Consider the following 63,777-nt stretch of genomic DNA (forward strand, 5'->3'; position numbering starts at 1 on the left):
AGATCTGTATTGTGCTGGTCACACTGTTCTCCCTGGTGGTTTTTTCTGTTCGCCTGTGGAGTAGGGTGGACACTGGCTTCCAGCCCAGCTGCATCACTGGCTTTAATGTGCTGAGAGCTGCTTCCTTGTGTGTACTCTTGTCCCTTAAACAGGTTGAAATTTGGGCTTCTGACTTAAATAGTCTCCACCAAGTCCTCCATATTACAGAATTCCTTAACAAAGAAATCCAGATTGCTAAGAATTTGGCTGTGGGCCTGGAGGGATGGCTCGGGCTTAGGAGTGCTTGCTTCTCTCCTGGCACCCGCAGGGCAACTTACAGCTGCCTGGAATTCCAGTTCTGACCTCCACCATGCACATAATATACAGGCATAACACTCTGCGTGCGCATCAATTAAAACAGATCTTTAGCTGGGGGTGGTGGTGCACGCCTGTAATCCCAGCACTTGGGAGCCAGAGGCAGGTGGATCTCTGAGAGTTCAAGGCCAACCTGGCCTACAAAGAGAGTTCCAGGACAGTCAGGGCTATTACACAAAGAAACCCTGTCTTGAAAAAACCGAAGAAGAAATAAAACTTAATTCTTAGGACCTGGTGTTGATCAGTTGATAGTGTCTATACCATGTGTGAGGCCCCACGTTCCAACTCCAGATAAAGCCAAGTGTGCATGTGTAATCTTAGCACTACAGAGACAGGTGGGAAGATCAGACGTAGTCTTTTTGTTTACATAACTTCCAGCTTAGGGTACACGAGACCCCCATCTCAAAGAAAGCATTTGTTCTGCATACGTTCTGACCAAGCAGGCAGTGCTGAGTCCTGTACACAATGACAACAAAGGTCTCCCGCTAATCAGGTTGGCTTGAAAACTTGCTAGAGTAGTTTTTTCAGCCTCTTGGGGATTGTGTCTGGGTAACATTTTTGGTCCAGCAGGTAACATGTAGCATCCTGTGCTGTGAGCTTCCTTGTTAAAACTGGAACAGAAACAAAAAGCACAATTAGAAGGTAGTTAGGGAAGAAAAGAAGCTGTAGACTGTCTGTGAGCCACTCCCCACTGAAGGTGCATCTCATCAGAGATTGTCTTGTCTCTGGTGTTCTGCTCAGAAAGAACAATGGCACCTTCATTACAAGCCACCCTAACAATCTGGAAAATACCCAGGTAGAATCTTCTGGAAGGAGGATGGCCTATGCCCTGTGGTTGTTATGCAAGTGGTGTCTTTAGCAGGAAAGCTGTGGCTCCTGGGTGGCTGAAAATCCAGCTCAGCCAAAGGTGGCTGAGCTCTGAGCACCCATGCTGTAGCAGCCTATCTGGACCACCTTCACTGTCCTCACCCCCGACTTCGCTTTAGTAGCTTGGCCTTGCTAATCTGTTGCCCTGGATTCAGTTCCTTGAGCTTTTGAAAGGACATTGTTTGTGTGTTTATTTCAGATTTCTTTGTGCTTACAAGGCTCACTCTTCTAGTTCCTGAGGCAGTTTTAGCAAAAGCTTTCAGTGCAAAATGAACTGTGCAGTGGCAGCCAAGAAGGCAGCTGGGAAATGCCCAGATGGAACTATTGTGTGCTAGAGTCCCTGCCTCTCTGCCTTCATGACACGAATTTTAACTCAGGTGCCTTGGGACCGTTTGAGGAGTGGAAAACCACAGCTTACTCCTAGAATCCTGTCAGCTCATTCCTGACTCATAGGACCAGTCACCCTCATCTTGCCAGCGAAAGCTGGGCAGAGTCGTTTGAAGCAGTGAAGCCAGTTCCTCAGGCCGTATCCAGACTTTTCACTATGAGAAGGAGTTAATTCTTTATAGGAAAGCAAAGACAAGTTCCAGCACAGCCTGACCTGGAGCATACTAAAAACTGAGGTGTGGAGTGACTCTTAACCCAAGCTGTCAGTAAGTACAGTTGCCCTTGGCATCCTCAGGGATTGGCTCTGGGACCTGATATTTGCACATCTTTCTGTATGTTGTCATCTCTAGGTTTTGTATAAAGCCTATGTAAAAAAATTGCTAAACTGTACTGTTGGGCACTAAAAATAAGAGAAAATGCCTGTACATGCTCAGCACAGAATCCCCACCCCATGTATTAGGTGCAATTTGTTGAAACCACTTGATGTGCAGGGCAGACTGATAGGCAGCATCTTCCCCGCACTGCCTGCTTATTCAGAACACGAAGGAAGAGACTACCTGCCTTTCCCCGGAGTTAAGAATGAGGGAAACTGGCCTCCTGCAAGGTGCTGAAATGCACAGTGCTTATTAGTCAGTGTTGAAGGTGATGGGTGTTTTGGTTCCCTCTTAGTAATTGGTACGTTCATGCCATTTGACTTGGAGAGACCTCAATGCATAGACTAGGTATGCTGTGGTTGTCAGACGGAGACCTGCAGTAAACAAATGCATATCGGCCTAGAACTGGGTAAAATGCAAGTTCTAACTCCTTCCTCATTCTGCTTGATCAACCCCATGAAGCCTCCTGGTCCCCTGCTGTGCAGGACAGCTTGCCTGAGTTTTACAGGAAGGGCCTGGCATTAAACTTCAGTTCCTAGACCATTACACCCTTCTGAGCTGAATCTCACCTTCCTACCTTCTCCTAAGAACTATGGAATCCAGCTCATGCTGCTATTTAGCAAGGAGTAATGGTACCAGGTGTCCTTCACACCTGGGAAGAAATAGGAAAACTGCATGGATGGCCAGTGGTGGTGCACGCCTAAACCCCAGCACTCGGGGTGCAGAGGCAGGCATATCTCAGAGTTCAAGACCAACCTGGTCTACAAAGCGAGTCCAGTGCCAAGGCTATGCAGAGAAACCCTGTCTCTCTAAAAACAAAACAAAAAGAAATAGCAAAGCTGAGGTACTCCCTTATTTTTTATTTGTTATTATGTATACAGGGCTCTGCCTGTATGTATGCCTGCAGGCCAGAAGAGGGCATCAGATCCTATTATAGTTGTCTGTGAGCCACCATGTGGTTGCTAGGAATTGAACTCGGGACCTCTGGAAAAGCAGTCAGTGTGCTCTTAACCTCTGAGCCATCTCTCAAGCCCGAGGTACTCTCTTACTGTCCGCCCTAGTCCAGACCACCTGGCTTCTGTCTTCCCTCCTTTCCTGGGTCACTGTCCAGTTCAGCTTCCCATTTGCTCTGCACTTCAAGTTTTGAAACAGTAGCCCTGACACATCAGAACTGCCCTGCCAACCGTAGTCCTGTGCTGTCTAGCAGCCTGCTTACCTGTGACAACCCATCAGCTGCTGCTGTGATTTAGTCAACAGGCTAACAAGCTCCTGCCGGTTTAGGCTGCCTCTATTTTTTTTTTTTTTAATTTATTTATTCTTGTTACATCTCAATGGTTATCAAAAATATGGAACGCTTCACAAATTTGTGTGTCGTTCTTGCGCAGGGGCCATGCTAATCTTCTCTGTATCGTTCCAATTTTAGTATATGTGCTGCCGAAGCGAGCACTAGGCTGCCTCAATGGTTTTCTGAGCTCTACAAAACCTGCCTGTCTGCCTGATAGCCCACCTTAAAGAGATTGGTTTTTTGTTTTGTTTTTTTTTCCAGAGCTGAGGACCGAACCCAGGGCCTTGTGCTTGCTAGGCAAGCGCTCTACCACTGAGCTAAATCCCCAACCCCAAGAGATTGGTTTTTATGATGCACTCCAGATTGTAAACCAGCCAGAGCAGTGGTTGGAAACCTTGACTGTGTCATCAGGGTATCCCTGTATCATCAGACTGGTTCACTGGTCCTGAGGAGATGAAATATACTGCCTTCTAGCTGGCTTGGAATCTTAAGGACCATTCTGGAAGCAAGCAGGCATTGACCATGCCTGGAAAGTTGTTTTAAAAGAGTGGTAGCGCACAGCACACCTTTAATCCCCGCACTCAGGAGGCAGAGGCAGGCGGATGGCTGTGAGTTTGAGGCCAGCCTGGTCTACAAAGCAAGTTCAGGATTTCCAGGGCTACACAGAGAAACCCTGTCTCGAAAAACCAAAAAGTTAATGTGCTTTTCCAGATCCATCACCCTTCTTTATTCTTTCCTTCCTTTTTTGGGGGCGGGGGTCAAGACAGGGTTTCTCTGTGTAGCTTTGCCTGTTCTGGACTTGATCTGTAGACCAGGTTAGCCTTGAACTCAGAGTTCCGCCTGCCTCTGCCTCCCAAGTTCTGGCATTACAGGCATACGCCCCACCCTTCTTTCTACCTTTAACTGCTACAAACCAGAGCTGAAGTTCCCTTCTGCTCTGGCTTTCAGCTCCTATGGTTCCTTCCTAGCCTATGATGTCACACCAGCTTCTTTTTATTTGATGATTTGAGATAAGAGTCCCATAAAGCCCACGGGGGTCTAGAATGTGCTTGCTAGCCAAATACACTCTTGAGCTTCTGTTCTTTCTGTCTCTACATCTGGATTGCCACTTACCCACAAGGGATTGGTTGGACTTAATGCATCCTAGGCAAGTACCAACTAAACTACATCCCCTCCCTGCTTATTTTGTTTTGAAGCTTTGGGTTTTGGTTTTGAGACTGGGTCACTCTGTAGTAAGAGCTGGCCTCGAATTTATGATAATTTATGTAATCCCAGGATTTGAAGGTTGAGATTTCAGGTCCTAGGATTGCAGGTGAAAAACACTAATACTCAATATTCACATATTCATTCTCTCTCTCTCTCCCCCCCCCCCATTGCCCCCTTCCTCTCCCCCTCTTATGTGTGAATATTTTTACTTTGTATATGCCGTGTCCTTCCCTGGTGCCCACAGAGGTCAGAGAGGACTCTGAATTCCCTGAAATGGAAGTTAGAGATGCTTGCAAACTGCCATGTGGGTGCTAGGAACTGAGTTCCAATTCTTTGCAAGAGCAACAATAACATTTACCTGCAGTTACAAAAGTTCACGAGACTGGTATGTAGCTCATAGTGGAGTAGTTGCCCAGCATGGCATGTACATACAGAACATGCAGTTCCATCTACACACCTGCAGAAGGAATCATTAGGTAGGCATAGTGCATGCCTGTCATTCCAGCACTCTCAAGGTTGAGGTGCAGGGAGTGTGAGGGTTTTTGTTTGATGGTGACTTTTTTGTTTTGGGGTTTGGTTTTCTCTTTTTCGAGACAGGGTTTCTCTGTGTAGCTTTGGCTGTCCAGAACTCACTCTGTAGACCAGGCTGGCCTCAAACTCACAGAGATCTACAGGATTGTGAGTTTGAGACCAGCTTGGTCTACATAGTGGGTTTCCAAGCCAACCAGGCTACACATTGAAACCCTATCTCAGAAAGCAAAAAGCGCATGCAACCAGGAAGCATGTGTGAGCAATCACAGCACATGTAGAATGAATGACCCTTGCAGGTGCTGTTATGTTCAGGCCAACAGCCAGAGCGCTGACCTAGCTCCCGTGCTGACCCCTTCCTCACACTTGCCGCCTGCCCAGTGTATTCAGCTCACTGACAAGGCAGTTGAGTATTCACAGAAATGGCTGCTTAGGTCTTGCAGAAGTGTAGGCATTGTGGTGATTACTACTTGCCCATCTTCCTGACATCTAAATGATGGGGAGTCCCCATTCACCCAGTTACCCTGCCCTGCAGCTGCCCTCATCAATTGGCTTTTCAGCTGTGTTTCCAGCACCCTACTAGCAACCAGGTAAGGGGGCAGCTCTGGCCAGGTGTGTGGCCTCTGTGGAGTGTGATCCAGACCTAGACTGTCAAGTGCAATGTAGTGAGGCTAGGACTGCAGGGAAGGAGGACTTCATGACTGCCTGTTTGGCACCGCTGCCTACATGAGAGCTGCAGCAGGGACAAGGAGGGAGGGACTACACTCAGATAAGCCCCAAGGACAAAGCTCCTGGAGACAGCTTTGTTAGCCAGCTCTGCCCACAATTCACTGGAAACACAGCCTCTGTCCTTTACTCCAGAGGCGGCAGAACGAAGGTCCTTCCCGGAAGGAGGTAAGACTTGTCTGTCCATGTCATGCATGGTAGGGAGAGGTGGCAAGGAAGCCTGGGGACAGGGCTTTCCATGGCATCCACTGAAAGCAGGGGAAAGAGGACGTGTCCGGCATCCCAGGAGCATCCTAGGAAGTGGGGTACTTCTGGGTAGTGAGTCAAGACGGTTAATGGCCACTCTGGTAGTTGGGAGACCCATGTGCTCTGCTAGTAGGAAGAATCAGCCCTGGTTCTCAATGCTGAGACCCTTGAGCCAGCTCCTTAAAGTGTGAAAGCAGCTCAAGAAGGCGGTCTGTCTTACACTAACATCAACTGCCAGTCAAAGGCAGTGGTTGCCTTCATGGGTCTAGATATAACCCTTAAGTGATCTTAACTCTGAATTAACTTCTTATTTGGATAAGAATATAAGTCAGTAACAGTGCAGCAAGTGTTGAAACTCAGTTTCCAATTTGTAGCCTGTGCTACAAAGTGAAAACCTATCTTAAAAGCAAAAGTGGGCCCAGGAGAGAGAGCTCAGTAGTTAAGAGCAATGACTGCTTTTCCAAAGACCTGAGTTCAATTCCCAGAACCTACATGGCAGCTCACAACTGTCTGTCACTCCAATATCTGACACCCTCCCACAGACATACGTGCAGGCAAAATACCAATGCACATAAAATAAAAACAAGTTACTTAAAAAATAAAAGGGCCCAACTAAGGTTGGCAGCACATTTTAGGCCAGGTGTAGTAGTACACACCTTTAATCCTAGCACTTGGGAGGCAGAGGTAGGCAGACCAGTAACTGTAAGTTCAAGGCCACCCTGGTCTACAAAGTGAGTCCAGGACAGCCACCACTATACAGAAAAACCCTGTCTCAAAACTAAACAAAAAGAAAAGCAAACTCACAGGGCAATGGTGGCACACACCTTTAATCCCAGCACTTGGGAAAGAAAGGAAAGGAAAAGCTAGGCCGAAGAGGCAAGAGGATCTCTCTGAGTTCAAGGCCAGCTTGGTCTACATAGCAAGTTCTGAGACAGCTAGGGCTACATAGACCCTGTCTTTAAGACACAGACACACTTCTGAGAGGAAGTGACATTGGTTTAAACAGCACTCTGATTCCCAAACAACAAATGTATTGGCAATCTGAGCAGAATGCGTTCTGGGCATAAAACCAGCATGTACAAGGCTTACCCTCTGAAGAGCTGGCCTGAGCTGATGGAGGGAAAGCAGAGAAAGAAGGGAGGCAGGAACCTGTCCTAAGCATCAGTCTGTCAGACAGCAAGTACATAGGTGGCAGGCTGAGATCGCCAGAGTGCTCCTGTCCTGGAGGGTGAACCTGGGCTGGAAGGCTGAAGACCAGACTCTGAATCCGCCGAGTGATGACACTGGCACAGGATTCTGTGCCTTATGCTTATTTGAATAGGTGCATACTCACCCTTACCATAGTGTCTGTATGTATCAATGATGAAGGAGCTGATTTTCTCCTCGTCCTTCATGGCCCATTGCCTTGGCAGTTTTACAATTGGAGCAAATTGGTGCAGAAATAGAATTAAATCACAAGATAAAGCAGGACCAGCAAGATGGCTCAGTGAGTAGAGGTGTTTGTTGCAGAAACTTGGGGGAAAAAAACAGCTCTAAAAAGTTGACCTCTGACCTCCACATATACATCAGACACTTTAAAATTTTTTGTTTATGAATGTTGAGCTGCACGTAGGTCTGTGCAACACATGCATTGTCTGGTGCCAGAAGAAAGTGACAGATCCCTGGAACTAGCATTACAAGTGGTTGTGAGCCACCGTGTGAGTGCTGGGTTTTGGTTGTTGTTTGGTTTTGGATTTTTTGTTTGGTTTTTGAGACAGGGTTTTTCTGTGTAACATCCCTGGCTGTCCTGGAAAACTCTTTGTAGACCAGGCTGGCCTCAAACTCACAGAGATCTGCCTGCTTCTGCCTCCCAAGTTCTGGGATTAAAGGAATGTACCACCTCACCCAGTAAGTGCTAGGTTTTTAACCACTAAACAATCTCTTAGCTCTTTAAATTTTATTAAGAAACTTAAATAACGAAACATAAACCTCCTCCTCCTCCTCCTTATTCTTCTGTGTTTCAAGACATGGTTTCTCTGTATAGCCTTGGCTGTCCTGGACTCGCTGTGTAGACCAAGCTGGCCTTGAACTCACAGAGATCCGTCTGCCTCTGCCTCCCGAGAGTGCAGGGATTAAAGGTGTGTGCTACCACGCCCGGCTTCCCCTTACCCCCTTCTTTAGCTAGCATTGATCCTGAAACATAAAACAAACGATTGCCAAGTGTTAGCTGAGGCCTGGCATTCTGGGTTACCACCTCCTGATCTGGGGCAGCAGCCTCATTCATGTCGCTTACACTTTTCAAGCAGCACTTGTGACAAGACTCTAATCCTAGCCATTCTGGAGACTGAGACGGGGGAACCAAAAGTACAAGGTGGTGGTGTGCCTAGGTCACAGATTAAGATCAAAGCCAGCCTGAGGAACAATGAGAGCTCCCAGGATTTCTCAGTAGAGAGAGCACTTGCCTAGCACATGCATCTGCAGCAGTGGGTGGAATGCTGCTTCCTGAGTTAACTTCTTTTTAAAATTGCTTACAACTTTAAAAATAAACAGCAGCCGAACATGGTGGTGCACACCTTCAATCCCAGCACTTAGGAGGCAGAGGCAGGTGAAAAGCTGTGATTTTGAGGCCAGCCTGGTCTACAAAGCGAGTCCAGACTGCCAAGGCTACACAGAAACCCTGTCTCAAGAAAACAAGATAGATAGATAGAAAAGGTATCCCAGCACTTAGGAGGCAAAGGCAGGCTGAGCTCCGAGTTCAAGGCCAGCCAGGTCTACATAGTGAAACCCAGTCTTTAAAACAAACAAACAAACAAAAAACCCAAACTAATCTGCCCTCCCTGCAGACTGACAAGTAGCTCTTAAGAGAAGTGAGGGGGATGGTTGCTGGTGGGCTCAACTCTGATTGTGGGGAGGAGGACAGACAGCTCTGTGTCCAGACCTATTTGCTCCTGACTCTGGCTCATCTTAAGCCACCGCCCTGTTCACCCAGTGGGCTGGGAGAGTTCAGTGGCAGCAGGTGACAGAAGCACTCCAGGAATCCAGGCATCAGAGAGGACACTAGAAAATGGCGCCTCCATGGAAGGAGCTCTGCCTGCCAGGCTGATGTTCTTCCCTCTGGCCTACAGTGGTGCAGGAGGTGAACCCCAAACAGCCTCCTGCTCTGCCCTCCTCTGTAGGCAGCTTCCTTTCCTGGCTGTCTTCCTCATCCTCCAGTACCTTAGGGTCAAGCCTTAGCCCTGAGTGGTCGCCACATTTATTCAGCTCTCATTCTTCCTGCCTCTGCCACCCCAGTCTCTGTATCCCACCACTGTGAAGCTCTCCTAAGACCTCTGTCCAGTTCTTCCAGAATAACTATCTTTATGCCACATGGTGCTTTCCTCTTCAAAGAGTTCACTGTCTACACGGTCACAGAAGAGGTACTTCTGGGGAGCGGGCTATACCTGCCTACCACAGCTCTCCACATCTGGCTGGCCCTTTGCAGCCTTACTCCCACACTAGTGAGCCTGAGCAGCCGGGGGAGGGAGCAGCCCCACTCTGCCTGCTGCCTTTGATCTGTGCTGCTTCCACAGTGCCCTTCCTCAACTGACCCTCTTCAACACTAGCCACTTATCACCCGAAGTGTTTGTTAAAATGCTGCCTACTGACCTGAGGAAGCTAGCTAAAAGAGAGTGAGCTGTTCATTATAAGGAGCCTGGGATGGTCATTAGTAGTCCCTGGTCGGAATGAGGCAAACACTGCCCAAGTGACTGGAACTCCTCCCTAGTGTTCAGGGCTAACCTGACAGGAAGGACTCCTGCCCTGGAGGTCCCTGCATTCCCACTAAAGCCACTGCCAGCCATGTCCTTTCAAAGTTGGAACCAGGAAAACCTATATTCCCTGAAGGTAAAGGGATCTGACTTTGTCAACCAGCTACAGCCCAGCCTCCTGGAACGCTGACCATCACAATGCAGCCATTCGGCAGGTTGCCTAAAGGACTTGGTAGTGTGGGCCCTGTTGTCAACTTTAGGGTTTTCCTGATAAGATTCCTTTAAAGCCCTTAAAAAAGGCTGGGTATGGTGGCACATGCCTGTAATCCCAGCATCCGGGAGGCAGAGGCTGGCGGGTCTACAAAGTGAGTCCAGGACAGCCAAGGCTATACAGAGAAACCCTATCTCAAAAAACAAACAACAAAACACTTAAAAAGTAATTAAAAATTTTTTCATGGTACAGAAGAGAAGGACCAATGTTAAAGAGTCTCGTTGCTTTTGGAAAGGACATGGGTTCGGTTTCTAGCATCCACATCAAGTAGTTTACCCTCTGTATCTAGCTCCAGGGCCCAACCTCCTGTTGTAGAGTCCATGGTCTGGAGGTGCACATACAAATAAGCACATAGTCGGGCAGTGGTAATACATTCCTTTAATCCCAGCACTCGGGAGGCAGAGGTAGGTGGGTCTCTGAGTTCAAGCCCAGCCTGGTCACAAAGTGAGTCCAGGACAGCCAAGGCTACACACAGAGAAACCCTGTCTAAAAGCAAAAACAAAAACAGCCAAGCACATATACACACTAGTTTAAAAAAAAAAAAAAAAAAAAAAAAAAAGGCTATTATCCATTGGTTCACAGATTGAGTTCTGTACGGCAGGAATCGGGTCGTACCGGGGTCTTTGAATGCTTGAGTTTGCTAAAGAGTGTCCGTGGCTAGGATTTACAGGGTGAGAAAAGCACTTGCCAGTAAAAGCTGCAGAATCACTGTGGGATACCCAGGCTCAGTGTGGTCCTTTGTTCTCTGACTTATCTCAAACATGCCCATTCCTACTGCCAGGGAACACTGGCTTCTGACATCTGATTTTGCTCCAGAAACGCCCCTTTGTTCTCTGACTTATCTCAAACATGCCCATTCCTACTGCCAGGGAACACTGGCTTCTGACATCTGATTTTGCTCCAGAAACGCCAGGAATGTTTCCTTTACTCCAACTTCATAGAGAAAGATTCCGTTCTGTTTCCAAAGTCTCCTGTATTTGTTCTGTTTTTGTTTGCTTCATGACAACTTGCCATCTCAAAGAATGACTGGCACTTTAATATGACGTTTTGCCACCAAGGATCCCAACATTCTGGCTTTTAGAAAAAGGAAAAGGTTTGAGCTTTAAGAGGTGGTGGGATCAGCTCCTGGCCAGGATGAGGACTCCATAGCCTAGACCTGTCTGTCACACTCCAGGCCGGGTGGGAGTTAAGGTGGTGTTGCAAATTGCCTATCCCATTGCTGACTTTCAGTATTAAACTTTTGATTAGAGATACCAAAAAGCAGGGGCTGACGAAATGGCTCAGCAGTTAAGAATTAAGAGCCCTGGCTGCTCATCCAGAGGATCCAGGTTCAGTTAACAACTATAAACCCATTCTCAGAGAATGACACCCTCTTGTGGCCTCCTCTGGCACCAGATATATAATACAAAACTAATGTGGACAAAATACACGGGCACGAGAGCGCAGGTGGGCTGGGAATTTATCTCAGTTACTAGTATTTTCCTAACAAGCCTTAAACTCTGGGTTTAGTTTTCAGCCCTGCATAAAACCAGTTGTGATCACACAGGCCTGTGTTCCCAGGATTTAGAAGACTGAAAAAAGAGGATTGCCACAAGTTGGAGGCTAGTGTGGGCTACATAGTTATAGGCTAACCTGGGATACAGAATGAGACTGTCTCAAAAAGAAATAGAAGCAAAGTGGGGTATGGAGGAACATGCCTTTTATCCCAGCACTTGGAAGGCAGAGGCAGGCAGATCTCTTGAGTTTGAGACCAGCCTGGTCTACAGAGTGATTTCCAGGACAGCCAGTGCTAACCTTGTCTCCAACCAAAATAAGCTGGGCAGTGGGGGTACATGCCTTTAGTCCCAGCACTTGGGATGCAGAGGCAAACCTCCAAATTCTAGGCCAGCCTTGTTTACAGAGTGAGTTCCAGGACAACCAGGGGTACACAAATCCTGTCTCAAAAGAAAAAACAAGAAATAGATTAAGTAAGTGAAACAAAGCAGCAATTCTGTGGTCTGATAGGATGGCTCAACAGGCAATAGATGTTGCCGTAAAACCCAACAACCTCACAGTGAAATGTGAGAACCAACTCCTGAGGGTTGTTTCTGACCTCCACACGTGTGCTGTGGCGCACATACACACCATAAATAAAACACACTTATAATTTCGTTTTGTTTTGCTTTCTCAAGACAGGGTTCCTTATGCCTCTTTGTCCTTTGCCCACCCCAATCCCAACACCCCAACAACAGGTAGGAGAGAAAGGTTAGTGGGGAGAGAGGTGTAGGTCTCTTAGCTTCTTCCTGCTGGTTAGGGTCACAGGGTTCCTTGGGTCAAGTCCAATCTTTGTTTCAAGATATCTCTGACTTCTTTGTGTCTAACTGCATAAAAAGCAACCAGGAGCCAGAGGGGGGAGCACCAGCAATCTTTTTTTTTTTCTTGGAGTCCCCCTTTCTCCCTGGGCTCTGCTATTTATTCCCTTTCCAGAGTCCTTAGAATTAAACTATCTACAGCTGGCAAAGAGCCTCTCTCAGAGCCTGCATGAGACAAACAGTTTGCTGCTGTGGACAATCTGAATTAGCCCCATATCCTGCCCTGCGATTAAAACAAAACATGTTTACATAACATAATAGGTTTTTTTTAATTATTTATTTTTATGTGCATTGGTATTTTACCTGCATCTATGTCTGTGTGAGGATGCCAAATCCCTGGATATAGAGTTATAGTTATGAGCTTCCAAGTGGTTGCTGGGAATTGAACCCAGCAGCCAGTGCTCTTAACCACTGAGCCATCTCTCCAGCCAATAACTGAGTTTTTAAAGGCACCAAAACAGCTGTGTGGTGGTGGCTCATGCCTTTAATCCAGCACTTGGGAGGCAGAGGCAGGTGGATCTCTATGAGTTCGAGGCCAGCCTGGGCAACAGAGCTAGTTCCCAGAGAGCCAGAGCTATACAGAAAAGCCCTGTCTTGAAAAAAACAAAATAAATAAACCAAAACTTTGCACTATAGGGTTTCTCTGGAACTCTCTTTGTAAACCAGGCTGGTCTGGAACTCACAGATCCATGTGCCTCCGCCTCCTGAGAGCTGGGAGTAAAAGTGTGCACCACCACCACTCAGCTAGTAATAAATTCAACTGCAGTTTTGGCAAGATATGCAATGAGGTCAGCAGACTATCTCAACATCCAAGTACAAAAATATAGCTGACATTTGGGTATGCGCTGGAAGCAAGGATTACTACCACTAAGGCCAGGAATCTCAATTACAGGGGAGGCTGAGGCAGGAGGATTTTACAAATTGGAGGCCAGTCTGGGGCAAGCTTAGCAAGATCCTGTCTCAGAATAAGTAAAATAGGGCTCAGTGATAGAACAAGGCTCGGAGTTCAGTCCTCAGTGTCAAACAGCAAAATAGAACAAGGCTCGGAGTTCAATCCTCAGTGTCAAACAGCAAAATTAAAGCCTGCCACAGCAGTGCATGGTAGCACACACCTTTAATCCCAACACTTGGGAGGCAGAGGCAAGCGGATTGCTGTGAGTTCCATACCAGCCTGGACTACAGAGCAAGTACAGGACAGCCAAGGCTACACAGAGAAACCCTGTCTACAAACAAAACGCCTGGCACAGGGCCCACGGTAGCTGACATGGGTCTATCAAGTCACCCTCTGTCCAGTGCCCCCACCTCCACTTACGACTTTGCCTTGCTGACCCTTCAGCTCCCTGGTCAGTCGGCAGCACCCAGGGTGGTTTTGTTTTTCGTTTTGTTTTTTCGAGACAGGTTTTCTCTGTGTAGCCTTGACTATCATGGACTTGCTTTGTAAACCAGGCTACCCTCGAATTCAGAGCGATTCACCTGCCTCTGCCTCCCCAGTGCTGGGATTAAAGGCATGCACCACCACGGCCTGGCTTTTTGTTTCTTTCTTGGTCAGGAGTAGGAGGGAAGGCAGGGGAAGGGGAGGCGGGCGGGCGGGGGGGGGGGCCACCGGGCGGGGGGAAGGGGCAGGGAGGGCGGGGGCGGGAATCCAGGGCCCAGGTACAAACTAGCCACATAACCACCCCTGGAGGCTCTGCCTGGCCCTCACACCTGCATGGCTGCCTGCGCCCTGCCTGAAATCCTGTCTAGTGAAACCCCCGCTCAGACCTCACTGACACTGGAGTCAGCTTTTCCCTTGTAAATCCGCCCCTCTCGCTCCCCATATCTGTTCCATGTAAGGTGGGGATGGGGGTAGGGGCTGAGGTCAAAGCCAGGCGACTTCTTCCATCACTCGGCATCGTTACTGTCTGGTGCAGTTTTCTTACTGAGCTTGAAGTGTATGAATGAGGTCCTCCTGCCTCAGGCTTCCAGGTGCTGGGAAGATAGGCAGGAGGCGCTGTTTTCTGGATAGCAGTTGTTCCTCTCTGGGCTCTTGGGGCTTTCCTGTGGGTTTTTTGTTGTTGTTGTTTTGTTTTGCTGTTTTGTTTTTCTCATTGATTTATTTTAACGTTCATGCGTGCGTTGCCTGCATGTATGTATGTGCACCACATGGGTGCCTAGTGCCTGCAGAGGCCAGAAGATTGCGTCAGATTTCCTAAATTGGAGTTACAGACAGTTGTGAGCTGCCATGTAGGTGCTGAGAATTGAACCTGGGTCCTCTGAGAGAGCAAGTGCTCCTAACCACCAAGCTGTCTCTCTACCCCCTCAATAATTAAGTAATTAATTAATTTTTGGTGGGTTTTTTTTGTTGTTGTTGTTGTTTTTTGCTTTCTTTTCAAGACAGGGTCTCTCTGTGTAGCCTTGGCTGTCCTGGACTCACTTTGTAGACCAGGCTGGCCTCGAACTCACAGCGACCTGCCTGCCTCTGCCTCCCGAGTGCTGGGATTAAAGGCATGCGCCACCACCGCCCGGCTAATTTTTGGTTTTTCAAGACAGGGTTTCTCTGTGTAACCTTGGCTCTCCCTAGACTCGCTTTGTAGACCGGGCATGGGCCACCAGGCCTGGCCCCTTTTCTTTTCTGATCAAAGTCCAAACAAGAATTTCTGTCTGGATCCACATTCCGGAAAGATATAGGAAAAAAGGACATGGAACATGCCGGGGCATGACAAGTCCCGTGTCCTGTCAGCTCTACAGAGGGCTAGAGTCAAGGACATAGACACACTCTTTGCTCTCCACTGGCTTCCACAGCAGCTGCCTGTGAGGAGCGCACAGCCAGTGTCCCGGGAGCTGCCGTGCTTCACCGACTACAGGATGTCCAGCCAGGACCTGAGGTAAGCCGAGGGGGACAGCTGGTTTAAAGAAGGGTTGCCATGGTACCGGCCAAGAAGAACTAATGAGACCCATTGCCCCAAATGAACAAGCAGGCCCACGCTCTAAGTTGAGCTGATGGTCTGTGCCTTTGTCCCAGGGCAGGGGAGAGGCTCAAGGCCTTGGTCTAAGGCCAGCCTTAGCTACAAGAGATCCTCTCAAAACTCCCACCCCTGCAGTTTTTTCCTAGTTATTTTGACACCTCTCTGTTGGGAAGTTTAAGCCATGAGGCTCTTTGTTGCCATTTTCTTTCTTTCTTAGGTTCCTTTGTAGAGAAACTGTCGCTCCCAAAATATTTTCCTCTAGCCAGGTGTGGTGGCGCACGCAGAGGCAGGCAGACTGCGGTGAGTTCGAGGCCAGCCTGGTCTACAGAGTAAATCCAGGACAGCCAAAGCTACACAGATAAACCCTATCTTGAAAAACAACAAAATAATTTTCCTCATGCCTGCCTCTAGCCTAAAAGATAGGAACGTTTTACTATTTTCCAAGGAGTCTGAGGAAGCTTTTTTCTCTACTCCCAGACTCCTATCCTTGACCAGGAAAATGAGCCATGCTGCCTAAAACGGGCATTAGGGTAGATGATACACAGTTTATCAGTCCTGGTTATCTCTTGCTAAGGACACACAAGCTCAGAGTCAGGGCATTTTATCTTTTAAAGATTTTTTTTTAAGGCTTATTCTATGTATGTGAATGTTTTGCCTGCATAGTGTATATACATGCCTGGTGCCTACAGAGATCAGAAACAGATGGCAGGCCTGTTGGAATTGGAGTTACACATGGCTGTGAACTGCTGTGTGGGTGCTGGAAATCCAGCCTGGGCTCTCTGCAAAGGCAGCAAATTGCTCTTAACCAATGAGCCATCTCTCTAGCTCAGAGGTTGTCTTTTTTTTTTTTTTTTTTTGAATTAATTATTATTTTATGCGCATTGGTGTTTTGCCTGCATGTATGTGTGTGAGAGAGAGTGTCAGCTCTTGGAATTACAGACAGCTGTGAGCTGCCATGTGGGTACTGGGAGTTGAACCTGGGTCCTCTGGAAGAGTAGACAGTGCTCTTAGCCACCGAGCCACCTCTCCAGCCCCGGGTGTCTTATTCTGAACAATAGCTATCATTTACCTGATGTTCATTTGGTCCTCACACAACCCCTTAGATGAGGGAGCTGATGTTTCAGAGAACTAGAATACTTGCCCACGCCCACAACCTAGCCAAACGACCTTTGCACCGCATTCTCTTGACATTCTAGCGGGAAAGAGAGTTGGAACTTGTTTGAAAACTTCCTCACAGGCCTCCAAGGGTGAGAGGCTGGAGAGCCAACCAGAGCAGCTCTAGAGGACATCTTCGAAGGCCAAGCTAAGGCCTGCCAACTCCCTGGTGGGCTCCCTTCCCAGCAGGCCTGCGGCATCTTCGCTCGGTGAACCCTTCACTATGGGCTTCCTGGGAAGAGCGTCCTAGCCTGAGTGGAAGGAGGGACAGGGACTGACGCTGGGTGGAAGGATCTTGAGGAGGGGCACTCTGGCTCATTCCTGGTTTTCTCTGCATGCTCCTGCCCTCATGTCCCCTACCCCAGCTGCCTGTGGCCAACAACCCTCTCTCGCCCCACTTCTCTTTTTCTCCCTCCCGTGGCCTAGCATCACCGCAAAACTCATCAATGGAGGTGTGGCAGGACTCGTGGGGGTGACCTGCGTGTTTCCCATTGACCTTGCCAAGACCCGACTGCAGAACCAGCAGGGGAAAGATGTGTATAAAGGAATGTAGGTACTGGGGGGAAGTGACGGCGGGGGGCCCTGGGGGAGGCCCTGAGGGTTTGCTTGCTTCTCCAGGGAGGGATCTGGGGGGCAAGGACAACTGAAGTGTGCCCAGGAGCTGCTTTTCGTCATTACTAATGTCCTTTGCGGCCTCTGCTTCTAGGACGGATTGCCTGATGAAGACCGCACGTGCTGAGGGCTTCCTGGGCATGTACCGAGGTGGGCTTCTGAACTCCCAGAGTTCAGGCTCCTCTGTCAAGGCAAACAATCCCCGCCTCGTGAGCTTGTAGCACAGAGGTATCGGTGTTCACTCCACCCAGGGTACTGCTCTGGACTATTCCAGCTTTCAAGAGCCTTCACTGTAGAGGCAGCTGTTTCTAGCTAAGGCTTCCTGCAAGGTGCTGGTTGTGCTGTGTTAAAAGCAAGTGTCCCCAGCCTTCCTCTGCCTGCCCCCCCTTATTCTCCCTGAATGACCCCCACACCAGAGCTGTGAGTTCAGAACCACAGGACCACATGCTGCTGCCTGCAGCTTCCACATCTATCATGAGGCCTCGGGAAATGGAAAGAGCTGGACCCCAGAGAACTAGGACAAAAACTTGTGTGAATCACTCAGTTCCCATAAAAAAAGGAGGCGGCGGGAAACTCCGCCAGGTACTGCGGCTTGCACCTGTGGTCCCAGCATTTGGGAGCCAGGGGGACCAAGAGTTCAAGGACAGTCACCAAGGGAGTTCGTGTCCAGCTACATGTGACCCTGTCTCAAACAAGCCAAAAAGGGAACAACAACAAAACAGACAAAACTAGAGGACTTCTTGGTAATGGGACACGCACACCCATAAAGAAAATGGGAGTTTAAGGAGGAGAACGGGACTGGAGAGCTGGGTTAGCAGTCAGGCATGGTCACACACACCATGCAAATAAAATCTTCAGGGCTGGAAAGATGGCACAGCTTAGAGCACTGGGTGCTCCTTCCAGAGGTCCTGGGTTCAATTCATAAAACTCCCAAATGGCAGCTCACAGCCATTTGTAATTCTTTTGTTGTTGTTGTTGTTGGTAGGGTTTTGGTTTTTGTTTTTTGAGACAGGGTTTCTCTGTGTAGCTATGGCTGTCCTAGACTCAGTTTGTAAATCAGGCTGGCCTTGAACTCACAGAGATCCCCCTGCCTCTGCCTCCCGAGTGCTGGGATTACAGGGGTTTGCCACTATGACTGGCAAAATAAAATCTTATAAAGAAAATATAGGAGCCAGGCATGATGGTGCACTTGGGAGGCAGAGGCAGGAGGATCTCTGTGAGTTTGAGGCCAGCCTGGTCTGCAAAGCAAGTCTAGGACAGCACAGCTAGAACTAAAAGAGAACCCCTGTCTCAGAAAAAGAAAGAAAGAAAGAAAGAAAGAAAGAAAGAAAGAAAGAAAGAAAGAAGAAAAGAAAAGAAGAAGAAAGAAAAAAGAAGAAAGAAGAAAAAAAGAAAGAAAAAAGAAAGGCAGGTATAGCACACCTTTCATCCCAGCATCAGGAGGCAGAGGCAGGCAGATCACTGTGAGTTTGAGGCCAGCCTGGTCTACAAAGCAAGACCAGGACAGCTAAGGCTACACAGAGAAACCCTGTCTCGAAAAGCCAAGGCTACACAGAGAAACCTTGTCTCTCTAAAAACCAAAATAAACAAACAAAGAGGAAAATGTGCTAGGGAGAAGGAATGTGAATTTATCTGTCTTTCAGTAAGGTAGACTGTGCCCCCTTGCCTGGCTTCCCCAGACTCGTTCACCCCAGAGCTTTGCCTTCCCATCAGTGGCAGACTCTGGGGCTGGTCACTTCTGCAGCAGCCTAGCACCTCCTCTTCATTTCTCACCCCCAGGGGCTGCAGTGAACCTCACCCTGGTCACTCCAGAGAAGGCAATCAAGCTGGCAGCCAACGACTTCTTGCGGCAGCTGCTCATGCAAGATGGGTAAGGACAGGTGATGACGGCACATGGACCCTTCATTATGTCTGTCCTTTGGGTGCCAAGGATTGCAAACATGCCTCAGTTTACCTGTATGCATCTATATGAATATGTGTGCACATGTGGCTGAGGTCACTGTGTTTTGACACATAGCAAGTGAAGGGAGAGAGGGTGAGCCAGTGTAATGTGGAGGAGAGAAACAGTATATTCAAGAGGAAATACAGAAGCCGGGTGCTTGGGGAGGCAGAGGCTGGCGGATCACTGTGATTTTGAGGCAGGCCAGCCTTGTCTACAAAGTGAGTCCAGGACAGCCAAGGCTACACAGAGGAACCCTGTCTTGAAAAACCAGAGAGAGAGGGAGAGGGAGGGAGAGAGAGAGAGAGAATACAGAACATATAGAATATATATACAGATACATTTTTTGAGACAGGATCTCCCTACTTAGATCTGCCTGGCCTGGAACTTACAATGATTGTCCAGCCTCTACCTCCTCAGTGCTCAAAATCACAGCCTTGAGTGGCCACACTCAACAAACTGATGTTTTTTCATTGTTTTTCAAGGCAGGATTTCTCTGTGTTACAGAGCCCTGGCTGAAGCTGGTCGGTGGTGGCACACGCCTTTAATCCTAGCACTTGGGAGGCAGAAGCAGGTGGATCTCTGTGAGTTCGAGGCCAGCCTGGTCTACAGAGCAAGTTCCAGGACAGCCAGAGCTGTTACACAGAGAAACCCTGTCTCAAAAAAACAAAACAAAACAAAACAAAAAACAGAGCCCTGGCTGTCCTGGACTTGCTCTGTAGACCAAGCTGACCTTGAACTCACAGAGATCCTCCTGCCTCTGCCTCCCTGAGCACTAGAATTAAAGGCATGCGCCACCATCACCCGGCCAAGCTGACAAATGTTAAACATCAGTTCTCAAAACCTCTCTTCTGTGTCCCCACTTGTCCCAGGGATGGCATTTCAGAGGCTGGAGCAAGAACACCGGTCTCCCATGGTTCCTGATTTCAGCTCAGATGTAGCTGCTGCCTCCCTGTAATCTATCTGAGCTGTGTGCAGTGACACTATCTGTAGGAGACAGAAGCAGGACTGTAGCAAAACCGAAGACAGCTTGGTTTACAGAAAGTGTCAAAGAAACAAAAAGGAGAGCCAGGCATAGTGGTGCCCACCTTTAATCCTAGTAGAAGGCAGAGGCAGAAGGATCTCTGTGAGTTTGAGGCTAGCCTGGTCTACAGAGTGAGTTCCAGAACAGCCAGGGCTATGAGAGAAAGCCTGTCTTAAAGCAACAAAAACAAAGAGTTCCAACCGCCAAGGAGGGTGGATGGGCAGAGTCGGGGCAGGGCTGGCCTGAGACTAAGGACCTTCCTCCGGGTCCCACAGGACGCAGCGAAACCTGAAGATGGAGATGCTGGCTGGGTGTGGGGCTGGAGTATGCCAGGTGGTGGTTACCTGTCCCATGGAGATGCTCAAGATTCAGCTGCAGGATGCTGGCCGCTTAGGTGAGGCACATTTCCATTCATGACATCAGCCAGCTGCCAGGCCCTCAGCTGCCAGGTCAACAATGTTTTATGGTGTGCCTTTAACTCTTTCAGCTCCAGCCCAAGGTTCTAGAGGCTGTGAGCACACCTCAAACATCCACGCTAACACCTTGATGCTCAGGCTGGATTTCTGAAGCTTTTAAAAAATGGAGCTTATGCTGGGTGTGGTGGTGCATGCCTTTAATCCCAACACTTGGCAGGCAGATCTCTGTGAGTTCAAAGCCAGCCTGGTCTACAAAGCAAGTCCAGGACAGCTGGATACACAGAAACCCTGTCTCAAAAAATAAAAGGGGGGGGGGAGGTGCTAGGGTGCTGGTGAGATGGTTCGGTGATTAAAAGCACTTGCTGGCCGGGCGTGGTGGCCCATGCCTTTAATCCCAGCATTTAGGAGGCAGAGGTAGGCGGATCGATGTGAGTTTGAAGCCAGCCTGGTCTACAAAGAGAGTCCAGGACAGCCAAGGCTGCACAGAGAAACCCTGTCTCAGAAAACAAAACAAAAACTAAGAGCGTTTGCTGTCCTTCCAGAGAACTGGAGTTGCATTCCAGCACACAGCAGCTCACCACCATCTCTGGCACCAGATCCAGAGGGTCTAATGCTGTCTTCTGGCCCCCTTGGGCAATGCATACATTAGGTGCAGACACGTGCAGGAAAAGCACATACACATAAACTAATAAATATGTTTTAAATTTCAAATATGGAAAAACAGAACCAGGGGCCTGGAGAGATGACTCAGAGGTTAAGAGCACTGGCTGCTCTTCAAGAGGTCCTGAGTTCAAGTCCCAGCAACCACATGGTGGCTCACAACCATCTATAATGAGATCTGGTGAGATCTTCTGGCATGCAGGCATACGTGCAGGCAGAATACTGTATATATAATAAAATCTTTACATCTTTAAAAATCTTTTTTAAAAAAGAAAGAAAAGAAAAGAAAAACAGAACCAGACTGCTGACAGTGCCACACATACAAGGATTAAGCCCTTGAGGGAAGAGACAGGAGGCCTTTCCCCATGCCTGGTTAAAGAAGCTAATATACCACTAATCCCCTCTGCTGTGCACACTTGTGCTGCAGTCCAGCCAAGTTCCAGACTAGGATAGAGCAGCTTCCGTGGCTTCAGGAAGCCCACTGTGCCTATGCCCGCGCCCAGCTCATCAAAGGGTTTCAATCAGACTGGGTGGAGTCTAATTGAGGTGTCACCATGCACTGGGACACCCTGGGCACTGGCTGCGCTTGGTGCAGATGTGGCCGCCTTTCCTCTCCAGCTGTCTGTCATCAGCGCTCTGCCTCAGCCACGCCCACCTCTCGGCCCTACTGCACTGGCTCGGCTTCCACGCACAGGCGCCCCTCGGCCACCCTCATTGCCAGGGAGCTGCTCCGCACTCAGGGCCTGTCCGGTCTCTACAGGGGCCTGGGTGCCACTCTCCTCAGGTGAGCCCCAGTTCTTGAGCCTGGACCCCAATGCCCCTAAGACCTGCGCATCTTACTCATCGTACCAAATTGCTTCCCTTTGTAACTACAGCTGGTTCTGCAGGCTCCAGGTGTTGGGGGCGGGGGCAGGAGGGGAGGGACTTCCTTCGGAATGGCGGTGTTTCTCCCATCTGCTACACCCCAGGACTCCTGGGGAAGCTGCTGAGAGGGGCACCCCGAGTGTGGTCTTTCTCCCCTGCAGAGACATTCCCTTCTCCGTCATCTATTTCCCTTTGTTTGCAAACCTGAACCAGCTTGGGGTCAGCGAGCGCACGGGCAAGGCCCCCTTCACGCACTCCTTCGTGGCAGGCTGCGCAGCAGGTTCTGTGGCCGCAGTAGCTGTCACCCCTCTGGACGGTAGGTGTGGAGTTTAGGGGTCATCCTGCTTTATGAATCGGGTTCACACGGCCTATGGACAAAGCTCCAATCTTGGTGTTCAGCCTAAACTGAACTCACCAAAGGCCCTCACAGAAGGCTGTGTCCTCACTGTTCCTTGTCACCTGTAGGCCCTTACCTTCCAGAGGCTTTACTTTTTCTTTCCAGTAGTTCGGAGTCTTGGCTGTCACAGCCAAGACAGTGGGGGAACTGTGAGGAAATGCTCCCGTGTGCTCACCCAGCCCCCTCACAGGCAAGCAGCAGCAGCTCTCCCACTAGCGAGGAGGCCAAGGAAGAAGGCTGCTCACCTCACAACCACAGAACCGCCTCACAGGGCCTGTGCCCACAGGGAAAGGCACTTGGTGTGCAGAAAGACAAACTTGGGTGTTTCTTACTTGTCCTAACTTCTGCTTTGTTCAGTTCTGAAGACTCGAATCCAGACCCTCAAGAAAGGCCTGGGTGAGGACACGTACAGTGGAGTCGCTGACTGTGCCAGGTGAGCCCAGCACCCCAGACGCCACCCAGCTCAAGACACAGCTCATGGCAGGGTTTGGGGTTGCTTTGGAACATGGTCCCCTACTTCTCAAAGAATGCAGCATTGGGAGCTTTCTGATTCTTCTTTGCCTCACTCCCCTCACCGGGTTGCAGGCAATCTGCAATTTCTAAGGCTCTCCCTCTCTCACACTGCAGTCCTCCATACTGAAGGTGAGTACTTGGCCAAGTGGGCTTTAATGGCTCTAGTGTTTAGCTTGGCACTTGAGAGGTGAAGGTAGGAGACCACTGTTCAGCCTAAACTACAGTGAGATCTTGCCTCAAAGGAGGTGTGGAGATGCTGTGGGCTGGATGGCTCATTTGTAATACTATAATCCTCTCTCATATATATACTACTATAATCATGAAATTGAGGGCAGCGTAGTGCCAGCCTGGGCTACAACTCAATATCTCCCCAAAGCCAACAACAAAAACCAAATAAAGCTTGGAGAAGTCACGAGTGAATGTGCTCTTGGCTCCTCAACTACCAAGGCTCTCCTTTCTTCACAGGAAACTCTGGACACAGGAGGGAGCGGCAGCCTTCATGAAGGGCGCAGGCTGCCGTGCCCTGGTCATAGCCCCTCTCTTTGGGATTGCCCAGGGCGTCTACTTTGTTGGCATCGGAGAGCGCATCTTAAAGTGCTTCGAGTAATCTATCCCGTCCCTGACTTGCTGCTGCCTCTGGCCCTACCCTGGGACTAGGTGGCAATGCTGCAAGCGTAAGATGTCCACCCTGATGTACATGGTGTCTAACCCTGTAGAGCCACCTCAGAAGAAGTGACCCATTTTACTGAAAGAGTAGAGCCTTCCTCTCCCTTTATGAAAGCTAAGCTTTGTGGTACAGCTTACCAGGGATGTCCAGAAGCCCCACCCACCTCTGTCTAACAACGGAAACGACCCCGTGTATGATGGCAGGACCACTTGAAGGATGGACGGAAGGGACTGTTCCACACTGACACTCCCACTGCAGGCAAGTGCAGCCCAGTGGTGACCGTGTGTGGATTTAGCATTGATCCTGGCTCTGATGCTCTGACAGTTCAGACGGAGTGCACCTGGGCTGAACTGGGCCCTCCTGGGCATCACCAATGGATGAATGGACCCCGAATGAGCAGTCTGGCCACGTAAGCTGTCCTGGCCCAGATGCCCACCCTGAAGGATGGGCCCAATCCCTCCTAACAGATGCTAGTGGGACATGATCTGAAATAAAGCTGGCTAAAGCCTTGTCCTGTTATCAGCATAGCAGATGACTAACATGGACTGTCTTCTGCAGATCCAAGCTGTGGCTTCTGGGGCCCCACAGCAATTCACTATGATCTTCCAACTGGTGTTTAAGAGTGAAGAGTGGCTGGAGGGACATTTTTACACTGAACCCATTTTAATTATTTACATGCATGTGTGTCTGTGTGAGTGCCCCGGGGGACCAGAGAGAGGAGTACTGGATCCCATGAAACTAGGTTACAAGCAGTTGTGAGCTGCCAGGCATGGGTACCGAGAACTGAACTCAGGTCCTCTGAGGAGTAGCAGGTGTTTGCAGCCACTGAGCCACCTCTGCAGCTCCTAACACTTGAGTCTTGCCTCTTTCTAGCTGTCACTTCATAAACCATATCACACTAAGGAACCCAAGTCTCATGGGCCTCAGTTCCTTCCTGCACAGCCTGCTGCAGAGAAGTGGAATAACTTCACACGATGACGTCAGGCCCGGAGAAAGCAATCCTGTTTTAAGAATGGTGTTCCTACCCAGGCGGTGGTGGCGCACGCCTTTAATCCCAGCACTTGGGAGGCAGAGGCAGGTGGATCGCTGTGAGTTCGAGGCCAGCCTGGTCTACAAAGCGAGTCTAGGACACCTGAGGCTACACAAAGAAACCCTGTCTTGAAAAAAAAATAAAAAACAAAAAACCAAACCAAAACAAAGAAACAGGCTAGAGAGATGGCTCAGTGGTTAAGAGCATTGGTTGCTCTTCTGAAGGACCTGGGTTCAACTCCCAGCACCCACATGGCAGCTCACAACTATCTAACTCCAGGATCTGACAGCCTCACATAGACATACATATATAGAAAATAAAAATAAATTTTTTAAAAAAGAAAAAAAAAGCACAACCAAATCCAAATCCACATAAACTTTTGTTTTAATAAATAAAGAATACTTGTGGCTTAGATTTTAAATCACATTTACAGAAAAGGAAAACTAGACCTAAATAATAACCGTGAAGCTAGTACTGCTGGAAGAACGCAAGGCCACATGCACTTTACACGCACAGAACAGGGACAGCGTGCACAGCGCACTCTAGACTAGACAGGAGCAGGAAAGGTGGGTTCGTGGTGAGGGCAACAGCGCCATCTGACCCCTCACGTCCTGCCACCGAATCAGTGCGTCAGATGGGCTGGGGCTGCGGCCTTGCCCACACCAAGTAGCCCTTCTGTTGACACTGGGCCAAGGGCATTAGCTGCAGAGGGTGTCCACTGATTACAACAGAAAGAGAAAGCCACACGGGTATCTGCACCTCCCCAGGCTCAGTCCAGAAACTTCCTGTTGGCATTCGCACCAAACAAGGCCCCTCGGACTTCGGGCATCATCTGTAAAGAGTCAGCAAATAAGGATCTCAGTTAGGGCCTTGTACAGCTGGAATCACCATATGGGGAGAAGGTGGAGCTTCGCACATCAGGTCTGCCCTATGTGCTGTACGGCGCCAGAGACACTGAAGCAGTCAGACTGTGCACTCAATGCTTACAAAAGGGACAGAGAAAAAGAAGGGCCTGGGGTCATCACTGTACACTGAGGTGGTGTATCTCATCACACAGCACCTCAGACATGCTTTCTGAATGCCTACAACCCACCAGGAGTGACCGCAAAGGGCAGTCAGGATGGAATCTGTGCTGAAGCTTTAACAAACAGCTACAAGGACTTACACTTCCAAGGCTGTGGCCCCTTAGATTCGCCACACTGGCTTTGTTGGGGGTCAGGCAGTCCAGCCTGGACTGTAGGAAGATTTCTGGTGGTCAGATAAAAGCCAGCATTCCCCAGGATCCTGTGAAAGCAGTTTGCACCTGCCAAAAGGAGTCATTTCCCTGACCTCCTGCAGAAGGGACAGATGGCTACCTGTGGTTGTGTCAAAGTCCCTGAAGGCCTCCAGGCTCCCTCGGTATCACAAGTACCTGCTATCCATCTCAGTGTATGTGCTAGCATCCTAGCCCTTCTCACCTCTCAGGCCTCCCTTCTCCCAGATCCCATTTGTTCTCTTTACGGCTCTGCCCCCACTGTCTCACCACACTTGTCTCTTGCTGGCCTCTTACTCCCCTACTATGCTCTTCTCTCTCTCTCTCTCTTCCTCCCTCCCTCTCCGCCCCCCCCCCCCTCTCCTAGCCCTGGCCATGTTCAGACTGGTCTCCTTTCTCTCTCAGCTCTGGGCAATTCCAGATGCCTCTGGCTGCTCTATCTCATCTACAATAGAAGTGGATGGCCAGAGCTGCACCCACCTTCCCCTTTTTGTATCTTTGCTGCTTTCTCTCATCATGGAACAATCATGTCAGCATTTTTTTTTTTTTTAACTGTGCTGTTCACATATAGCTTTATGTACTGAAGACCTGGAAGGACTGTCTGTGTATGTGTGTATGTACACACGTGCGCGCATGTACGGTAATACTACCTCAGCTTCCCAAACAGCAAAGCTACCACATCTGTCTAAACTTCTCTTTTCACTTTTTTGTTTTTCAAGACGGGGTCTCTCTACACGGAACCGGTTGTCTTGGAACTCACTCTGTAGACCAGGCTAGCCCCAGACTCAAGGCTAGCCTCAGGCTCAAGAGACTTGTCTGCCTCTAGGCGTGCACCACCACACCTGGCCTAAACTCTACTTCTAGTCAGGGATTAAGAAAGTTAACAGTGTGCTGTTGACCACCATGCCTCAAAGATGAGCAGTGTGCAAATGTGGGGATGTAAAGACCAGCAGCCTTGCACTCTCTTTGACGGGCCTGTGTTCTCTGCAGCACTTCAGAGCAGTGCCAGCCACCAGGTGACCAACATCTTCCACACTCACCTGCTGAGCGATGAGGTCCAGCCGGCTCTCCAGAGTGTTGGAAACCTTTATCTTGCGATCTCCATTATAGACTTCAACTCCACCAGCTCTACAGAACACAGAAAGTAACAGGCTCGAGGAGGTGTGCATCCCTGACACAGTACTCCCTCAGTACATGGCAGCCTACCCATGTCAAGGGCACAGCAGGGCGACAGGCTTGCCACAAACTCAGTGCCAGCCCTCCCCAGCAAGGTGGAAACTGGTTTCAGTTCTCTCAGCTTTGAATCATCGGGCAGCCTAGGAGAGGTGGCACCTGCATGCCCCTGACGGATAAGGACAGATGACTCAACATCCCTGGCTGCCTACTGACTGCCTCTAGCCACCCCTCACTTGTCACCACTCCTCAAAGCCTCTCAGCACTCAAGAGGCAAACAGGTCAACTGTATTACAAGGAACCATGGGGAACCAGATTCACCTATGTCAGGTACCAAGATAAAGGGACTATCGGACAAGGGCCCAGATACTGTTTGAGGCAGTACCTGACTAGGTAGCCCAGGCTAGTCTGGGACTCCCCATCTAAAATTCCTCCTGCCTGCTGTGATCTAAGCGCATGTGCACTAAGCGCAGGTTGGGAAAGGTTCTACATTTTCTCCTTGAGCGTCCAGTGGACGGTCACTGTGCCCGCCCTCCCCTTTCTGTGTCATTACCTCCTTCTCTCCCCAGCCTGTACGCTTCACAATGGCAACATAGTGCTCGGTGAGATCCTGACTCCTGGGGGTTTGTTTTGGGGGGAATGTGAGGATGGGAAGGGAGAGGAATAAGCAAAGATGATCCAGGCAAGCACCGGCGTCAGCTGGGCTTTCTTCTCTTCCCTCTTGTGTGCTGAAACAGGGCCTCCTCTACAGTCCAAACTGCCCTCAAACTCTCTATTCTTGGTCAGAGCCAAAGGCTGAGAAGCACCCGCTCTGTCTAACCTGCCTCCACTTCCTGAGCGTGTGCACCAGGCCTGATGAGCCTACAGTTTGTTGTGGCTTCCTAACTTCTCAAGAACCTGAGTCTTATGCACACTAGATGTGATGAACAAGGAAAGGCACTCTGATAAACCAGAAAGGGAGTATTAACCACACCAAACAATACCACTCTGCCTGAAACAGTATGTCTGTAAACGCTTAACTGTGATACTAAAATTAAAAACAATATTTAATTCATGTGTCCTGCAAACAAGAAGTGCCTCTCTCCTGTCACCTGGTAGAAACGAGCAGATCTTGAGCTATTTATTTTGCATAGTATGAACATTTCCATAGCGTTCTTTTCAACCTCGTGCAGTTATGCTGCCCGGGTTGGGAGCAGCACAGCTGGGATGATGTGCATGTCTATGCTCGAGTTTTGGAAAACACCCACTCCATGTACATCATTTAAAATAATAATAATAATAATAATAATAATAACAACAACAACAACTTCTCAGGCTGTCATGCGCTCTTGACAATGCTCTTGCTTCATCACCCCAGCACTGTGACACAGGCAAGGGCCGCCAAGCCCAGCTTTTCCAGGGCGCTCATTCAGAAGAATCAGTACACCTGGCAGTGTGTCTCAGACTTGAAGACACTACCCAATGGTGGCATAGGTGCTTTATTACTCTTAGGTACCAGGGGTGGGACCCAGGGTCTCACACCTGCTGGGCACACCCCCAACTGCCAAACTACACCTCGGCCCATTTCATTCTAATCTCTGAAATTCAAAACACACATGATGACAAAGCGCCAGGAGCCTCAGCCTCTGCAGCTGATGTCTTTTGCACTGGCTGCTCGGTTTCCACAGCACACCGGGACCACACTGAGTGCTGCCTAGACATGATCTCATTTAATGAAGTCAGCTGGGCATGGTGAGCCATGCCTTGATCCCAGCCTCCTGATTTCAGACTGCTGGAAACAAGACCAACCTGCTCTACAGGGTGAAATCCTGTCTCGTCCCTCAGCACCAGAAAAACAAAACAAAAAATGAAGCCAAGACTCAGTGAGATGAAGTGAGTGTTCCACCACCACTCAGTCCACGGCAGAGCAGGGAAGCAAACCCACACCTGAACCCTGATGCTCATGACGTCATGGGCTCTACCTGGAGTAGCAAGAAGTAAAACCCCAAACCCCCAAATCCCACCTTAATGACAGTGTTCTCAACCCACTTCCCATCCCTAAGCCTCATTCTTTCCATTAAGTTCAAATTATGTCCCAAGATTCTGCTCCAGGCTAGGCAGTGGCAATGTGACATCAGACTGACAGCTTTGGGCATCAAGCCTTATTTCCAACGGCTCCCTAGGGTTGTGTCCCACACTTCCCACATAGAAAGCTCCACCCAGCCGAGCAGCGCCACCCCTCTGACCCCTTAAAGCAATGGAGAACCAGATAGAAAAACAGGCCCAGGCACCTGGGGGACACAACCACTCCTCTCCTTCAGTAAAGACCTCACCCTAAAAAACCACTGCTCTTAGTTAGGGTTGAGGAATAAACCCAGCCATGGGCTTTACCTCTGTCCTAGCTGGTTCTGTATCAACCTGACACAACTAGAGTTATCAGAGAGGAAGGAGCCTCAGTTGAGGAAATGGGCCCAGCCCATGGTGGGTGGTGCTGTCCCTGGGCTAGTGGTCCTGGGTTCTATAAAGAAGCAGGCTGGGGCTGGAGAGATAGCTCTTCCAAAGGTCCTGAGTTCAATTCCCAGCAACCACATGGTGGCTCACAATTGTCTATAATGAGATCTGGTCCCCTCTTCTGGTATACATGCAGGCAGAACACTGTATACATAATGAATAAATAAACAAATGGACTTAACAGAAAGACTTCTTACATGTCCTCAGGCAGATAGGCCTCCTGGTCAATTTGGACATCAACATCTTTTTTGGTGGCAATTTTATACATAGGAATTGCTTTTTGTACTGCAGCCTGGGGGCAGGGGGCAAAAAACAAGTAAAGATTTTCAAGTAAAAGCAAACTTTGCTGCTGAGGTCATACAACAGTGCCATTCCCCCCCCCCCCCCCCCCTTTTTTTTTTTATTTTCGAGACAGGGTTTGGCTGTCCTGGACTCACTTTGTAGACCAGGCTGGCCTTGAACTCACAGCTATCCGCCTGCCTCTGCCTCCTGAGTATTAGGATTAAAAGTGTGTGCCACCACGCCCAGCTAACAGTGCCATTCCTGAGGAAGAATGAGGAAATGGGAGACCACACACAGGTTGGAAACATAAACTAATCTGTGAAGAGTCAATGGGCCTGGCAACTGAATGGACCTGCCAGGGACGCCAGTGCCTGAGCTCAGGTGTAAGACAGTGTGGTATCGTTGTGTGGTGGGGTTTGGCTATTGGCCTGACTTTAACTGAAGCTACAGAAGTGACACTGGCACCTCGTACTAAGAGAGACTTCACTCCCTATGATAAAGAAAGCACCAGGCTGGAGAATTGGCTAGGGCTAAGAACAAAGGCTTGAGCTGAGCGCCATGGCATATGTCTTTAATCCCAGCACTGGGAGGCAGAGGCAGGCAATCTCTGTGAGTTCGAGGCCAGCCTGATCTACAAAATGAACTGAGGACAGCCAAGGCTACACAGAGAAACCCTGTCTCAAACAAAACAAAACAAGAACAAAGGCTCTCCCAGACAACTGGAATATGATTCCAGCACCCACAAGGCAGCTCACAACCATCTGACTTCAATTCCAGCAAACCTACAACTCTCTTCAGGCCTGGAAGGACACCAGGCACACAGGTGGTACAGACTTACATGCAGGCAGAACACCCATATGCATAAAAGTTTTTTTAAAAGATTTATTTATTTATTACATATACAGTGTTTTGCCTACACAGCAGAAGAGGGCACCAGATCTAATTATAGATGGTTGTGAGCCACTATGTAGTTCCTGGGAATTGAACTCAGGAACTTTAGAAAAATAGTGTTCTTAACCTCTGAGCCATCTCTCCAGCCCTCATAAAAATTTTTTTTAATTAAAAAATTTAAAAGTATTAGAGGTTAAGAGCACTGACTGCTCTTCCAAAGGTCCTGAGTTCAATTCCCAGCAACCACATGATGGCTCACAACCATCTATAATGAGATATGGTGCCTTCAAGAGTTACATGCAGGTATCACACTGTATACATAAAAAATAAATTTTGAGGGGAAAAAAGCATTGTTGAGTATGAAGTGACAGGAGGACCTTTATGCACTGTGGGTAGGAATGTAAAACAACACAACTACCTAGAAACTGTATGGCTCTTCCTCAAAAAAATCCAACACACTGAACTTACTTAGGCATTTGGCTCACTGCAGCCACGTCAGAGACCTTTGGCTGTGACTCTCAATGGTAAGCCTGAGGGCCAGGCGCTGTGACACGCCTATAGCCTCAGGACTGGGCTCTGAGTTCAAGGCCAGCCTGCTTTATACAAGCAGTTCCAGGGATGGAGATGGCTCAGAGGTTAAGAGCCTGTCTGCTTTTCCAAAGGTCCCGAGTTCAGTTCCCAGCAACCACATAGTGGCTCACAACCATCTATAACGAGATCTGGTGCCTTCTTGTGGCAGGCAGGCACACACGCGGGCAGAATACTGTATAAGAAATAAACCTTCAAAAAGAAGTTCCAGACCAGCCAAGTCTGCGACACTACTGTCACAGAGAATGAAAAAGCAAAATATGGACTAGTTAAAAACTTTTTTTTTGCCTGGTGGTGGTGGTGGCGGCAGCAGTTGTACAAGCCCTTAATCCCAGCACTTGGGAGGCAGAGGCAGTGGGATCTCTCCTGGTCTACAGAGAAAATCCCTGTCTCAAAAAACAAAATCTGAGCCGGGCGTGGTGGCGCACGCCTTTAATCCCAGCACTCGGGAGGCAGAGGCAGGTGGATCGCTGTGAGTTCGAGGCCAGCCTGGTCTACAAAGTGAGTCCAGGACAGTCAAGGCTACACAGAGAAACCCTGCCTCGAAAAAACCAAAAAAAAAAAAAAAAAAAAAAAAAACAAAATCTGTTTTTTTCTAAACAATATTCATTTTGTGTACAAAGAGGTCAGAAGGGCAGTGACTGTCCTGCACAGGCTGACCTGCTCGGCCATCTTGCCTGTGCAGTCTATTTAACATGCTGCAGAATCACTCACTGTCTTCGCTAGTTTCATGGCAACTCTACACAAGCTAGAGTCACTTGGAAAGGGGGACTCACAATTGGGAAAGTCTCCATAAGGCTGTCCTGTAGGCTAGTCTGTGAGGCACCCCCTTAATTAGTAGTAGATGCGAGGGCTCAGCCCACTGTGGGCACTGCCACGCATGGTCTGGTGGTCCTGAGCACTATAAGAAAGTGGAGTGTGGTGACACGTGTATTTACTTTCAGTTAGTGGCAGAGGTAAGAGGATCTCCGGGTTCACGGCCAGCCTGTTCTACATACCAAACTCCAGAGGGCCTGTTTCAAAAACAAAACAAGCCGGGCAGTGGTGGCGCACACACCTTTAATCCCAGCACTAGGGAGGCAGAGGCAAGCGGATTACTGTGAGTTCGAGGCCAGCCTGGTCTACAAAGTTAGCAGGACAGCCAAGGCTATATACAGAGAAACCCTGTCTCAAAAAACCAAAACCAAAACAAAACAAAACAAAAGGAAAAAACAGCAGGGTGAGCAAGCCAGTAAGCAGCTTGGCGTTAGTTCCTGCCCCGACTTCCCTCAGTAACCACATTCTACCAGTTAAATCACACCTCTAACACTTTGCTCCATGTTTTAAACAACAACTAGCAACAATAATAATAATCTCAGTTCTTTACCTTCACCAAGGGGAAATCTTGTTTTCTGCAGCGCACAATCATCCGAGGCTCCAACAGCTGGTACAAGCCCTGTAAAAAGCAATCAGAGTCTACAGTGGAAAACACAGCACACGGTGTCTTGTAGTTGTCTCTGGTGTCACCAGGTAATGCTGCAGAGACAACACGCAGTACAAGAACTCAGAGAGCCAGCCTCGTATTGACGCTAGACACAGACTGGCACCGGAGACTTTCACTGGTCAGCCACATTCCGATGGAGTCCTATCAGCTAGGCTGAGGACAAACACTCTGGGTTAACATGGGTAAATGAATGCGATCATAACTCAGAAGCAGACAATTGTTTGCCCTTTTTTCTTTTTGGCAGTGCTAGGATTGAACCTGAGGGTCTTTCACGCGCTAGGCAAGTATTCTTAACCACCAGGCTATGTCCTCAGTACTAAACATGGACTTTCAAAGCCAACTTCAAATGCTGGCAAGTAGATTTGACTAGAGTTAGAAAGGTCGTGTGAATTGACAGGAAATAGTAGTAACCCCTTCAAGTCTCAGACAAGCAGATGTTGCCACCTTGTGCGGCACACAGCACAAGACACAGGAAGGAGGAAGAAAAAGAAGTTAAGGCGGGAAAGCGAGCTGGCCTCTGACAGACCTTTTCAAAGGCTCTCAGGGCTGCAGCTGGGAGAGGCAGCCTAGGCACGGGAGCATACCTGGAGGACCAGCCCATCCAGCAGCACTTGGTACCGGGTTGTGTCTTTTACCACCTTGCTGAGTCTCTGCTTTGCCTCGCTTAGCAGATCCTACAAAGAACGGAAAGAGAAGGCTTTGTATCTGCCCGTCCTAGGTCATGGTCATCACCTCACACCCACTGCTGGGTCTCTGCACGGCACACATCCTGAGACACGGGGTAACATGCATGTCTGTGCTACACACACTACGTGCTGCTGGGAGACACCACTGCTCTTAAGTTCTGTCTAACAGATCTGCGTGACCCAGAAACCTACAGGACAGATGAGCCTGGAAAGATCTGCATTGTAATTCCATGGCTCAGTGTGTGAGGCCTCGGGGACTACACAGCAGCAAGGGCAGGCAGCATGGCGGTTTATGCCTGCACTGCCTGGTCAGTGGAAGGATCATCACAAGTCCAGGGCCTGACTCTCTACATAGGGAGTTCCAGGTTCTGGGGCCACTGACAGCTTGTCTCTAAAACAAAGACAGCCAGGAGCACACATGCCTCTAATCCCAGCACTTGGGAAGCAGAGGCAAGTGGATCTCTGAGTTTGAGGCCAGCCTGGTTTACAGAGCAAGTTTCAAGACATCCAGGGCTATACAGTGAAATCCTGTCTCAAAAAACCAAACCAAACCAAAACCAAACTACCACCACCACCAAACCGAGCAGCTATCTGGGGCTATAGGTCAGTTGGTAGAGTGTTTGCTTACCATGTATGAGACCCCGGGCTTAGACCCCATAACTATATAAAACTGGCCACCAAGTTGGGCGTGGTGGCGCATGCCTTTAATCCTAGCACTTGGGAGGCAGAGGCAGGTGGATTGATGTGAGTTAGAGGCCAGCCTGGTCTGCAAAGCGAGGGCAGGACAGCCAGGGTGACATAGAGAGACCCTGTCTCAAAAAACAAAAAACAAAAAAACAAAAGCAAAAACAAAACAACAACAACAACAACAACAGAAAACCTGATGCCGGGCGTGGTGGTGCACACTTTTCATCCCAGCACTCGGGAGGCAGAGGCAGGCAGATAGCTGTGAGTTCAAGGCCAGCCTGGTCTACTAAGCAACTCCAGGACAGCCAAGGCTAACACAGAGAGACCCTGTCTCGAAAAACCAGAAAACCAAAACTAAAACCACAAAAAACCCTGGCCACTGTGGTGCATCCCTGTAAACCAAGCACTAAGTGGATGCAGGAAGCTAAGATGTTCAAGGTCATCCCTGGCTACACAGGGACACCTAAGCCAGCCCAAGCTACATATTGGTATTTGGCACCCCCAGGAACAGTTATGCAGACAGTCCAACTGTGAAACACCTGGACGAAGAGCCAGGCATGGCACGCCTGCTGCAGTCTCAACACAACAAACACTACAACAGCCTAAAGCAAACCAAGAAATGCCCTGTGAGTAAAGCTGGGGGCTTGGGGATCCAGCTCAGCAGCAAAGTACTGTTGACAGGCTCGGGCACTGTGTCCTGTCATGGGCTTTAAAAAAGAAGCCAACACATGAGTAACATCATAAACATACTGAAGTCAGTGAGGACCAACCAGCTGCGACTCAGCCCTGCCATGGTCTCCTAGCTACCCATCTGCACAACTGCCCTGCCAAGCACACGACAGGCTGGAGTGTCTCCTAGGTTACCAATGATCCTGTACAACACGGTTGCTCAAAATAGTTACACATCTAATTCCCTTTTTGTTTTTGACAGTCTCACTATGTACCCATGGCTGACCAGAGCTCCCAGTGCAGCCTCAAATTTCCAGTGATCCCATCCCTGCCACCTGAATGCTGGGATGCAGGTGTGCATCACCATGTCCAGTTTCCTGTGGTGCTGGGGACCGTCCAATCACATCAGCTGTCGCACCGTTGCAGGAGCTCCCAGACATGAGGTGTGCTCACTGTAAGTCACAATTTCAAACATCCTAATACAAAGAAAAAGTCTCCATGCCTCACTAGCCCCGTTGAGTATTTTATTGTAGAATAAAAGGACTAAAATAAAATTCTTCTTTGTTGTTTTGTTTTTGTTTTTTTGTTAAGATAGGGTTTCTCTATACAGCCTTGGCTGTCCTGGACTTAAACTCTGTAGACCAGGCTGGTCTTGAATTCACAAAAGATCCACCCTCTTTGGCCTCCTGAGTGCTGGGATTAAATGTGTACGCCACCACTGTCCAGCTAAAAATTTTTTTTTTAATTGAAGGCAGCATGGCTTAGTTTTACACTCATGGCCCTACACTCAGCCCCCCTCCCCAATGTACTCTATGGCTTACTTCTTGCTGTATGATCTAAGACTGTCTTACATGACTGCTGCCATGCCTGCATTTATTGTTAATAATATCAAGTCCAATGATTTGCTGAACAAATGGTTTTCTCTTCAAAAAAAGCTTATAAATCTGAGCATGGTGGTTTGTAACCCTCACTCAGAAGACTCAGATTGCAAGATCAAGTTTTAGGCCAGCTACATACTGAGACATTATCACACAAACAAGCAAGCAAACAAAAAAATGCCAACCCAACCAAACACAAAAGCAACAACAAAATCTATTTTCTCTAAATATTCACTAGTGACTCTCTATCACGGGAAAGTGAATAAGCATTTCACAGCTTCACAACTGGGAGGAGCTAATTACTCACAGTGATGAGGTCATCTCTTGCTCTGAGGACTTTCAGCCTTGCCTGATTCATCAAATTGGACATTTGACTGCAAAAGGAATGGGAGACTATCAATAATACAATATAAGAAGCAAAAACTACAGAAAAGTACTCAACAACCACGTAAGCGCAAAGGACCCTTGATAACAATGAATAACCTTCCAGTAACCCTGGGAGGTTTCCGTGTTCTCTCATCATTTTTGTTCTTGAGGTTTTTTTTGGTTTTGGTTTTTTTTTTTTGGGGGGGGGGGTGTTTCTGTGTCCTTGGCTGTGCTGGAATCACTTGCAGACCAAGCTGAGATCCACCTGCCTCTGCCTCCCGAGTGCTGGGATTAAAGGCACGTGCCATCACGCCCTTGCCATTTTTGAAAACTCGGGAGTCTGCTGTCCCAGACATTAGCTACGGCCCCAATGGAGGTTTCTGTTCCACAGTGATGGAGAAGTTCACTCACTTGTGAAGTTAAGGACTAGACTCCCATCTGCTGCCTTGCCTCCCACATTTGGAACTTTCTTTGGATACAGAGCTGCTCTTGGGGAATGGCGTTTGGGGCCCTGCACAGGGCTAAGTGAGCACCGCCCCACTGAGCTACTCCCCGTGGTCTCGGTTCATTGATTTTCAAAGCTTCTTGATGTCTGAGGACACAGCTCAGCTGGTTGGTGGAGCGTGTGGACATCACTAGGCCCTGGACTCAGTCTCCAGCTGAAGTCACTTATGGTGGCACACACCTGTGAGCCCAGCGCTTGGGAGGTGGAGGCAGGAGGATCAGCAAGTTCAGGCCGCTCCAGGCTTCCCTAGTTTAGCCCGCTAACCATCACCTACTTACATTTTCTTCTGCTGCTCAATCTGCTTCTCTTTCTTCTCGTAGTACTCCATGATCTTGAGTCTCTGCGTCTGCACCAGGCGGCCCTTCTCAATGTTGAACTCTTCTTCTGCCTACGAATAGTTAATGTGCATTAATCCACCACACGGGATTGGGCCAAGCGTTTTATTTTGAGCACTGAGAACAACGAATACTTTCATATATTCACTTGTTCCCTATCTGAAACAGAAAATCTAACACTTATTCTCAAAGATTACTTTGATTTTTGTTTGTTTGTTTTGTTTTTGAGACAGGGTTTTCCTTTGTAGCGCTGGCTGTCCTGGAACTTGCTGTGTAGACCAAGTTGGCCTCAAACTCAGAGATCTGCCTGCCTCTGCCTGAGGGTGGGGATTAAAAGCCTGTGCCACCACACCGGCTTGTTGCTGGTTACTTGTGTGTGCGTGTGTTTTGTGGAGGCCAGATGAAGGTATCAGATCCTGTGGGGCTCAAGTTACAGGTGGTTCTGAGCCACCGGTACAGGTGCTGGGAACCAAACTCTGGTCCTAAGTAACAACTGTAATACTTTAAGCCAGCGAGCCATCTCTCCAAGCCTGACAGTCTTTTTTTATTTTAATTTTTCTTTTTCTTTTTTTTTTTTTTTAAACATTTATTTATTATGTACAGAGTGCTCTGCCTACATGTACACCTGCAGGCCAGAAGAGGGCATTAGATCACATTACAGATGGTTGTGAGTCACCATGTGGTTGCTGGGAATTGAACTCAGGAACTCTGGAAGAGCAGACAATGCTCTTAACCGATGAGCCATCTCTCCAGCCCCTTATTTTAATTTTTCGAGACAGGGTTTCTCTGTGTAGCCTTGGCTGCCCTGGACTCACTTTGTAGACTAGACTGGCTTCAAACATTACCTGTCTCTGTCTCCCACAGTGCTGGGATTACAGGTGTATGCCGCCATGCCTAGCTCCTGACAGTCTTTTCTTTTCTTTTGGCTTTTTGAGATAGGGTCTCTCTGTATTAGCCTCGCCTGTCCTGGACTTGCTTTGTAGACCATGCTGGCCGCGAACTCACAGCGATCTGTCTGCCTCCACCTCCTGAGCGCTGGGACTGACAGTCTTGTCATGGTGTCTCTTCATAGCAATAAGACCCTAAATAAGACAGTTTCACTCGGCACAATACCACACCTAAAGGAAGCCTCATGCCTGCTAGAGATGGCCAACACAAAACAAACTCAACGGTACCTTTCGAGAGGCTCTGTCTCACAATACTTTGGGCACTGTTTTAACTTCACATGTCCTTTGCCTGTCTTTATTGTTTCTGATTTTGTTTTTATGAGTTTTGTGTGTGCATCTGTGCATTTCTGTGTGTGTATATTTCTTGTGGGTTTTTTTTCAAGATTTATTATTATGTATATAGTGTTTTGTCTGCACATACATCTTCACACCAGAAGAGGGCACCAGATCCTATTATAGATGGTTGTGAGCCATCATATGGTTGCTTGGAATTGAACTCAGGACCTTTGGAAGAACAGCCAGTGGTCTTAACCTCTGAGCCATCTATCCAGTACCTTGTGCGTTTTCTTTCTTCTCATTCTTTCTTTATTTTTTTTTTCAATAAAAATACAGTATATGCCGGGCATGGTGGCACACGCCTTTAATCCCAGCACTCGGGAGGCAGAGGCAGGCGGATCGCTGGGAGTTCGAGGCCAGCCTGGTCTACAAAGTGAATTCAGGATGGCCAAGGCTACACAGAGAAACCCTGTCTTGAAAAACCAAAAAAACAAAAACAAAAAACAAAAAACAAAAAAACAGTATATGAACACATGTGCCCACAATAAGTATAAAAATTGTTTTAAAACTTCAAGGAACAGGAGTTCAAGATCATTTTTCACTACATTGCTGAGTTAGAGGCCAGCCTAGGAGACTGACATTCTGTCTCAAAAATGGAGGGAGGAGGCTGCCAAAACAGCTCTGAGGGTTACTGCGACCAAGCCTGAGGACCTGAACTAGAGTCCAGGGACCACATAGCAGAAGGAGAAAACTGACTCCAGAAAGTTATTCTCTGAGCTCCACATATGCCCACTCCCCAAGAGAAATGCAACTGGAAAAAAGAATTTAAGTGGCACTACATAGATTGGTCAACTGTTGAGGGCACTCACACTTCTGGAGGACCTGGGTTCAGTTACAAGCACCCCCATCAGACAGCTTTCAACCACCTGCACCCACAGTTCTGAGTTGCCATGTGTGTGCTGAGAACCAAACTCAAGTCCTCAGGAAGAGCAGCCAGCACTCTTAACTGCTGAGCCATCTCTCCAGCCCCAAAATAAATATGATATATAATGAAACTAGTTTCTTTGTATGATGTTATAAAAATGAGACACATGCTGAGAGGTGGCTGAGAGGGGGCGAAACTAAACAATTCTTAGCAGCAATAATGCTTAGCAAAACCAAACAGCTCGAACCTTTAGATGACTAGAACTAGAAAATCTCACCTTCGCATCTATTTCTTCCGCTTTCTCGTTGGCTTCTTGTTCGATGAAAGCCATCATGTGCTTAATCTATGTGGGGAAGACATGATGTGTTAACTCGGTGAGAGAAGACAGTGACATCTAACTTCAGAGTCAGTAGGTAGTCACACGAGGATTACCAAGTTCCAGGCCTACCTATCCTCATGGCACTTCCACAGCACTGCAAAGACTGAAGAAAATACAAGGCTGACTATCACTTCCCTCCCAAGCACCATCCGGAACAAACCAACATAACTGAGGACTCCTCAGGTGGCGTAGTTAGCATAAGTCGCTCACTTCAGTTCCTGGAGTTTACTGTTCGTTCACATGTGCAAGGTGTCTAAATATGCTCCCCTTCCGCGTGGATCAGTCTTCACTTGCCTAACCTCAGGCCCCAGCTCAGCCGACAGCTCCTGAACCTCCCACATCTGCACTCCTAATGCACTCTGTACCTGCTCTTCTAAGCACCTAAGCATCTGGACAGGGTCTCTCTGTGTAGTCCTGACTGTCCTGGCCTCACTTTGTAGACCAGGCTGGCCTAGAACTCACAGAGATCCTCCTGCCTCTGCCTCCCCAGTGCTGGGATGACAGGCGTGCGCCACCATGCTCAGCTTCCATCTATCTGGTCTTCTTCTTTCCATTTTTATTTACTGTGTGTCCATGTTTGTGGGTGTGCATATGCCACAGAGGCCAGCACCTGTAGAAGACCCACCATGTGGGTCACAGGGATTGACCGTGCCAGGCTTGGCATCAGGTGCTTTACCCAATAAGCCAGCAGTCCTGGTTGGGTTTTGGGTTTTTTGTTTGTTTGTTTTTGAGACAGGGTTTCTCTGTACAGCCTTGGCTGGATTTGCTCTGTAGACTAGACTGGCCTTGTACTCACAGCGATCTGCCTGCCTCTGCCTCCTGAGGTTTTTGTTTTGTTTTGTTTTTTGTCAACTTGACACAATGACACAAACTAGAGTTATCTGAAAAGAAGGGATGCACAACTGAGAAAACGTGGCAAGCCTGAACGGCATGTTTTAGAGATTCATGTGGGAGAGCCCAGCCCACTGTGGGAGGTGCCACATCTGGGAAGGTGGTCCTACAATGTATAGAAAGGTGAGCTGAGGGAGCCGTAAGGAAGAAACCCTTGAACAGTCTGTCCCATGGCCTCTCTTTCAGTCCCTGCCTCCAGCCCCTGCCCAGACTTCCTTTGAGATAGACTGTGATGTGTAATTGAAACTCATATCCAAGTCACTTTTGGTCATGGCGTTTATCACCGCACTAGAAATACTAACACACACAGAAACAAATGTTATTTTTAAAAAGCATCTTAAGACACTGGGCACAGCAGCACGTGCCTGCACTTGGGAAGCAAAGGCAGGTGAATCTCTGTGAGCCAGCTTGAGTGAGCCCCAGCCTCAAAAACACAGACATACTTTAACAACGTGATCACTGTTTATAAATGCTCCGAGATCCATTTGGCTTCCCTGGATGAAACCAATTCCAACCTGTATTACCTGCCCTCCTTAGCTGTGCAGGGCCTCTCAGCCACAGACGTGCCTTCATCAGCCTAGCAAAGGCTCCCATTTAAACTCAGGCCAGAGAAGCCTGTTTACAGTCAACCAAGATGACTGCATGAGTCAACCTCTTAAGGACATTTAACTCCACCCCTGAACCAGAAAAGAAAAAGAATGAAAATCTGATATAATAAGTAGCCATACTCTAAATCCTGAGTGAAGGGAAGGGAGGATGGCTCAGTGCTTGCCCCCCATGTTGAGGACCTGAGCCAAGCACCACACTGTCCCAAACCAAACAGACATTAAATTGAGAATAAAAAATGACAGGGGAAAGGGAAAAAAAAAAATTCTTTTTTTTTTTTGGTTTTTTGAGACAGGGTCTCTCTGTGTAGTCTTGGCTGTCCTGGACTCACTTTGTAGACCAGGCTGGCCTCGAACTCACAGCGATCCACCTGTCTCTGCCTCCCGAGTGCTGGGATTAAAGGCATACACCACCATGCCTGGCTAAATCTAGGATTTCTTAAGCACCTATTATTTGCATGGCACTTGGCCTTATATACTGCTGAGAATATACTGAATAAAACATTGCCCTTGCGTGGTGGCGCATGCCTGTTATCCCAGCACTCGGGAGGCAGAGGCAAGTGGATCGCTGTGAGTTCGAGGCCAGCCTGGTCTACAAAGTGAGTCCAGGACAGCCAAGGTTATACAGAAAAACACTGTATTGGGAGAAAAAAAAATTGTCCTTGGCCTGGGAGTGTAGCTCACTGGCAGACCACTTGCCCACCAAGACCTGGGTTGGAGCCCTACCCACTGCAGAACAAAACAGGCCCCTCATACAACAAAGGCCTCTGTTCTTACTGGAGTGAGCACAGACTGTAAAGAGTTCTTTAATATAAAGAAAAATGGGTCTTCTAGAACAAAATAAACATTCCTGTGGAGGTCTTGGCCTTCCACACATTCTAACAAGGAAAGAAAAGGAAACTGGGGGGGGAGGGTGAGGGGGGGTTAAAAAAAACGGGAACTGGATTGTGACTGCTGGGAGCATGAGGAGGGCACTGTGCTTTCCCAATGCATCAAGAGTTTCCTATGCTAAACCCTGGGGCAGTGACACATGTCCCAAAGCCCTGGTTTCTGTAAACGTACCGTGGGGTTTCTTAACCTTCACAGATGTCACCCCTGTTTCCTTTCCGTAAATATCTTCTCCACTCCCAAAAGGAAGAAGAAGCACCTAACTGTTTTCGATGCGTATTTGGTTAAGGATAAAATGAAAAGATATTTCTACCAAAGACATGGAAACATCAAAGACAAAAACTGTTCATCCAGGAAGACTCAAGAGTCGGTTAGTGCGCTTCAGTTTGGGGAGGAGGGGGTGTTTCTAGTTCCTGGTGGGGGGGGGGGAGTACTTAGTTCTCTAAACTGTGTGGACATTAAATTGCAGCTTTACATTTTCTTTTCTGCAAACTCATGTAGCTCGGGTGAGGAGGGCTGCATCTGTAATCCCAGCACTACAAAGCAAGAACTTATTTCAGAACACCAAAGGAAAAACATCCTCTAAATAAATAAATGGATAGATGGATGGATAAATAATAGACAAGTCCCAGGAGACCTGTTATCAGTCAGCAAGACAAACGGGAAGCACTTTTCTCTTGTTTCGAGACAGGGTCTCTCTGTGTAGCCTTGGCTGTCCTGTTGACCAGGCTGGCCTCGAGCTCACAGAGATCCGCCTGCCTCTGCCTCCCAAGTGCTGGGATTACAGGCATGGGCCACTTTTCTCTTGTAATAGACCTGTCAGCACCCTGTTTCTCCCTTATAATGCGCTTTTACTTTGATTTCATTTACAGTGTGAAGTCAGGCTGTGAAGCCCAGTTGGCCTGAAATCGTGATTCCAAAGCAGCCAGGCCTACACAGGTGTCATCACAACTGGAATTGTAATATTCCTAGTATTTAAAAACTTCAGTGTAAATCCAGGTGCAGTGGCACAAGCCTTTAATCCCAGCACTCAGGGAGGCAGAGGCAGGCTGATCACTCTGAGTACGAGGCCAGCCTGGTCTACAAAGTGAGTCCAGGACAGCCAGGGCTAACACAGAGAAACGCTGTCTCAGAAAAATAAATAAATAAATAAATAAATAAATAAATAAAAGGAAAGAAAATCAAAAGGCTAAACTCATCCTCAGAACTGGACAGCAGCCTGGGCTACAGAAGACCCTGTCTCAAAATGAGGGTGGAGGAACTGACCTGAGCTCATGATTACTCACCTAACTTGTGGCTTGTAAGTGCAGTAAGAAAAGGCTTTCTCATTCGACAGATATTAAATGTACACCTTAGGTTTATGATAACTTTCCGAGATAAATAACCTCGGTTTACTCAACGATGGTCCTCAAAAAGCAAGCTGCTTTTCCCTAACAGTCTCTTCCCTATTATATATTGTAGATCAGTCCTTCGGGCTTAAAAAAATGAGGGGGTAAAAACCCCTTTCAACCTTTCCACAAAACTGCCGGATTAAGTAGTGAAAATCCCAGGAAAAGGGGGGTTGCGGAGATGGAAGGCAAGTGGAAGCAGGAGACCAGCGGTCACGTGAGATGCGGTGCAATTCCCTCACCCCCGACCCGAGGCCTGCAAAATCATCCCCGCACAAACCACTCGCCCCCTGACAGGAGGCAGTCCAAGGGGCTCCGCCACGGAGCTCGGGCCGCCCTAAGAGCTAGCTTTGCTGGAGCCAAACGCCAGCACAGACCTCACTGCGGCTGCGCGGCACTCAAGCCGGCCCTCACCTGCTTCTGTACGTCTGCATCGCTGAGCGCCATGGCGAAGGCGAAGCTCGGCCAGGGGACAGCCTTGAGTTTGGGCTTGAAATTGCGGCGGAGCGGACCCGAGACGAAAGCCCAGGACAGACGCCGCTTCTTTTACTTTATAACCCCGGCTTCCGGTTCCTGCCAGGTGACCAAGAGGCAGACCCTTCTCAACCAATAGAACGAGAACTGTGCCCTCGGAAGTTCCGCCCTAGCCCAGCTTTCCTCCCAAGCGCCTGCGCAGACTGTCCAGCCAGTGTCTTTTCTGTCCCAGCTGACTCGTGACTGTTTGTCAAGGACAAAATACTGCATAAGACAAGTGAGAGAGCTTTAAGGATTCTTTTTCTTTTTCGAGACAAAGTTTCTCTCTGTAGCCCTGGCTGTTCTGGACTCGATTTGTAGACCAGGCTGGCCTCAAACTCATAGAGATCCGCCTGCCTTTGCTTCCCGAATACTGGGATTAAAGGCATGCGATTCTTGTATCAGATTTTAATCAGAATTATTTACACTTCTTTGGCTATTGCTTTTGATATTTTGATTTTCTAAGATAGGGTGGTGGTGGTTGTTGGTTTTTCTCCCAGAGCTGAGGACCGAACTCAGGTGCTAGGCAAGCGCTCTTGCCATTGAGCTAAATCCCTAACCCCAAGACAGGGTTTCTTAGTGTAGCCTTGGCTGTCCTAGAACTCTCGCTGTAGACGAGGTTGGCCTCCAACTCCGAGATCGCCTGCCTCTAACTCCCGAATGATTGGATTACTGGTGGGCACCACCTTGCGGGCTCAGAAGTTGCATTTATAAAACTTTTTTGTTGTTTTGTTTTGGGGTGTGTGTGTGTATTTTGTTTTGGGGTGTGTGTGTGTGTGTGTGTGTGTGTGTGTGTGTGTTTACAAGCTGGCCTTGAACTCCTGATCTTCCTGCTAAGTGTTAGGATTATGGATGCACACCACGTCTGGCTCAGCCAATGTAATCAGTTTAGGTAGAGCTTACGTAGAGCTCAGAACCAAAGAAATTAAAAAGTAAAAAATAAAAGAGGAATATGAGGGTGCATGCCTTTAATGCCAGCCCTCAGGAGGCAGCAGCAGGTGAATCTCTGCTTTAGAGGCTAGCCTGGTCCTCAGAGTGAGTTCCAGGATAGTCAGGGTCACACAGAGAAACCCTATCTCAGTGAAATAAATATTTATTTATTTTATGTGTATGAGTGCTCTATCTGCATGTATGCCTGAATGCCAGAAGAGGACATCAGATTCCATTATAGATGATTGTGAGCAACCATGTGGTTGCTGAGAACTGAACTCAGGACCTCTGGAAGAGCAGACAGTGCTCTTAACCCGCTGAGCCATCTCTCCAGCCCTTGAATAGGTAATTTTATTTAAACCCAAACCATGGGGCTAGAGACATGACTCAGGGATTAAGAACATTGGCTCCTCTTCCAGAGGACTCAGGTTTAATTCCCAGCACTTCTGTGGCAACTCACAACTGGACTGCTAGTTCAGGGGGATCCAATGGCTTCCATGGGCAGGAAGCATGCAGCTAAAACATCTACACACATTTAAAAAGAACAAAACAACAAGCAGGGCATGGTGGCACAGGCCTGTAATCCCAGCACGCAGGAGGCAGAGGCAGGCAGATCGCTGTGAGTTCTCAGTCGGCCTGGTCTACAAAGCGAGTCCAGGACAGCCAAAATAACACAGAGAGACCCTGTCTTGAAAAACAAGAACAAACCAAACAAACAAACACCCTACTTTTGTACTTCATACTTTGAGTTATGGGACCCCATATAGTCACAATGGACATTTTAAGAAAGGTGTGTGTGTGTGTGTGTGTGTGTGTTGGAGAGATGGTTCTGAGGTTAAGAGGACTTGCTGCTCTTCCAGAGGAGCCAGATTCAGTTCCTAGCACACACATGAGGTAGTTTACAACTGCCTATAACTCTAGGGGATCCAACACCCTCTGTCCCCCGTAGGCCCCTGAATACGTGCTCCACATAAACTCACACAAATGAAAGTGAATAAATCAATCTTTATTAAAAAAAAAAAAGAAAGAAAGAAAAGAAAAGAAAAGAAAGAGTGGCGCTGGAGAGATGGCTCAGCAGTTAAGAGCACTGTCTGTTCTTCTAGACGTCCTGAGTTCAATTCCCAGCAACCACATGGTGGCTCACAACCAGCTATAATGAGATTTGGTGCCCTCTTCTGTCATGCAGGTGTACATGCAGATAGAGCACTGTTTACATAATAATAAATAAATCTTAAAAAGAAAGAAAGAAAGAGTGGCCTGAAGAGATGGCTCAGAGGTTAAGAGCACTGCCTGCTCTTCTGAAGGTCCTGAGTTCAATTCCCAGCAACCACATGATTGGCTCACAACCATCTATAATGAGATCTGGTGCCCTCTTCTGGCATGCAGATGTACATGCAGACAGAACACTGTATGTGTAATAAATAAATCTTTAAAAAAATTAATTAATTAAAAAAATCAAAACCCTATGGCCTAACGTAGCCCATTAAACTTTGAATCTGTTCTGTTGGTGGTGGTTTGTAACATTTATTTATTTATATGTGTGTATTTGTGGTATATATATTTGGTTGCTGCAGCTCCAGTGTGGAGGTCAGAGGACAATTTGGGGAAGTTGGTTCTCTCCTATAAAGTGGGTTCTGGAGATTGAACTCAAGTTGTCAGGCTTGGTGACAAGTGCCTTTACCCACTGAACCATCACACCACCCACTCTAAATATAATTGAAGATGACCTTGAACTCCTGATCCTCCCACATCCCACTTGAAAATACTGGGAACTTTGGGTGTAGATCAGTTGGTAGAGTGCTTCAGTATGCACAAGCCTTGGGTTCAGTTCCCAGCACTGAGTACACTGGAAATGCTGGCCCATGCCTGTAATCCCAGCACCCAGGACGTGGAGGCAGGAGAAGCAGACATTCAAGATCTGGCTACAGCTTTATCAAACCAAATTTGTCCAATCTCATTAGACGGTCAAGATCATCCTTAGCTACACAGTGAGCTTGAGACCAGCCTGGGCTGCATGAGACCCTGTCTCAAAACAATAACAAAACGTTTTTTTTCAAAAATGCTAGAACCACTGTAGTGGATATAAACATGTTTTTGTTTTGATCCCAAGTGTGGGATGAGGGACAGACTTGTGAGAGATCAGGTGATGTTTATCCAAGAAGATGAACTACCTCCTGTGGGAGCTTGGTTTTTGCCAGCTGAAACACATCTTAGTACAGCCTCCAAAACAGGAGGCGAGGCGGGGCTTTTTGGGTCTTGGAATCCTTTGGCTAGTCTTCACTCCACTTCGAGACCTCCTAGAGAGAACCGCTCCAGGGAAAGCTTTGGGGCTGTTCCAGGTTCCAGCAGCAACTTTGGTTGAATTGCTGATTTGCTGAAATCCTGCTGACTATGCCAGGCAAATTGCTCCCAGGAACTGAGTCAAAAAGGTCTACTCCTGTACCCATTAACCTCTTTTCTCTCCTATCTAGGGTTGGTGGGTTGTAAGGGAGGTGTAAGCATTAAAGAACCCCAAAGTAGGTTTGAAAAAGGTCAAAGCCACTCCCAGCTTCACGCCCCCTCCCCCCCTCTTTTTTCTTTTTTCCTTTTTTCGAGACAGGGTCTCTCTGTGCAGCCTTGGCTGTCCTGGACTCACTTTGTAGTCCAGGCTGGCCTCGAACTCACAGCGATCCACCTGTCTCTACCTCCCGAGTGCTGGGACCCCCCCCCCCCTTTTGTTTTTCCAGACAGGGTTTCTGTGTAGCCTTAGCTGTCAGAGACTTCCTTTGTGGACCAGGCTATCCTCAAACTCACAATGATCCACCTGCCTCTGCCTCCTCCCAAGTGCTGGGATTAAAGGTGTGTGCCACCACGCCCGGCTTCACCTCCATTTTTCTATGTGCAGTTGATGATACTGTTGGTTGGAGTCTCAGAACCTGCTCTGTATCTGGACGCTGGGGGATTTCCCAGCTGTTTTGGTTTTGTTTGTTAAAATTATAAATTATAATTGGACTTAAAATTTTTCCTTAAGATTTTTTTTTTCTTTTTTGGTTTTTCGAGACAGGGTTTCTCTGTGTAGCCTTGGCCATCATGGACTCGCTTTGTAGACCAGGCTGGCCTCGAACTCACAGCGATCCGCCTGCCTCTGCCTCCCGAGTGCTGGATTAAAGGCGGCGCCACCACGCCCGGCTTTTTTTTTTTTTTTTAATATTTATTTATTTATTACATATACAGTGCTTTGCCTGTATGCCAGAAGAGGGCACCAGATCACATTATAGATGGTTGTTAGCCACCATGTGGTTGCTGGGAATTGAACTCAGTACCTTTAGAAAAGCAGACAGTGCTCTTATCCTCTGAGCCATCTCTCCAGCCAAGATTTTTTTTAATGGTACTACACTACACCCTTGGTCCAGAACAGGGTCTAATGTATCCAAGGTTGGCCTTGGAACTAAGCTCTGTTGCCAAGGATAACCCTGACCTTGTTTTCCTGCCTCTATCTCCCAAATGCTGGGATTTCAGGTACTGTTGTATTCAGTATTCTTGAGGTGTTAGGGATTGAGCCCAGGCTTTGAGCATGCAAAGCAAGTACTCTAATCAACTGAGCTACAAAACCAGCCTCCTGTTTCTGAATACTGTGAAACTTTTAAGGGGCATTGGCAGGTCTGTTGTCTAGGCCTGTCTCCAACTCCTGCATCACCTGCACTCGGCAAGCTAAGATGTGGAGATCTTTGCCACTAACAGGTGTGCAGCCTGTGAATAAATTCAGAGCAGACTGATAGAAAAGGAGGATTACCTAGCACTCGGGAGGCAGAGGCAGGCGGGTCTACAAAGCGAGTCCAGGACAGCCAGGGGCACACAGAGAAACCCTGTTAAAGGAGAGAAACCTGTTCTTTAGGATCCCAAGTGTGGGATGGAATGGTCTAGTAAGAGAACAGGTGATGTTAATTCACCAGAAGGGCAACCACCTCATGCAGGAGCTTAATTGCTACCAGATGAAAAAGATCCTGCGAACAGACTCTGGGAGGAGATATATAAATGAGCCCAGAACTGGCGGCTGGGCGGATTGAAGACTTGGGATAGATTTGGCTGTTCATCACTGCCCTTCAAGACGATCCTAGAGAAAACTATTTGAGGGAAGGCTTCAGCGCTTCCGCTCCTGCTGAGGCTCTGGGGTCTGGTTACCCCCGGTTCCAGTGGAAAAAATCCTGTAGCTCCCGGCCGGAGAATCGTTCTTTGGGACTGATATCCTTAAGGTTTTGTTGTTGTGTCAATTAATCTCTATTTTCTATTGTTTTGGTTAATCTGGTTATAATTGACGTAGGCTCGGTCAATAAGTTGTTAATAAAATATTTTGGTTAAGAAAAATTGCGTCTACACCCTGTCTCAGAGAGGGAAAAGAAAGAGATTTAAAGAGATAGTGCAAACAAACAAACAAACAAAAAACAGGTGAGTTCCCAGAGAAGAGAGCAATCTCCCTGAGGGAGGAAAAGCTTTTTTTTTTTTTTTTTTGAGACAAGGTGTAACTATGGCTGTCCAAGAATTGGCTTTGTAGACTAGGCTGGCCTTGAACTCACAGATCCACCTGCCTCTGCCTCCCCAGTGCTGAGATTTAAAGGCATGTGCCACTGCTTTTGGCAAAAGGAAAGTTCCTGTGTTTAATCAGGTGAAACACCTGTGTGGGTTCATATCTGTATGGCTAGACAGATAGTTAATTTTATTTATTTATTTATTTATTTATTTATTGGTTTTTAGAGACAGAGTTTCTCTGTGTAGCCTTGGCTGTCCTGGACTTGCTTTGTAGACCAGGCTGGCCTTGAATTTACAGACTTCCATCTGCCTCTGCCTCCCTAAATTCTGGGATTATAGGCATGTGCCACTGTGCTCAGCTGGAAGATAATTAATTTTGATGAGGATAAGTTTTTTCTCTCCAGCCCACATAGTAGGAGAGAGCCAAGTCCTGAAGGTTTACCTCAGACCTCCACATGCAAGCCATGGTGTACAGGTAATGTCACTACCAGATAGACAGATGATAGATAGACAGACATGATAGACAGACAGACCGATGATAGAATAGATACAGATGATAGAATAGATAGATAGAGATAGATAGATACAGACAGATTGATAGATGGATAGATTGATGGATAGATAGATGATAGCTTAGATAGATTCATGAAGCTTTAGGTAAATGTGACAAACTATGGTGCTTAGTTGTGGATAGCAGAACATGATATGCAACTATCTAAAATTTAGATTCTAAATTATTCTGTTTATCTGTGACAAGATCTCTCTGTGTAGCTCAGGATGGCCTTGAGCTCAAGCTGTTCTGAATGGATGCTGTCGTAATCTACTTTAGCCACAGAACAAGGCTGCTTTAGCTTCAAAGCAGGTCTCTGCTGCCTTTGAGCAGGACCACAAAATTTGTTTCTTCTTCTTCTTCTTCTTCTTCTTCTTCTTCTTCTTCTTCTTCTTCTTCTTCTTCTTCTTCTTCTCTCTTCTTCTTCTTCTTCTTCTTCTTCTTCTTCTTCTTCTTCTTCTTCTTCTTCTTCTTCTTCTTCTTCTTCTTTTGAGACAGTGTTTCTCTGTGTAGCTTTGGCTGTCCTGAACTCCCTTTATAGACCAGGCTGGCCTTGAACTCACAGCAATCCACCTGCCTCTGCCTCCCGAGTGCTGGGATTAAAGGTGTGCACCACCACGCCCGGCTGAAAAGTTCTTTTTTTAAAAATTTATTAATTATAATGTATTCATCTTACATCCCAATTGTTGTCCTATTCCCACCCAAAGTTCCTCTTTTTAATGAACAGAACAGGCTCGAGGCATCAGAAACTTGACCCTGTCTTCATCCACACCTGCTATGCATAGATAGTCCCTTGTTAGGACTATCTCTTCTTGAGGCTAACCCTGCTTGTCAAGCTTGGTGGCAGATGTTTCTTTTTTCCCCCGAGCTATCTTGTTTGTTCCCGTGTTCAGAGAGGAAGGTCTTTCTGCCTCTGAACCCCCAGCTGAAGTTATCTTCCTGCACATACCACTGTGCTCACTGTAATGGGGGCAGCAAAGAAACCACTGAGAGTGGCCACTTCACGATTAGCGGTAAGGGCATCTGGAAGAGTCCAGAGCAGAGAGAAAAAGAAGCCGACTGGACAGGGCTAGGGAAGGAGGGCATGGAAAAGCCATGGGAGTCACAAGGAGGATGAGTAGCTAGCAGTGAACTAGAGCAGCTTGGGAGCTTAGGAGGAGGCCAGCAAGACCAGGGTGTGAGCATGGACTTTGAGGTGTTTATAAGTTTGAGTAGGGATTTAGGGAGCTTGGAGGCCAGCATGGGCTTTGATGTACAACCACAGGGACCTGTCGATGGAGAGCCCTCCGTCCCTTCTGTCAGAGGCAAGGGAAATGACCCTTCTTGGCAGATGGGAGCTTGTTTCACAAGTTCCTGAGGAATGCTGGCTTTATATAACGACCAGAAATCCTTCCAAAGTCCCTGCCTATGCTGAACCAAGACTGTCATTTCTGAATGTGTGCACTTCCTGAAATCTAACACTCACCCCTTTATTTTAAAAGTAAATTAAGTCAGGGGTCATATCTGACGTCTGTAATCCCAGTACTTGGGAGATAGAAGCAGGAGAACTAAGAGTTCAGTGTCATTCTGAGCTACGTAGCATAGCAAGTTCAAGACCAGTCTATGCTTCAACAGACCTACTCTAAATAGGTAAATAAGTAGGCATGGTGGTGTTCTCCTGTAACATCAACACTGAGAAAGCTGAGGCAGGAGAGTCTCAAGTTCAAGGCCAACCTGTGCTACATAGAGTTCGAGGTTACATTGGGAGACTTAACAAACTTAACCAAACAAAAATAATAGAAATTGACACAGTGGCACATGCTAACCCTGGCACTCGAAAGACTGAGATAGGATGGTGTTCCAGGCGTCTAGGCTAGCATAAACGCAGTTGAATTGCAGATTTGCTATCTGTCTCCCTTGTACAGCGTCCTTCCCCAGGGTTAAGGCTCATAAACAACTAGTTGGGCAGTTATTTGCTGATTCACTGAGGAGCAGGCCAAGTCTTGGCTGATAAGGATTCCGTTGGTGCCTTTGCAGAGATAATTTCTGGAGTTAGTACATTTTCTTAGTACAGCCCTCCCTTGGTCATGAGGATTGGTTTCAGGACCGCTCTCAGACCCCAAAACGCAGGGATGCTGCACTCCATTACATGTAGTCGCCAAGGATTCACACACAACCCACATCCTTCACACTCACGCATGCCTTCATTGATCTCTACATTATCTTTAATGCCAGTTACAAGGTAAGCGCTGAGCAGGTAGTTTCTGTGTCAGATTGTTTAGAGAAGACATGAGAAAGTCTACATAATGCACGTGAGGCAACTGAAATGACATTATATTGGTAAACGGCCATGTGCTATTTAAGCTTGTTAGAAGGGGGCTCTGGAAATGAAGAGGGCCCTTCTTTCAGAATGCAGCATTTTTCTTTCAGGTGTTCTCCCCCACCTCTGTGACGTGGAGGGAAGCTATCAGGAAAACGCCATGTTCTTGAGAACAGCTGGAAGGTATGCCATTTCTAATAGATGTTAAGTGTTTTTTCCCCATCACATAAAAAACACCTGCAGTGGGTACTGGAGGCTGGAAGTTCAGCCACGAACAACTCATTTATGAAGAGAAATTTCAATGGGGAATTCTAGATGACTGCCTCCGTTTCTCTAGCCAATTCCTGCTGGGTGTCTGTAGGTCCTGATTTGATGACATTACCTTGGTTTACTTTGTCAGTCATGCTACTTGAACTGTCCCTTGCTGGGTGTTACGAACTGCTCATTCAGTGATGTTTTACTATCTATCGGCCATTTCTCTCTAGCTGCTGCTTGCTATTTATTCATTTGCTGTGTACTTAATAAACTCACTGATTTGAAACTGAAAGCACAGTTACCACAGAGAATTTGAGAGACAGTACTGAACATGTGTATAATCTTATAATCCTAACCCTTGGGGAAGCAGTGATTTGGGAAGTTCCATGCCAGCTTGGTTTAAATAGTAAGACTTGGGGCTGGAGAGATGGCTCAGAGGTTAAGAGCACTGTCTGTTCTTCCAGAGGTCCTGAGTTCAATTCCTAGCAACCAAATGGTGCCTCATAACCATCTATAATGAGATCTGGTGCCCTCTTTTGATCTGCTGGGTTACATGCAGGCAGAATACTGAATAAATAAATAAATCTTTAAATAATAAGACTGTCTCAGAGTGTTTTAAATCTAAGGGCATACTAAACACTCAAGTATTAACCAATTCATAGTTTCCTAAATCAAGTATCCTTTGATATTATCTCTTGTAGAAAAACTATTTAAGACAAAGTTTCAAGAAGGAAGTCCACTTTGAGGCCAGTCTGGTCTACAGAGTAAGTTCCAGGACAGCCATGGCTACACAGAGGAACCCTGTCTTAAAAAAAAAAAAATCACACAGAGTGGACTTCTTATTTGCTTGTGTCTTTATCACAAACTGCTGACCTACATTCCTGTCAGGTTAGTCACAAAGGATGATTCTTCATGCTCATTGTTCTCACATGGTCCTGAGCTGGTGGACTGGAGCAGCACACAGGCACGCTAGCCTATACCTGAGACTCTCTAGCACTCGGGAGGCAGAGGCAGGATGGAATTCAAGGTCATTCTAGGCAACAGCAAGTTTGAGGTCAGCATGAGGCCCAGCCGCAGAAAACAACAAAGCATACAATCAAACAGAATTTAGTGTATTTGTCGTTGTGCCGCCATTATCACTGTGAATTTTCATCACCCTACTCCACAAAACATAGTCACTGGCAGTCACTTCCTATTGCTTTTTCTTGTTTATTTTGAGACGTGTGTGTGTGTGTGTGTGTGTGTGTGTGTGTGTGTGTGTGTATAATGAGGGTGGGTGGGTTGTGTCTGGGCAGTGTGGTCAGAGAAATCTACTTGGTGGAGCTGGTTCTCTTCTTCCACCACGTAGGTTCCAGAATTCCAACTCAGATCATTAGGCTTGGAGCAAGCACTTTTACTGGCTGAGCCATCTTGCTGGTCCCCAGCCAGTCTTGTAGTCAATCTTTATTCTTTTTTTTTTTTTTTTTTTTTTTTAAGATTTATTTATTTATTATGTATACAGGTGCTCTACCTGCATGTACACCTGCAGGCCAGAAGAGGGCAGCAGATCTCATTATAGGTGGTCATGAGCCACCATGTGGTTGCTGGGAATTGAACTCAGGACCTTTGGAAGAACTGTCAGTGCTCTTAAACCTCTGAGCCATCTCTCCACCCCCAATCTTTATTCATTTAAAAGATAGAATTACCCTATATAGCCTTGACTGCCTGAAAATAGCTTTGGAGACCAGGCCAGACTCCAATTTATGGCAATCCTCCTGCCTCAGCCTTCTGAGTTTTAGGATTACAGGCTTGTACAAGCAACTAGACACATTTCTGATATCACTGGTTACCATGGCCTACTAACTCCTAACCAACCCCTCGTGCTGTCCCTGTTACTTCATCTCACGAACGCAGGCTGAAACATAAGCTGGCTAATGCAGGGTGTTCACTGTCATCCTCTCCTCCTCTCTGAGACAGGTTTCTCTGTGTTGCCTTGGTCGGTCTGGACTCTTTGTAGACAAGGCTGGCCTCGAACTCACAGAAATCTGCCTACCTCTGCCTGGGTTCTGAATTGTCTGTCTCTGCCTAGCCCTGTCCTTCCACTCTCTTTAAGTTGCTTTCCCAATTTTCAGGACAACCTCCAGCAAGTGGCTGCAAACCTACACCCGGCAACGCTCGGGGACTGCAGTCTTGACAGTCAACCCGCGAGTTTGAGCCCTCCTGGGATGCACAGGTCTGCAGAACTGAGCATCTGCGATGCCACCAGCTACATGTCCCACGCAGAAGTGAGCAGGCGACGGGGGGTGTCTACCTGCTACCTAGCACCGGAAATGACTTGTGAGGCCACTTCTAAAGTCCAGGAATCTAGGGTTCCAGCAGCTCCTGGAAAGAGAGGCAAAGGACAGCTTGGTACACCGGGCACACCTGCGCGAACTGCCCGGGAGGAGTCAGTGACCCGGCTTCAGCTCCACTGACAGGGCCGCCGACTTCCGGTTGGGCTCCATGCCCTGGCCCCGCCCACACGCCGGCCGTGACGGAAGCGCGCCAGGGTGACCTCACCGTCCAACATGGCGGCGGCGGTAGATTAGGTCCGCGGGTCGCAGCAGCCACCGCCGCTCCCGGACCCTGTAGGAAGCACCTGCTGCCGCCGCCGCCTCCCGTATCCCTTTTGGGGCAGGACCGGAGCCAGGTGAGGGCTGTGGGATTCCGGGGGAGGCCCTGGCGGGTGGCGAAGCCATTTTCACCTCCTGAGGAAGGGGGTCTTAGAGCCCACCGAGCTGACCGCCGGTGCTGCCCGTGACACGGGAGAGACCGGGCTGCTCCCCTGAGGCGACTCGGAACATTCTAGGGTCTATCTGAGGCTAATCGGTCCTATCCAGTGTGCCCTAGGACGACGGGCTGTGTGGCTGCCTGAGGCGCAGGAACTCACCCTTGCTCTACATTATTAGCTCTTCACACAGATCTTGGCTTTGAGAACCAGGGTGTGTTTTGGGGGCTAGCCTGGGAAGTGTGTGTCATTCACTTAGAGCGGTTATAGGCTGGTGGTTTCTTGTCACAGTGTTAAATCCTGTTTCTCAGTCTTAGCACTGCAGTTTTGACACCCATTCCCGGTCCCCCTCCACCCCCACCCCCAAGACAAAACAGAACCAACTAGGCCTTCCTACCCAGTGGAGGCGATACCATTCACACCAATTCTTTCTTTTTTTGTTATTCTCCCCCTTAAAAAAGAAAATCTTCCTCACTTTCCCACGGGATCCCACATTTCTTACCTTCGTATTATAGTACTGTGAAGGAGGAAGCCTAGGCTTGCTAACTTGGGGCTTTTTCTTAGGGGTAAAAATTGAACGGATCTGCCCAGAAATACACATGCTCTTGGCTTTGTTAAGCAACTCACCATTCCAACGCACAAGTGTTTACCTAACAAATGTGTTTTACTATGTATTTTAGAAGTTTTTGAACTAGGCCGACAGGTCCCTCTTCTTTCTGATGTTTAGAAAAAAAGTTTTTGCAAAATTGCCAACATTTCCCTTGGAGGCTTGCTATAGGCCAGACCGTTGATGCTCCCTGCCCTAACTTGTGTGACCTTAAATGAATCGCCACACCCTTGAGATACCTTTCCTCCCTTTTTAAAAACACACTAGAATGTTAAGCAACTGTGTGGGTAGTGAACCACTTATATTTAACGTACACAATTGGGCAAATGTATCCCCTGTGTTTATAACAGTGAATTGAAAATATTTAAACCATTGCTCTCTATATAATAGGCAGGCAAGGGCTTTGCAAGTTCCTTTGCTCTGGATGATAAGGCACTATTCTAACTATTCTAAAAAATTTCTTTCAGATGGCTCATAGTCCTTAAAATGACATTTATTTTATTTTGTTTTTTTGGTTTCATGTATCCCAAACTGGCCTTGAACTCAGATCCTGTTCCTCTGACCTCTCCTGTATAGAGATCCAGGATTGCCCAACCATGCTGGTCCCTTTAAAAAAATAATTTATGATTATTATGATTATTGTGGGTATAGGTATGTGGGTTACACGTGTGTGTAGGGCAGTAGGCAATTTTGTGTGTGTGTGTGTGTGTTTGTGTGTGTGTGTAAGAGGAACTGGACCGGGTCTCTATATAGTCCTGGCTGTTCTAGAGCTTTCTATATAGACCAGGATAGCCTCAAACTCACAGGCATATACCTGCCTTCTAAGACCTTCTAAGACCTGTGCCACCACGCATGGCCAATGGGAAACTTTGGGAGTCTTTTCTCTTTCCATCTTTATGTGGGTTCTGGGAGTAAACTCAAGTTGCTTTCACTGGCTGAGCCATTTTGTCGGCCCTTGCTTTGTTTTGAGGCAGGCTTAGCTTGTGGTTCAGGCTGGCCTTGAACCTACAATCAGCCTTCTTAGTGCTAAGATTCCATATAGGAGCTACCACACCTATATTAAAATGGCCTGTGTCTTACATTCAAGAGTGTACCCTGGAAATGGAATTCAGCCAAACAATGTGTTTAGCCATTTTTGTTGTTGTTGTTTGTTTTTTTGCGACAGGGTTTCTCTTGTAGTCCTGGCTGCCCTGGACTCACTTTGTAGACCAGGCTGGCCTTGAACTCACAAAGATCTGCCCGCCTCTGCCTCCTTATTGCTGGGATTAAAGGTTCACCAACATGCCTGACTGTTTGTTTGTTTTTAAGATTTATTTATGACGTAGTGCTTTGCCTGCATGTACACCTGCCCGCCAGGAGAGGGCACCAGATCTCATTATAAATGGCTGTGAGCCACCTTGTTATTGCCAGGGAATTGAACTCAAAACCTTTGGAAGAGCAGTCAGTGCTCTTAACCTCTGAGCCATTTCTCCAGCCCCCAGCTGATTTTTAAAACTATTATTATTTGACAAATTTGTACAGATATATAGTACATTTTGTCATTTTTACCCCCAACCCCATTAACCTCTCTCATTCTTGTATTGCTTTCACCAAATACCTTCAATTTGTAAAAGAAGAGAAATGTGACACTGAGCACTTGTGTAAATCTAAATACAGGGAGGCTAGGTAAGATTGCTAGATCATCCTGGCATGAAAGTGAGACCCTGTTATAAGATAAAACAAACAGGAGGCTGGAGAGGTGGTTAAGAGTACATGCTGGGGCTGGGCGTGGTGGCGCACCTTTAATCCCAGCCCTCGAGAGCCAGAGGCAAGTGGATTGCTGTGAGTTCGAGGCCAGCCTAGTCTACAAAGCGAGTCTAGGACAGCCAAGGCTACACAGGGAAACCCTGTCTTGAAAAACCAAAACCAAACCAAACCAACCAAACAAAAAAAGTACATACTGGGGTTGGAGAAATGGCTCAGTATTTAAGAGCACACTTACTGCTCTTCCGGAGGTCCTGAGTTCAATTCCCAGCAACCACATGATATCTCACAACCATCTATAATGTGATCTGATGCCCTCTTCTGGCCTGCAGGGGTACAAGCAGGCAGAGCACTCTATACATAATAAATAAACCTTTAAAAAACCAAACACATACTGCTCTTTCTGAGGACCTGTCGCTCACATCAGGCAGCTTACAGCTGTGTGTAACCCCAGTCCCTGGAGACTCTCGCAGCTCTGATCTTTGAGAGCACTTGTATTCTTGTGCACGTACCCCCTACACATAATTAAAATAATTAAAAAGAAAAGAAAACAGAATTGTGTCTTTAACCTTTTAAAAAGGGGGGTGGGGAACCCTAAAAAGTGCTCATAAAAATTCCACCCTCAATCTTCTTGTTTTTGTTTTTTGAGAGACTAGGTTTCTTTGTGTAGCCCTGGCTGTCCTAGAACTCACTCTAGACCAGCCTGTCCTTGAACTCACAGAGATCCTCCTGCTTCTGCCTCACAAGTGCTGGGACCAACAGTGTACACCACCACTGCCTGGCAAAATTTTTCTTTTCTTTTTTTTTTTTACAGGGCTTTATGTATTCCAAGCTGATGTAGGGGGAGGTCAGAGGACAACTTGTAGGAGTCTTCTCTGCTTCTACTATATGGTATTTAGGAATTGGTTAGGGGGCTTTTTTTTTTTTTTTTTTTTTTTAACCTTGGAGCCATGTTACCATACTGTCCAAAATATTTGCAAATTTTCTTATGAAATATTTTAGACATAAACTTGTAAGCATTTTGTATTTTCATTGCTTTTTCTTAGTTTTCAGACATGACTGAGTCATATCTTACTCCAAGTAAATGAAATTATCACCAAGATTAAAAAAAATTTATTTCAGCTATATTCACTTTATTCTATGTGAGTGTATGTGCACCAGTGCATGCATGGTGTCTGCAGAGGTCAGGACGAGGGACATCTTCTGGACCAGGAGGTAGGGATGTGGCTGCTGGGAACCCAACCTGGGTCTTTTGCAAGAACAACAGATGCTCTTAACCTCTGAGCCATCTCCAGACCTCACACCAGGTTCTTCCTATATAGCCCTTGTTTGGTCTTGAACTGTGGTCTTCCTGTCTCAGTCTCCCAAGTGCTGGGATTACATGCTGCACCACCCAAATCTGGCTCAAGAATAATATTTTTCAGCAGTTGAGTTTTTATGCTAAGAGTCAAATCCACTGTCCTCTGCATACTGAGCTCTCACTTAGACACTCCCCAGCCCCTCTTGTTTGCTTTGTGTTTTTTGTGGTTCTGGGCTTGAATACAGTCTTTAGGCTTTTATGTGCTCTACTGCTGAGCTACACTCCTAGCCCAATAGTAAGTGATTGATAGTTTTCTGTGAGACAGGATCTCACATTGTATGTAGCCCAGGCTAGTCTGGAATTCAGTGTGTAGTCCGGCCTGCCTTCAAATTGCTGTCAGTACGGCTTCAGCCTTCCGAGTGCTAGGGTTGCAGTTGTGTGCCACTGTGGCTGGCTGAGAGCCCTCATTGTTAGCAGCGTCATCGAGATAGACTTAACTTACCTTACTATTCAGTTATATAATGTAATGGCTTTCAGCATATCCAGAGTTGCACAACCATCATTTGAGTTTTCATCACTTCTCAAAGAAACCTCATACCACTTGGCAGTGGTTCTTTTGTTATTTATTTATTTTTTAGTTTTTTGAGAAAAGTCTCTATGTAATCCAGGCTTGAACCTTCGATACATTTGCCACAGTTTCCGTGCTAGGATTGTAGGTGTATGTCAGCATGCTTGGCAGTAGCCGTTCGTTAATCCTACACCTTTCACCACTTCTCCTTCTCCCCACCTCTCTCCATGAGACAGGCTTTCTCTTTCTTTCTTTCTTTTTTTTTTTTTTGTTTTTCGAGACAGGGTTTCTCTGTGTAGCTTTGGCTGTCCTGGACTTGCTTTGTAGACCAGACTGGTCTCAAACTCACAATGATCTGCCTGCCTCTGCCTCCCTAGTGCTGGGATTAAAGCCATGCGCCACCACGCCCGGTTGATTTGGTTTTTCAAGACAGGGTTTCTCTGTGTAGCTCTGGCTGTCCTGGAACTCACTTGTAGAACAGGCTGGCCTTGAGCTCTGAACTCACATCTGTCTGCCTCTGCCTCTGCCTCCTAAGTGCTGGGATTAAAGGCATGTACCACGGTGCCTGTCTGGACAATATGTTAAATTTACATCAGGTGACCCTCATACTTCATCTTTCACAAGTAGCTTGACATACAGGCTCATACCACAATATTTAGGCTATGTGGCTATTTTTGTTGTTGTTTGTTGGTTTTTTGAGACAGGGTTTCTCTGTGTAACAGTCCTGGCTTTGTAGACCAGGCTGGCCTCGAACTCACAGCAATCTGCCTGCCTCTGCCCCCCAAGTGCTGGAATTAAAGGCCTGGCTTATTTTAAAGGTTAATTTTAGTTAGGTGTATCTGTGTGGAGGTGTATACCTGCCTGAGGATGCAGAGACGTGTTGAATTTCCAGTGTTTCATGTGAACTGCCAGACATGGATGCTGGGAATTGAACTTGGGTCCTCTGCAAAAGTGGTACATGCTCTTAAGCATTAAGCCTTCTCTTGAGTGCCCCTCTCCCCCCCAATTGTAAAAAGCAATTGAAAGTTGTTTCTTTCTTGCCTGTTAGGCATACAATGATCTTGAACATTCATGTAAAAATTGTGGGTAGGCATATTTACATTTCTTTAGCATGTACCTAAAAGTGGGACAATATATATCTGAATTTTGTTTTGCTCTTATATGAGAAGCTTAAAATACTTATTGTGAAAGTCAGAATCTGTATGTAAGGGAGAGGGTTTCATATTAGGAATTCCCCTATGAGTGCATTGTCAGTGAATGCCAACTGCTGAGTGAAGATATTTTTGGGCAGTTGTTAGCACAGGATTGAAGCAGAGTGTTCCATTACGCATGTTTTAACTGGAAAGGGACAGTCAACGCAAGAATAATAGTGGTGTCTGCTGAATTCTTAAGTTGACACCTCACTCCGGAGCAGTGTGGCTGAGTGGGATAGTTTTCACAATTTTACAAATTTAATTTTGTGTGTGTGCAGGTGCATGTGTGTATGTGAATATTAAGGTTTGTGTGTGTACATGTATATGGAGGCTAGAACTCAATCTCAGGTGTTTTTTAGGAACATTGTTTTCATTTGTGTGTGTTCCAGTGCATGCGCATTTCCTGTGGATTCTGGGATTCAAATCTAAGTCTTAACACAGCAAGTACCTTTCCCTATCTCTCTAGCCTCTACTGACCATGGAATTTGCCATGTGTTTGATTTATTTATTTATTTATTATTATTTTTGGGGGGTTTTGTTTTGTTTTCCGAGACAGGGTCTCTCTCAGTGTTAGCCTTGCTTGGCTGTCCTGGACTCGCTTTGTAGACCAGACTGGCCTGGAACTCACAGCAATCCTCTTGCCTCTGCCTCCCGAGTGCTGGGATTAAAGGCGTGCGACACCACGCCCAGCCCTTGCCATGTGTTTGAATTTCAGGTCATATCTGGAAATTTGGAGTGTAATAGCTCTTGAGAGCCAGAGGCAGGAGTGTAACTCCAAGTTCAGGACCAGTTTAGGCAACATGACAAGTTCTAGGTCTGTGACACTGCAGAAGCCAGTGTCCAAAAAAGAAAAACCCAACTACATAAGCTTGGGATAGACGTCTCTGAGGCCCTCTGTTTGATCCCTAGTATAGTCTCTTACACACAAAAAACTATCTGTATATTTAAATGTTGTTTTTTGTTTGTTTAGAGACTGGGTCTCACTGTGTAGCTCTGGCCAGCTGGAAATTGCTATGTAGACCAAGCTGGCCTTGAACTCACAGAGATCTGCCAGTTTCTGCTTTTTTTGTAGTGGGATTAAAAATGTGTGCTACAGCCGGGCGTGGTGGCGCACGCCTTTAATCCCAGCACTCAGGAGGCAGAGGCAGGCGGATCGCTGTGAGGTTGCGGCCAGCCTGGTCTACAAAGTGAGTCCAGGATGGCCAAGGCTACACAGAGAGACCCTGTCTCAAAAAACAAAAAAAAAAAAAAAAAAAAAAAAAAAAAAAAGTGTGCTACTAGCCAGGCCCTTAACACTTATTTGTTTTGTTTGTTTTGAAACCGGTTTGATTTTGAACTCTTTAATTTTCCTGCTTTTACCACTGAGTCCTAAGGAATTCTACACCACACATAATCATTTTTGTTAATGTTCAAACTAAGGATTTATGTTTTTTCCATTTGTTTATTTGTTGTATGTGAACAAAGCCTAATTTCACGAACAGTGACAGCCTTCAAAATTGTGTATTAAATTTAAGTATATTATCAGATATTCAGTGCATAGATAATAATAGCCCTTAATAAAGATTATTTAGTGATACCATTAAAACATAGTAAGGGTGATTTATTCAGGGGCTTACAGTGGCCATAGAAACCTTTCAAACAGCCTTGGATGGGGTGGAGGTTGGGTTTAACTCTGAACACAGCACAGGTAAGTGGGAATTTCTAGTCAAGGAGAAGTATGGAAGTCAGTAAATAGGAAATTACTGAGAATAAGATTAAGTATAAGAAAGTCTGACTAGGGGCTGGACGGATGCTCAGAGGTTAAGAGCACTGACTGCTCCTCGGGAGGTCCTGAGTTCAACTCCCAGCAACCACTTGGTGCTTACAACCATCTATGGTGTGATCTGATGCCCTCTTCTGGCATGCGGACAGAGCAATGTATGCATAATAATAAATAAATCTTAAAAAAAAAAAAAAAGGTCTGACTAAATTTATCCAATAGCATTCTTAGAGGCCAGACAATCAGACATCAAAGATAATGGGATATTCAAGATTGTTCTGCAAAAAAAAAGCTGGGCAGTGGTGGCATATGCCTTTAATTCCCATCACTAGAGAGGCAGAGGCAGAGGCAGGAGGATTTTTCTGAGTTCAAGGCCAGCCTCGTCTACAGTGTGAATTCCAGGACAGCCAAGGCTACACAGAGAAACCCTGAAATGGGGGTGGGGGGAGTTTGTTCTGGACAGGCTGGTGGTGCATGACTTTAATTCACTCAGAAAACAGGCAGGTGGATCTTTGAGTTCGAGGCCAGCCTGGTCTGCATATTGAGTTCCAAGCCAGCCAGGGATATATAGAGAGACCCTGTCTTAGCTCCCCTACACACCTGAAAAAAGAAACATTGTTTTGGATAAGCTCAGCAGGGATTTTACATCGTATTTTTACAAACTTCATATGTGTGAGTGTTTGCCTGCATGTATGTACATGTACCATGTGTTGGATCTCCTGGAACTGGAGCCACGGTTAATTGGTGCTGCTGTTTGGGTACTGATAACTGAATCCATGTCCTCTGAAGAGCACCAGGTGCTCCTAACCACTGAGCCTTCTCTCAGCCCCTACAGTGAGGCTTTAAAAGGAAATGTACAGATGGATCTGGAAGGTGGTCTGGAAGCCTGACCAAAGTTTGACCAATCTTTGTCAGCGTTGTTATATTAGTAGAAAAAAAGACCTCAGCCTTGCACTTTTCAGGGCTCTTCATAATCTTACCAACAAGAAGTCTTTGACAAGTTGTAGACCTTTGACTGTCTACCCTTAGAACTGTTTGAAGGAATCCATAATGAAGCCATCAGTCCTTTCAGTGGTAGCTTCACCTATGCCACACATACAATTTCAGTAAACTAGGGAGGGGAAGGCTGATAGAGCAGAACCGAGTCTGGTGAGAATAAAAGACTCCCAACTACCCAATCAAGGGATTCTGCATTCTTGATGCATGATGCATTGTTTTGGCTTATAGTGGCAATACTTTTTCCCCCTGAGACAGGGTTTCTGTGTAGCCCCGGCCGTCCTGGACTCGCTCTATAGACCAGGCTAGCTTAGAATTCAGAGATCCCCTCTACCTCTGGTTCCCTAATGCTGAGATTAAAGGTGTGTGCCACCACGCCTGACCTAGTGGCTACACTTAACCTCTGGTTTTCTTTCTACTATTCTAGCTGTTCCAGTCTAGACCAATAGTCGTGTGGTTCCCCCCCCCCCCAAGCTTCTCAGTTTCCTTCCTTCCTTCCTTTCTTTTTCTCTCTTTCCTTCTTTTTTGAGACAGGCTTTCTCTGTGTAGCCTTGGCTTTCCTGGACTTGCTTGGTAGACTGGGCTGGCCTTGAACTCACAGCGATCCACCTGCCTCTGCTCCCCAGTACTGGAATTACAGGTGTGTGCCACCGCCACATACCTCAGTTTTCTTCCCTGGTTTCATT

At 47.3% G+C, this 63,777-nt stretch overlaps 2 protein-coding genes and 1 non-coding gene across 5 annotated transcripts; 1 reads left to right on the plus strand and 2 right to left on the minus strand.

Annotated features, from left to right (window-relative positions):
• Positions 1 to 454: 454 nt before the first annotated feature.
• On the plus strand, positions 455 to 24,180 carry Slc25a18 (solute carrier family 25 member 18). 3 transcript variants are annotated; one of them, XM_051155273.1, is made up of 10 exons: positions 455 to 1,874; positions 15,105 to 15,184; positions 16,847 to 16,969; positions 17,127 to 17,182; positions 18,812 to 18,902; positions 20,271 to 20,389; positions 21,690 to 21,855; positions 22,097 to 22,251; positions 22,690 to 22,765; positions 23,311 to 24,180. In XM_051155273.1, exons 2-10 carry the CDS (start codon positions 15,165 to 15,167, stop codon positions 23,450 to 23,452), a joined length of 948 nt encoding a protein of 315 aa, XP_051011230.1. In that variant the 5' UTR covers positions 455 to 1,874; positions 15,105 to 15,164; the 3' UTR covers positions 23,453 to 24,180. The 3 variants fall into 3 exon arrangements, with proteins under 3 accessions (XP_051011230.1, XP_051011228.1, XP_051011229.1); XM_051155271.1 differs by having other exon boundaries at positions 458 to 1,874; positions 15,102 to 15,184; XM_051155272.1 differs by lacking the exon at positions 455 to 1,874 and adding an exon at positions 5,106 to 5,591 and having other exon boundaries at positions 15,102 to 15,184.
• LOC127197812 (U6 spliceosomal RNA) lies at positions 3,323 to 3,429 on the minus strand. Its single transcript, XR_007831769.1, has one exon. It is a non-coding gene; the product is annotated as a U6 spliceosomal RNA (small nuclear RNA).
• Positions 24,181 to 24,908: 728 nt separating the features above from the next.
• On the minus strand, positions 24,909 to 43,717 carry Atp6v1e1 (ATPase H+ transporting V1 subunit E1). Its single transcript, XM_051155274.1, has 9 exons — positions 43,541 to 43,717; positions 39,253 to 39,318; positions 36,771 to 36,880; positions 35,929 to 35,995; positions 33,286 to 33,375; positions 32,585 to 32,653; positions 29,655 to 29,749; positions 26,835 to 26,922; positions 24,909 to 25,374 (listed from the first exon to the last, which is right to left on the minus strand). Exons 1-9 carry the CDS (start codon positions 43,571 to 43,573, stop codon positions 25,312 to 25,314), a joined length of 681 nt encoding a protein of 226 aa, XP_051011231.1. The 5' UTR covers positions 43,574 to 43,717; the 3' UTR covers positions 24,909 to 25,311.
• Between the last annotated feature and the right edge of the window lie 20,060 nt (positions 43,718 to 63,777).

This window comes from Acomys russatus, chromosome 13, assembly GCF_903995435.1.
Source record: "Acomys russatus chromosome 13, mAcoRus1.1, whole genome shotgun sequence".
Lineage (NCBI taxonomy): Eukaryota > Metazoa > Chordata > Mammalia > Rodentia > Muridae > Acomys > Acomys russatus.

Excerpts from the sequence above, each read along its gene's own strand:
- Slc25a18 (XM_051155273.1), top strand. The coding sequence starts at position 15,165 with ATGTCCAGCCAGGACCTGAG. Across the intron at positions 15,185-16,846 it reads ATGTCCAGCCAGGACCTGAG|CATCACCGCAAAACTCATCA; the intron begins GTAAGCCGAGGG and ends CCCGTGGCCTAG. Across the intron at positions 20,390-21,689 it reads GCAGGATGCTGGCCGCTTAG|CTGTCTGTCATCAGCGCTCT; the intron begins GTGAGGCACATT and ends TTTCCTCTCCAG.
- Atp6v1e1 (XM_051155274.1), bottom strand. The coding sequence starts at position 43,573 with ATGGCGCTCAGCGATGCAGACGTACAGAAGCAG. Across the intron at positions 26,923-29,654 it reads GCCTATCTGCCTGAGGACAT|AGCTGGTGGAGTTGAAGTCT; the intron begins GTAAGAAGTCTT and ends TGTGTTCTGTAG. Across the intron at positions 25,375-26,834 it reads TGGACCTCATCGCTCAGCAG|ATGATGCCCGAAGTCCGAGG; the intron begins GTGAGTGTGGAA and ends GACTCTTTACAG.